The sequence below is a fragment of the Bubalus bubalis genome, chromosome 5 (assembly GCF_019923935.1).
Source record: "Bubalus bubalis isolate 160015118507 breed Murrah chromosome 5, NDDB_SH_1, whole genome shotgun sequence".
Taxonomy (NCBI): Eukaryota; Metazoa; Chordata; class Mammalia; order Artiodactyla; family Bovidae; genus Bubalus; species Bubalus bubalis.
In genome coordinates, this window is record NC_059161.1 from 45,067 (window position 1) to 110,277 (window position 65,211).

General features: G+C 52.8%; 3 protein-coding genes and 1 long non-coding RNA gene across 10 annotated transcripts; 1 reads left to right on the forward strand and 3 right to left on the reverse strand.

Annotated features, from left to right (window-relative positions):
* The first annotated feature begins 8,278 nt into the window (after window positions 1-8,278).
* LOC102412180 (patched domain-containing protein 3-like) lies at window positions 8,279-10,376 on the forward strand. The gene has a single exon (XM_025285228.2). The coding sequence runs from the start codon at window positions 8,743-8,745 to the stop codon at window positions 10,285-10,287; it is 1,545 nt and encodes a 514-aa protein (XP_025141013.2). The 5' UTR covers window positions 8,279-8,742; the 3' UTR covers window positions 10,288-10,376.
* Window positions 10,377-30,704: 20,328 nt separating this feature from the next.
* Window positions 30,705-43,128, reverse strand: TNNT2 (troponin T2, cardiac type). 5 transcript variants are annotated; one of them, XM_044942567.1, is made up of 16 exons: window positions 43,003-43,125; window positions 38,567-38,616; window positions 37,838-37,848; window positions 37,724-37,738; window positions 36,935-37,000; window positions 36,560-36,592; window positions 35,525-35,558; window positions 34,338-34,398; window positions 34,003-34,119; window positions 33,531-33,608; window positions 33,068-33,178; window positions 32,399-32,404; window positions 32,069-32,178; window positions 31,643-31,733; window positions 31,168-31,208; window positions 30,705-30,936 (listed from the first exon to the last, which is right to left on the reverse strand). In XM_044942567.1, exons 2-16 carry the CDS (start codon window positions 38,599-38,601, stop codon window positions 30,891-30,893), a joined length of 855 nt encoding a protein of 284 aa, XP_044798502.1. In that variant the 5' UTR covers window positions 38,602-38,616; window positions 43,003-43,125; the 3' UTR covers window positions 30,705-30,890. The 5 variants fall into 5 exon arrangements, with proteins under 5 accessions (XP_044798502.1, XP_006041525.2, XP_044798503.1 ...); XM_006041463.3 differs by having other exon boundaries at window positions 36,560-36,595; window positions 43,003-43,121; XM_044942568.1 differs by lacking the exon at window positions 32,399-32,404 and having other exon boundaries at window positions 36,560-36,595; window positions 43,003-43,128.
* Window positions 43,129-45,819: 2,691 nt separating this feature from the next.
* On the reverse strand, window positions 45,820-59,019 carry LAD1 (ladinin 1). 3 transcript variants are annotated; one of them, XM_025285233.3, is made up of 10 exons: window positions 58,531-59,019; window positions 51,100-51,234; window positions 49,123-49,789; window positions 48,613-48,723; window positions 48,278-48,314; window positions 47,293-47,372; window positions 47,071-47,208; window positions 46,721-46,807; window positions 46,408-46,488; window positions 45,820-46,233 (listed from the first exon to the last, which is right to left on the reverse strand). In XM_025285233.3, the coding sequence occupies exons 1-10, from the start codon at window positions 58,566-58,568 to the stop codon at window positions 46,228-46,230; spliced, it is 1,380 nt and encodes a 459-aa protein (XP_025141018.2). In that variant the 5' UTR covers window positions 58,569-59,019; the 3' UTR covers window positions 45,820-46,227. The 3 variants fall into 3 exon arrangements, with proteins under 3 accessions (XP_025141018.2, XP_025141017.2, XP_025141019.2); XM_025285232.3 differs by having other exon boundaries at window positions 47,293-47,365; window positions 48,271-48,314; window positions 58,531-58,981; XM_025285234.3 differs by lacking the exons at window positions 51,100-51,234; window positions 58,531-59,019 and adding an exon at window positions 49,939-50,053 and having other exon boundaries at window positions 47,293-47,365; window positions 48,271-48,314.
* Window positions 51,357-54,590, reverse strand: LOC112585007. Its single transcript, XR_003109290.2, has 4 exons — window positions 54,047-54,590; window positions 53,248-53,425; window positions 52,737-52,780; window positions 51,357-52,472 (listed from the first exon to the last, which is right to left on the reverse strand). It is a non-coding gene; the product is annotated as an uncharacterized LOC112585007 (long non-coding RNA).
* Window positions 59,020-65,211: the final 6,192 nt, after the last annotated feature.

Sequence of the window (65,211 nt, forward strand, 5' to 3'; positions counted from 1 at the left end):
AACCACCAAACTATTTTTCACAGAGGCTACACCATTTTATATCCCACCAGCAATGTATAAGTTTTCCAATTTCTCTACATTCTAACCATGATTATCTTTTTAATGTGGTTATTGGTTATTTGTATATCTTCTTTGGAGCTCCCCAGGTGACGCAGTTATAAAGAATCTGCCTGCCAGTGCAGGAAATGCAAGACACTTGGTTTCGATCCCTGTGTTGGGAAGATGCCCTGGAGAAGGAAATGGTAACCCACTCTGGTATTCTTGCCTGGAAAATTTCATGAACAGAAGAGCTTGGTGGCTAGGGGTCACAAGGAGTCAGACAACTGAGCTACTGCACACACATGCATATCCTCTATGGAGAAATGTCTATTCAAGTCCTTTGCCTTTTTTTTGGCTGCGCCCCAAGGCTTGAAGAATCTTATTTCCCTGACCGGAGGTTGAACTTGGGCCCAGGCCCTTGGCAGCGAAAGTTTGGAGTTCTGACCACGGGACTGCCAGGGAATTCCCACCTGTGTTCATTTTTAGTGAAGCTGTTTGTCCTTCTGTTGTTGAATTCTGTTTTGTTGAGAATATGTTTTGGATATTAAATCCTTATCAAGTTATATAATTTGCAAACATTTTCTCTCGCTCTGTAGATTATCTCTTCACTTGCTGATAATGTCCTTTATGTACACAGGCTTTAATGCAGATGAAATTCAGCTTGTTATTTCCATTGTTTCTGCTTGTGCTTTTGGTGTTGCCTCTAAGCTTCCATTGACAAGCAAGGTCGTCTGCAATTACTCTATGTTTCCTTCAAGAGTTTTATGGTTTTAGCTGTGATATTTAGGTCGTTACAATTTGTAATCATAGTTGTACATGATGTGAAGTAGGGGTCCAACTTCATTCTTGTTCCCGTGGAAATGCAGTCATCCAAGTGCCATTTGTTGAAAAGACTGCTCTTTCCCAGTTGATTGGATTTGGCATCCTTGTCAAAAATCAATGGGCTGTAGATATATGGATTTATTTCTAGGAGCTCAGTTCTACTCCATTGGTCTATATGTCTGTCCATATACTACTACCAATTTGATTTAAATACTGTAGCTATAAGTTTTAAAATCTGGAAATCTCAGTTGTCCGTTTATTTTTTCTTTTTATGGTTATTCTGGAATATCCAGGGCTCCTTGTAATTCCATATGAATTTGAGTATTGACCTATACATTTCTGAATAAAAGCTGTTTGAATTTTGATAGAGATTGTATTTAATGTGTAGATCGCCTTAGGTGAGATTGTCATTTTGACAATATTAAGTCTTCCCCCCACCATGGACTGTGAAGGTCTTTCCATTAATTTAGGTCTTTTTTAGTTTCTTTCACCAGTGTTTTGTAGTTTTCCATATACCAGTCTTTCACTTCTTTGGTTAAATGTATTCCTAAGTATTTCATTATTTTAAAAGCTAAATGAAATCACTTTCTCAATTCTTTTTGGGATTGTTCATTGCACATGGATAGAAACAACTGAATCCTGTGTGTTGATCTTGTATCTTGCAGCTTTACTGAATTTGTTTACTAACTTTAGTAGCTTCCTTTGGATTCATTGGAGTTTTCATATGTAGGATCATATAATCTGTGAAAAGAGAGTTACAATTCTTCCTTTCAGGTTGCTGCTGTGCTGCTGCTGCTGCTAAGTCACTTCAGTCGTGTCCGACTCTGTGCGACCCCATAGACGGCAGGCCACCAGGCTCCTCCGTCCCTGGGATTCTCCAGGCAAGAACACTGGAATGGGTTGCCATTTCCTTCTCCAATGCAGGAAGGTGAAGAGTGAAAGTGAAGTCGCTCAGGCGTGTCCAACCCTCAGCGACCCCATGGACTGCAGCCTTCCAGACTCCTCCACGCATGGGGTTTTTCAGGTAAGAGTACTGGAGTGGGGTGCCATTGCCTAACCCTTTCCAGTTTGAATTCCTTTAATTTCAAAGTCCTGTCTAATTGCTCTGATAAGCACTTCTAGTACATCTTTGAATATCACTGATGGAAGTGGGCATCCTTATGTTGTTCCTGATCTTAGAGGGAAAGCTTTCTTTTTTTCACCATTGAGTATAACATTAGCTGTGCAGTTTTCATACTTGCCTTTGTAAGTTTGAGGAACTTTCCTTCCATTCCTTGTTTTTGAGAGTTTTTATCATGAAAAGACATTGGGTTCTGTCAAATGTCTTTTCTGTACCTTTTGAGAGATTCATATGGTTTTTATCCTCTGTTCTGTTAGTGTGCTGTGTTACATTGATGCCCTCATGTTGAACCACTCTTCCATTCCTGGGGTAAATCCTATATGGTCATGATGTATACTTCTTTTAATATGCTTATTGAACTGTGTTTACTAGAATTTTATTGAAGATTTTTGTATCTATAAGAGGTATTATTTGTAGCTTCCTTGTGGTATCTTAGTCTGACATTTATATCAGTGTGGCCTCATCGAAAGAGTTAGGAAGTGTTCCCTTCCTTTCAGTTTTTTTGGAAGGGTTTGAAAAGGATTGGTGTTAATTCTTCTTTACATATTTGATAAAATTCACTGTTGAAGCCATCAAGCCTGGACTTTATTTTGGAGGTGAGGGGAGGTTTTTGACTATGGATCAGTCCTTTTACATGTTCTGTTGAGAGTTTCATCTTGAGTCAGTTTAGGTCTTTGTGTATTTCTAGGAATTTGTGTATTTTATCTAGGTTATCCGGTTTTTTGGCATAGCTTGCTTATAGTAATGCCTTAAATCCTTTCTATTTCTGTAAATTCAGTAGTGATGTCCCCATTTTTATGTCTCATTTAGTTATTTGTATTTTTTCCCCTTTATCACTCTAAATAAATGTCTTTCAATTTTGTTGGTTTTTTGGGTTTTTTTTTATAACCAACTTTTGGCTTTGTTGGTTTTCTCTATTGTTTTTCTATTCTCAATTATATTTATCACTGTTCTTATTTTATTCCTTATGTTAGCTTTGTGTTAGGTCTTCTCTTCTTTTTCTGGTTCCACAAGGTGTCTAAATCCACAAAGTGGTTTGAGATCTTTCCTCTTTTTTTTAATGCAGCATAAATTTGCCTCTGGACACTGGTGTCACTACATCTCATAAGTTTTATGGTATTTTGTATGTTTTCATTTTCCTTATAGATTATCAGCCTAGATGTTTTATCCATTACTGAAAGGGAGGTATTGAACTTTCCAACTATTACTGTAGAGCTATGTATTTATCTCTAGAATACTGTTAATATTTGCTTCATATATATTGGGTCCCTGTTATGGGGTCCATTTATGTTTATATTTGTTATATCTTCTTGATTAATTGGCCCTTTTATAATATATAATTCCTTCTGTCACAAAACTTCTCACAGTTTCTGAAACAGCCTATTTAGTCTGTTATCAGTATAGGCGCTCCTGGTCTCTTTTGGTTACTATTCATCTGGAGAATCTATTCCAGTCCTCTTGTCAATCTATGTCTTTGGATCTAAAGTGAATCTCTTTTAAATAGCATATAGTTGAATCATGCTGTTTTATCCATTCTGACAATATCTGCTTTTTGATTGGAAAGTTTAATCTGTTTAGATTTAAAATAATTTCTGACAAGGAAGGACTTACTTCTATTGTTTGGGTATTTAATATTCTGTTTATGTTAGAGCTATTATCCTTCATTTCATCCATTTATACCTTTTTTTTTTTTTTTGGCCAAACCCAGGCCCTAGCAATGAAAGTGCTGAAGAGTCCTAACCACTGGACCACTAGGGAACTCCTGTTCCATGCCTTCTTTAGGGTTAGGGTTAGGGTTAGGGCCTTCTTTAATATGTAGTTTGTGAGCTGTTTTGATTGGTCATTTTGCTGCCAGTGATTCCCAAGTCAGCCTGAGCACTGGAATCACATGAAGAAATTTTTAGACACATGGATTCTGCAACTTCCCTACAAACTGTAGATCAGAGTCTGCAGAGCTGTGTTCCAGGACTGCAGAAATCTAAAGTTCTGAGACTCTCCTAAGTCATTCTGATAAACTGCTTAACCAAAGTCCTTCTTGGGGACTAGAAAAGCTGCGAGTGTGTTCACCAGTGTTCTGCATTCACATCTTTCCTTCTATTGCCTACTGAACATTAAAATAAGGATCACTTAGAGAGCCAGCACAGCGACTAGTCGAAGTCAAATCACTCTAGCCAATAATATACTTCACTCCCTCCATCCTCTGAAAAATTTATACCGACAGTCCAGAAACCTGAAAGAGGGAATAGGGCTAAGCATGTCATATGCAGCTTTTATCCTGTTAATCTTTCTGATTTCAAGGTTAATTTGTGTTACTTTTATCTTAAACTCCTATAAACCAGTATTGTTTCTTTAAGAAAGTATTGTGTATATGTGTTAGTCACTTAATCGTGTCTGACTCTTTGTGACCCCAGGGTCGGTACCCAGCAGGCCTCTCTGTCCATGGGATTCTCCAGGCAAGAATACTGAAGTGGATTGCCATTTCCTTCTCCAGGAGATCTTCCTGACCCAGGGATTGAACCCAAATCTCCTGCATTGCAGGCAGATTCTTTACCATCTGAGCTCTAGGGAAGTCCGCAAGACAGTATTGGTTGTAATCAAATTTTGTTTTGTAATCAAAACAAAATACTTTTGTTTTGGTGCGTGTATGTATGTTGATTTGGGGCCCTGAGTTTAACAGATAGCACCAGCAGTTTGAGAAAAACTGAAATACAGGCACACATAGTTGTTTTAATAAGAAAGTTTGGTTATTTTAATGTGGCCTTGCATGAATAAGGTCTTTAGTTATAGTCTTGCTTTTGGGAATCAGCAGCTCCATTTCCGTAGTTGACTTTCCTATTCTTCAAACCAGACTGTTTCTCTCTCCTCCTAAAGTTTCTAGAGGCAGCCGTCAGTCATTGTTTTGACGCAGTTGGCAATGAAGTAAAACAGAAACCTAGAGATTGTCGTCAATACTTTAAAATGTAAAGTTGTGGTTGTTGGGGAGTTAAAGTATTAAATCCAGTCTTTTTCAAATGCTGTATATATATTCCCATTTTTGTTGGTCCAACCAAGAAATAGACATAAGTTGTGTTATTCAAAATGGAGTATATATTACTTTTTTTGTTGTTGCAATTAGTAGCCACTTTTCTCGGAGAAGGCAATAGCAACCCACTCCAATACTCTTGCCTGGAGAATCCCATGGATGGAGGAGCCTCGTGGGCTGCCGTTTATGGGGTCGCACAGAGTCGGACATGACTGATGCGACTTAGCAGCAGCAGCAGCCACTTTTCTTGGGCTTCCCTGGTGGCTGAGTGGTAAAGAATCTGCCTGCAATGCAAGAGACACAGGAAATGCGGGTTTGATCCCTGGGTGGAGAGGATCCCCTAGAGGGAAGGCATGGCAACCTACTCCACTCTTCCTGCCTGGGGACTCCTGTGGACAGAGGAGCCTAGTGGGCTACAGTCCATAGGGTCACAAGCAGTCAGACACAACTGAATTGACTGAGCACACACACACACACACAGCCTCTTTTCTAGAGCACACTTCTTTAGCAGAGAACCATGAAAAACTTTTAGAAGGAGGCTTTCATTCTTTTTGTTAGCCACAATATATATTAAACCAGCTTTGACATACAGGAGATATTTGGGATTGTGTTTATGGCTGATGGGAGTCATAAGTGGGTGAGAAGTTACCTCGACGTGGGCACTTTCATACTGCTTGCTTCTATTCACGCTCCTTTGGAGATCAGAGTAGAATTAGCTACTTGCAATATTTAGTATCTTTTTGTGGTTCTGAAAGGCCAGTCGGTGGATTCATGCTTGGCTCACTGCATAAGAATCAACCAGTATAGTTTGGTAAAAGTACAGATTCCCAACTTTTCTGTCCCCACCCCACCCCCCACCCCTCACCGCCCTTTGTTTTTGTTCAGTTGGTCTGGGCTAGTGCCTGGAAATTAAAGTTCTCTAGCAGACAGGTATGGGGATTATTGCCCAAGAGGGCTCTGAAGAGGTGTCCGAGTCAAGAATGTTATGAATGGCTGGAATTTCAGTATGGAAGCTACCACCACAAGTTCCATGACTTTTCCCTCCAAATTTACAGGTGTGACTGTGTGCGGAACAAAATGTGGGTCGCAGTCTTCGGAGTCATCTCCACCGCCCTGGCCGTGGTGAGTGGCTTCGGCCTGATGCCGTATGTCGGGGTGCCTTTTGTGCTCATAGTCGCGAATTCACCGTTTCTTATCCTCGGTGAGTAAAACGAAGCACAAGGCTGCACACTGTGCATGGGGGTGTGGGGTGGGCAAAGGAAGGGCACTGTGTTAGATCAGGCAGAATAGTTATATGTAGGTGACTTTACAGACCCAAAATGAGGAATCAGGAGAAAAAGAAAATCAAATGGAATTATATGCCTTTAGAGTTGGAAAAATCTGGTACCCCAAATGGAAAAACACAGACCAGGGACATGAACAGGCATTTCACACACACACACACACACACAGTTCCAAAATAATAATCATTGAAAATATAAGAAAGAAATATTTGACCTTGTGTAATCACATCAAGGGATGCAAGTTAAACCAAAAGTGAGATAATTTGTCTTCTTATTAGATTAATGAATATTATAGCAAGATTGAAGGTTTGGAGAAGGTTCTATGCAAGTGAACTCTCTCATATTCTGCTGAGGGAGATTTGTAAATTGGCTCACTTTTAAGATATAACTTTGCAACAAATCAAAAGACTTAAAAATTTTAAATGGAATACCTTTGACCTGCCAACTCCACTTCTGGGAATTTGTCCTAGTTATTGGACGGGTTTTCACAAAATAAATAAGCATGTTCATTTTAGTGTGATTTAGAATAGGAAAAACCAAAAACAAGTTAATCCTATATCAACATGGGATTGGTCTGCTCAGATCACATTAAAGTTTTGGAATCCTATTCAGTCTTTCAAAAGAGGTAGATATAAAGTGTTAAATGAAAAATGCTGGTTATGAAACAAGATGTTTAAAACAGAGTGATATACAAATATGCATATATATTTGTATAGAGCAAATTCTGCATAGATAATACTTAAAAATTTAGCAAGGATTATCCTTGACAGGTAGAATTACAGTTGTTTAAAGGTTTTCTTTGTATTTGCCCGTACTTTCAGGATTTATTTTACAATAAGTATAAGAAGGCAAATATGTTTCTATTTTGGGTGGTAAGCAACTTGGAAGAATTAATAATTGGTTTCCTAGGGGAGATAGGAGAGGAACTGTGCACTGGATGTGTGCCTTCCTGGCACACACTCACGCTTACACACTCAGTGTTCCCACAGCCATAAGCAACTGACCTGTAGACAACTGATTTCATATCAACGTCTTCATATTATCTGTATATACATAGACGCGAGTGTAGGGGTGCATGTGTGTGGGGGGGCTGTGATTTCAGTAGCTCAAGAAATGTGTGAGGACAGTTTCTGAACCAAGTTCCATAAATAATAAAACCGGTTTTTAAATACCTGTTCCATATCAATGAGTTTATTTGTGGTCCTTAGTACTTCAGATTCTTGCCTTTCGTCCAGCTGAATGCAAGTGAAATCCAGACAGCTGGCTGCAGGGGACATGTCAGGATGCAGATGTGACAGACCACACAGCCTGTGCCGCTGCAGGCCTTCTGCCAGACCACACGCACAGAGCATCCCAATTAGAGGCAAAGTGCAATTCCAAGTACCTTCCCGTGTCATCCATGGAGAGGATCTTCCAAGGTTGATGTTAAAATCAATCAGCATTCAGTTCCAAGTATTGATTTTGTATCAATACACACAGAGACAGGTGTGTAAGAGTGAAAGCGTAGGAAGCTTGGGGGAGTGAGGTTTATCTGCAGCGTGCTTAGGCTGTCCTTGGAATCCCCTTTCTTCTCTGTGGTCCTCCTCTCCTAACCTTCAGTGACGACTTCAGAGTCCTCAAATGTTCTCCTGGCCTCTTTATTCCAAATCAGTCAGGAAACGTCACTGTGGAAAAGACTGGTTACTTTAGTATTCACTTAGTATGTAAAGGATTCTTAAGGTTCACTTTGGTACATGTTTCTGATCTCTAGAGTACCTGCATTTTACTGACATAATGCCTTAACCTGGGCAAGTGAAGCTTGAATGACAGCATCTGGGTGTCAGAACCAGACTAACAGAAAATGACATGTGTGTGTATATCTCTGTGTGTGTGTGTGTGTACATACCACATTGATCAGATCAGATCAGATCAGTCGCTCAGTCGTGTCCAACTCATTGCGACCCCATGAACCGCAGCACGCCAGGCCTCCCTGTCCATCACCGACTCCCAGAGTTCACTCAGACTCATGTCCATCGAGTCAGTGATGCCATCCAGCCATTTCATCCTCTGATAGCTAGGTGCTAGCTGGAGAACAGATAAATCCAGCTCATATTTTAAACAACAGGATGCTAACTCAGTATTAGTGCCTTAAAGTAAAATGGTTTATAAGAGAAAATGGTCTCTCAAATGTTCTGATGGAATCAGAGATGCATGGCTAATAATACCCAGTCAGCCAGGTTTCCTGACTCTTCACTGAAACACCCTGAATGAAGACTAGGAGTAGAGTGTACTGTGCTATGTGTACAAATCGCAGAGTTATTACAGAGCAAGGAGTGAAAAGTTGTGTTGTGGATTCAGAGGCAACCAGAGAAGGCATCAGAGAAAGCAGTATCCAAACACAGACTCCACAAGATCAGTGAGACCTTGAGAGACGGGCAAAGAAAACGGTTTGAGTTGATCTGGTTAATCTTTAATGGATGTTAAAAAGTATGAAGACTCTGTTTCTTTCTCTAACAGGTGTTGGGGTTGATGACATGTTTATCATGATTTCTGCCTGGCAGAAGACCAGCCTCACGGATAGCATAAGCGAGCGGATGTCCGATGTCTATTCAAAAGTGGCAGTGTCCATTACGATCACCACCGTGACCAATGTCCTGGCCTTCTATACAGGAATTATGACCTCTTTCAAGTCCGCACAATACTTTTGCATCTATACAGTAACAACCCTGCTCTTCTGTTATTTTTATAGCATCACCTGTTTTGGAGCATGTATGGCCCTGGATGGGAAAAGAGAAGTAGTCTGTCTGTGCTGGCTGAAGAAGCCAGAAACGCCTAACCAAAAATGTTCTTCATTAAAAAAGTCCTGCTGCCTCCCAGGTAATTCTCTCCAAGATGAATATAAAGCTGACATCCACCCAATGAATCTGTTCTTTAGAGACTATTTTGGTCCTTTTCTCACAAGCACCAAGTCCAAGATTTTTGTAGTGCTCCTATATGTTTCGTACATCATAACTAGTTTATATGGGTGTTTCCGAGTGCAGGAAGGTTTAGACCTCCGAAATTTGGCAAGTGACGACTCCTACATCACACCATATTTTAATGTAGAAGGAGAACATTTTTATACTTATGGTCCCAGGGTTATGGTAATCATTACTGAGGTTCTTGACTACTGGGATAAAGATGCTAGGCAAAAACTGGAAAAATGTCTGGCAGATTTTGAAAACAATGAGTATGTAGATGAAAACCTTACAGAGTTTTGGTTACGAGAATATGTAAAATATATGGAAAACCTCCGTCAAGATATAAATGATAAGACAGCGTTTCTAAGCAATATTCCCACTTTTTTAATGGAATTTCCACTTTTTTCATATGATATTAATATAACATCATCACAGGAAATCATTTGTTCCCGGGCCTTCGTTCAAACCATGGGTATTTCTTCTTCAACCAGTAAGAAGCTGATGTTGCTCCAGTTCCAAGACATGGCTGAGAAGTGTGAGGTTCCCCTGATGGTGTACAACTCGGCATTCATATATTTTGATCAGTTTTCTGCAATAGTAGAGAACACTGTGCGAAATGTGATTGTTACCTCCGCAGCTATGTTCATTGTTTCCTTATTATTAATTCCTCATCCCCTGTGTTCTTCGTGGGTAACTTTTGCTATTGCTTCTATGATTGTGGGCGTCACGGGTTTTATGGCCTTCTGGAATGTCAACCTTGACTCCATATCCATGATTAATCTTGTCATTTGTATAGGGTTTTCTTTTGACTTTTCTGCTCACATTTCCTATGCCTTTGTTTCCAGTTCAGAGCCCTTGGTAAACCGAAAAGCCATCGAGGCCCTGTATCTGCTGGGCTACCCCGTGTTACAGAGTGCAGTTTCAACAATAATAGGGGTGTGTGTCCTGTCTGCAGCTAAAGCATACATCTTCAGGACATTTTTCAAGATTATGTTTCTTGTGATGGTATTTGGAGCTGCTCATGGTCTAATTTTTATCCCAGTATTCTTAACCTTTTTTTGAAAGTTACTTTGAATCGGTCGGTCTGTCTGTTCAGTCCTCAGTCGTGTCCGACTCTTTGCGACCCCATGAATCGCAGCATGCCAGGCCTCTCTGTCCATCACCAACTCCCGGAGTTCACTCAAACTCACGTCCATTGAGTCAGTGATGCCATCCAGCCATCTCATCCTCTGTCATCCCCTTCTCCTCCTGCCCCCAATCCCTCCCAGGATCAGAGTCTTTTCCAATGAGTCAACTCTTCCCATGAGGTGGCCAAAGTATTGGAGTTTCAGCTTTAGCATCATTCCTTCCAAAGAAATCCCAGGGCTGATCTCCTTCAGAATGGATTTGTTGGATCTCCTTGCAGTCCAAGGGACTCTCAAGAGTCTTCTCCAACACCACAGTTCAAAAGCATCAATTCTTCGGTGCTCAGCTTTCTTCACAGTCCAACTCTCATATCCATACATGACTACTGGAAAAACCATAGCCTTTGAATAGCCACTAACAAATCAAAGACCAATTATAGAATTCCTGATTGGCCCAATCCAGTCTGATGAAAATGCACTATTAAGAATAGTCAATAAACTAAAAACAAAGGCATGTTTCCTTGGCTTATAAATACTGTTTTAAAATGTTATTTAAAATATCCTGAGAATAATTAATGTCTCACATTAAACTATTTTTACTAAATTAAGTGTTTTCATCTGTATTATGGTCTATACAATCAAGCATAACTTTCCAATTATTTGTACTTTTATTTCATCATTAGTAATTTATGCATGGAATTCAAATATTTTATGTATTATACTCAAAAATGAAATATTATTTTCATTGTACTTCTCATATGCATTATTGTGTAAAAGTGTAACTGGCTATTATTTATTCTTCTAGTCTGGGGTTTTTCTATGCATTTTCTTAATGGTGTATTTTGATGAACAGAAGTTTTTAAAGTTTTGGAATCAAATTTATCTCTTTTTTTTATGGTTAGTGTTTTCTGATAAATTTTTGCCTAATCCAAGATTGCAAAAAATCACCTATATTTTCTTCTCAAAGCTAATAGTTTTATATTTACATTTTATATCATATTACAGATGAATCACAGACCTGTGTTTGTGAGGAGTTGGGTAGAGGCTCTGTTTCTTCCCATTATAGCTATCCAGTTGTCCCAGTCTCCAGTGAAAAGACTGTCCTTTCACCAGAGGGACTAACTTGGCACCTCTGTCAGAGACCCAAGTGACAATTTATGTGTGGCTCTATTATCTGTTTTTCTGTAATAAAGTGGATACCACACTGTATCGATTACTGAAGCTTTATATTAATTATGGAAATTGGGTTAGGTAAGTTGTCCAGCATTTTCCCTCTTTTCCAAATTATTTTGGCTGTTATAGGTTCTTTGCATTTAGATACTAATTTTAGACTCACTTGTCCTTATATCCAAAAAAGAAAAAAAAAAACAGGTTTCTGGGATCATAATTGGGTCATGGTGAGTCTACAGATCAATTTGGGGAAAACAGATATATTAGCAATATGAAATCCTCCAATCTGTGAACATGGTTTGTCTCTTATTCCATGTTTTTCAGAAGTGTCTTATAGATATACATGGATTTACTTTCTAAACATAATCATTTTTTAGCACTGTAAATACTTTGAACCCCTTTTTCATTTTTTTTCACTAGTACATGAGAATACAATCGGTTTCAGTATACCTACCTTATTATGTGTAATCTTTTTAGGTTCACTTATTCATGTAGATTTTTATAGTTTTTTTAGTAGTTTTTAATCTATGCAGTATGTCAAGATCACATAAAGACCATTTTATTTCTCCCTACATAAACTTTTTCTCTTACCTTACTGCACAGGCTTAAAACGCCCAGGAAAATATAGGGCAGCATAGTGGCCCCGTTGCCTGCTGTCAGCTTCGTACGGAATGGAATCAGTGTTTCATCAAATATGATGATGGCCTGGAAGCTTTTCATCGCCATCTTCTGTCAGATTGTGGAAGCCCCTTTCTACTTCTAGTTTTCTGGCATGTTTTAACATGAATGGGTATTAAATTTTGTCAGATTCCTGTCAACTGAGATTATCATGTCTGTTTTTCTGTTGTAGTCTGTGGAATGTGACAACTTACACTGAATGATTTTTTTAAATGAACTTATATGGAATCATTTAATACTAACCTTGCATTCCTAGAGTAATTCACATTTGGTCATGGCATCTTCATATAGTGCCATTTTTGTTAATATTTTGTCAGTGATATTTGTTCCTGTGTTCATGAGGCATATTGGTCTACAATTCCTTTTTTTGTAATGCCTTTCTCAGGTCGTGGTATCAGGGTTATACTGCCCTCAGGAAACAAGCCAATAAATATTCTTCCTCTTCTGTTTTCTGAAATATATGCTGTATGGTTGACATCATTTTTTCATTTCTTATCAAATGTTTGGTAGAATTCACTAGTGAAGTCTTTGGGTGTGGAGTTTTTCTGAGAAGGGCTTTTATTTCAGATTCACTTTCTTTAACAAATAGAAGGCCATTAAAATGTTTTTTTTCTTCCTGGGTCAATTTTGGTGTGTTTGTTTTGTACGGAATTTGCCATTTTTCCAATTGGCTATAAATTTCCTTCTAGCTACTATTGTTAACTGTATCCACAAAAATTTTTTTATGAGAGATGTTCATTATCATTCATTCCAAAATAAGCTCCTATTTCCCTTGTGATTTCTTCTTTGACCATGAATTAAACAATACCTTTATTTTCTCTTCATTTTTGAAGAATAGTTTAAACAGATACAGATTTCTAAGTTGAGAAGACTTTTTTTCTTTCAGCACTTTAAAAATGTCATTGCATTGTCTTGACGCAATGCTGTTGAATTCAGTCTTCACTTTCACATTGATCTTCTCTATGGAATATGGCTTTTCCCCCTCTATATTCATTTAATATTTTGTATTACTGCTTTTCAGCAATTTAACTATGATGAGATTATATGTGTGTGTGTGTGTGTGTGTGTGTGTGTGTTTCTATTCCATCTTCTTAGATATCTTTAAGCACTTAGGACCAGTGGCCTGATATTTTCCATCATATTTGGAAATACTTTAGCCTTTATTTCTTCAAATGTTTTTCTGCCACATTGTCTCTCCCCTTTCCTTCAGTGACTTTAATTATAAATATGTTCTCATTATTTTCAGTTGTCATAAAATGATAATATTCCCCAAGATTGCATTTTATCATTAATAAATTGAAATTTATTGACACTTTCAAAAAACCCTTCTCTGTAGCCCGTATTTTGTTGAAAAAATTAACTCTTTCTACATATGTTGAGATTCCTGGTAAGCTCAGGAAAATTCTCAGTGAAGGTACATAATTATGCTTTTATGTATGGAAATGTTTAAATATTTTAGTCCAAATATTTTCATCATATCATTTTTATTTCATTAAGACTTGTTCTTAGACAAATATTTTATAACACAAAACTCAACCGTATTGTCTCCACTTCTAATTATCTTGAAATACTTTGCCAAACAAAACAGAGATGTCACAAAATAATAGGGCTTTTCAATTTCATTCTATTCGTTACAGAATGTAAATTTACCCCCAAATGGAAGCTCGTTCAAAACTTGTTCTCACGAGTTATGAAATTACAAACCACAGCTATGAAGGCTCAGTCAGGCACACTGCGCTCCTCTTACTTGATTTTGTCATTTTGCCCCTCACTTTCGCAGTGACAAATTCAATTACTTCCTGTTTATATACTGTGTTTTCAGGAATTCCATTCTGCTAAAGTCTTCAAAACTTTATGTTTCTATGGTGTTCCCTTCACTGAACATTTTGATTATTCACACTGATTTTGAAAAAATTGCAACAAAAAAGAGTAGAGGACTCTATTCAGAAACTAGTCACAGTTTTACAAACTAGCTCAATAACTTTGCAGGGCAACAGCTTGATTTTCAAAGCAGTTCCACAAAGAATCAAGCATTTGCAAACTCTATCTGATACTGGGCAGCTAAGAGAAACAGCTGTGTACTATCATGCCTGAATATTTTTAATTCATTCTCAATTGCCAAATATTTGTTGTTCAGTCACTTTAGATGTTTTATTAGCTCATCTCCTCCTCCTTCATGTATTCCTCCAGATGTAATCTTGGGTTATCCATTCACATTTACAGATGAAGCCTATTTTGCTTAATATAGGTCATTGATAAATTTCCTACACAATTGTGAATTCTGTCTCCAGCAGCCAAAACTGGTTCCTACTGTCATCCTGGTATATCACCTATTTTAAGTTTGTACTGGATGCCTTGTTTTAAATGAAGTCTTATTATTGAGAGATGAATTAAAATAAGCCTGGACTGGTTTGCTATACCTCTGCTTTTTATGTTCAGATTTTTCCAGGTCCAGTCTAGTGGTGCAGATGATGCAAGTGCACTGAATAGAATTTTCGCTTTAATGTGCAGTTAATCGTGAAAGTCGCCCACGGACATACCACCCCGTTCCCCATCCTTTACGAACATTATGTAACTAACATCTCCTGTTCATTGACAGTGGTGACAGTGGGCAGAGTGCTCACTGAACAGAATGAAGTGTGCTCAGACACGGGTGCTCAGGGAACGTTAGCTCCTCTCTGGATCCTGTATTGCTGAAGCCGTACTGGCCACTTCAATAAATAAACCCCAACCGTGTAGTGGCTCCTCACAGTGCGAGTCTAATTCTCACTCGTGTAACAGTCGCTGTTGGTGTTCCTGGTCAGTGAGTGGCTGTCTTGACCCCTGTAAATCAGGGACCCAGGTTCCTGCCAACTTCTGGTGCCACAATCCAAATGGCCTCTTCTGTTGCCTGCGTCCAGATGGCAGATGGGACAGAGAACTTCTTAAGGTCTTGGCCTACAGGTGACACACATCACCCCCACATACATTTTGTAGTGACTACTGGTCACATGGCCACACACGTAAGTCAAAGGAATTAGAAAATGCAGTCCTTGATTGGGCAGCCATATTTCTATTAAATTCTATATTACGGAAATGGGGCACAATTTTTGTTTGAAACAAGCATTCAATATTATTGATTCTTAAACTCTTTACTTTAAAATAAGTTTCCAGATGGATCAATATTTAAGTGTAAAAAAGTAGATAATTATAATCTCAGAAATAAAAAGATCTGTCTGCTGTGACACAAAGTCCTGAATCCATTGGGGGAAAAAAAAAAAAAAGCATTAGTTGATTCAATCACAAACTTAAGCCATAGCAACTAGAAAAAAAGAGGTTAGACAAGGGAGCCCTCAACACACAGGAAAAAGTCAAGAATAAAATTGTAACTGTCCAAAAAAGGAAATCAATAAAAGATGTAGGATTGTAGTTTCTACATCCCAAAGAGACATATGGTTAGTCTAAGCAACAAGTTAAAAGAATTAAATCAGAATAAGATACCGATGGCGTGAATCACTTTAATGGCCTTCTGAGATAGGCTGCAGCAAAACAGAACACCATACACTATTTTTGAGGGTGTAAATTGATACAACCTCTATAGATTTTAATTTTCAATAGTTCTAAAAATTTTAATGAGGATATCCTTTGACATACTAAGTCCCTTTCTAAAAAAAAATCTCACAAATACTGTTCTTATGTTCTAAGTAAAGACACTGATTCACTTAACACTGCTTATACCAGCAAAACACTAAACAACCTACAGATCTGTCAACAGTTGTTCAGTTGCTCAGTCATGTCTGACTCTTTGTGACCCCATGGACTGCAGCATGCCAGGCTTCCCTGTCCTTCACCATCTCCTTGAGTTTGTTCAGATTCATGTCTATCGAGTCAGTGATGCCATCCAACCATCTCATCGTCTGTTGTTCCCTTTTCCTCCTGCTTTCAATCTGTCCCAGCATCAGGGTCTTTTCCAATGAGTTGGTTCTTCATATTAGGTAGCCAAAGTATTGGAGCTTCAGCTTCAGCAGGGTTATGGTTAATTTATGTTTCAGCCATACACTGGAAAATTATAAAGCAATTCAAAAGAATAAGATAAATCTACATACAGAAGTCTACATACAGATGTTAGGATCCTTTGACATATTTGGTGAAAAATGTATTCTGCATACTGAGGTAGTGCAGCAATATTTATGAAAAGGATATACTTGCATATATTTTGATATACCTGCAAATGCAAAGAACACAGTTTGTAATGATAAGCACCCACTTTTTAAATTTATGTAGAAGAGGAACGAGACAGAATGAAGTTTAGTTACTGTCCAACTATCTGAAGGCTTCTTCTGCAGTTTTGTTTTGTTTTGTTTTGTTTTGTTTTGTTTTGTTTGAGCGCAGAGTGCCCCATTTCTATTTCCACCCTGAACTCCTTTCAGGGGTGTTGAAGCTCAGCAGCTTCAGTGGCCGTGATTCAGTCTTTGTAGAGGTGGATGGCAGAGCCCCTTCAGCGTCATTAATCTGACCACAGTTTGGGGGCACTGCAGAACCATTTTGTCACACACTTGGTAATGTGAAGGACAACACTTTTTTTAATTTTTTAAAAATTTAAACGACACGGGAACCTATGCAATCTTGGCCCAACAAGGTACAATAGTCAAGTCTGGGGAGCAAGCTAAATGTAGAAATTACAGATGAATAGAAACAGAAGACCGGGTACATGTACACAATGCAATGTTTCTCAACAATAAGGAAGTAGGAAATAATGCCAAGTTCCGACCACAGGAAATAAAGTGGAGACGATCATTCCAAGTGAAGTAACGGAGACAGAGAGAGACACGCATCATGTGATATTACCTCTAGGTGTAACCTAAAAATAGATACAAATGAAGTTCTTTCACAAAGAAACACAGCCTAACAGATTTAGAAAAGAAACTTCCGGTCACCAAGAAAATTAAGTTGCATTAGACTGAAAAGGAAAAAAAGCCCCACAAGATTGTGATTCACCTATATACTCCAGTTCAAATCATAGGGCAAAAACAGAAAAATATGGAACAAGAAATGCTGGTTCTATTCCCTTCAGGCCACAGTGACCTGGGCTGGTGTCCCATCCCTGGAGTCTGAATGGCTTGGACACCAAGGCTGAGCGTACTGGGGCTGAGGGAGCCAGAAGCAGGTGGCAGGCAGTGTCCCCCCAAGGTGGACCTGGGGTGCCTGCTGCCCTCTGCAGAGCCCCCAACCTTCAGAAACAAGTGAGGGAAATTAGGTGTTTGGAATTAACATATACACAGAAATATATATCAGATGATCAAAAAGTAACTAGTGAATAGCATAGGAAAGTTGATGAACACACTGTAATAATCACCTATACGTGAAAATGAACCCAAAGAGAATAGATAAACATCTATGCATAACTGAATCATGTATCTACACAACTGAAACAAACACATCAGAAATCAACAATATCCCAACATAAAATAACAAGGAGATTACGGGGGGGGGGGGGGGTGGGGGGGGAGTGTGGGAAAGGCAGGACATGGAGACGTGCTGCCCCCTCGTGGCCTTTTAATTTACCAACACCGTGAAAAGCAGCGCTGCGGGGCATTTAATGCACAAGGGTCAAAGACACCTGCCTTCAAGAAACATCCTAGGTGTCACTGAAAAAACATTCAAAACAAGGCAGGCATTCAAGTGGCCAATTTCAAGAAGTAAGTTTAACTCACACCCTTTAAAAGAATCACATGAAAAGAGGTCCACATCACTAAATATTACAGACACGCAAATCAAAACTACAATAAGGTATTTCCTCACATGGTTCACAACGACCATTGTCCAAAAGCTGACAAACAATAAACGCTGGAGAAGGTGTGGAAAGAAGGGAGCCCTCCCACACTGTTAGTGAAAAGGTAGGTTAGTAGCAGCCACCATGAAGAACAGTGTGCAGGTTTTTTAAGAAATGGTCATGAGAATGAAATTAGAATACTGCCTAACAGCATACAGAAAAATAAACTCCAAATAGATTAAGGACCTAAATCAAAGGACAGAAAATATGGAACTCTTAAGGGAAAAAGCAGAACACACTTTGACATAAAATGCAGCAAGTTTTCGTTTGACCCACCTCTTAGAATCATGAAAAATAAAACAAAAATAAATAAATGGGACCTCATCACCAATAAAATGCAAAAAATGCAAAAAAGCAAAATGGTTGTCTGAGGAGGCCTTACAAATAGCTGTGAAAAGAAGAGAAGCAAAAAGCAAAGGAGAAAAGGAACGATACACCCATTTGAATGCAGAGTTCCAAAGAACAGCAAGGAGAGATAAGAAAGGCTCGCTCAGTGATCAGTGCAAAGAAATAGAGGAAAGCAATAGAACAGGAAAGACTAGAGATCTCTTGAAGAAAATTAGAGATACCAAGGGAACATTTCATGCAAAGATGGGCACAATAAAGGACAGAAATGGTATGGACCTAACAGAAGCAGAAGATATTAAGAAGAGCTAGCAATAATACACAGAAGAACTGTACAAAAAAGATCTTCATGACCCAGAAAATCATGACGGTGTGATTACTCACCAGGAGCCAGACTTCCTGGAATGTGAATTCAAGTGGTCCTTAGGAAGCATCACTATGAACAAAGCTAGTGGAGGTGATGGCACTCCAGCTGAGCTATTTCAAATCCTGAAAGATGATGCTGTGAAACTGCTGCACTCAATATGCCAGCAAATGTGGAAAACTCAGCAGTGACCACAGGACTGGAAACGGTCAGTTTTCATTCCAATCCCAAAGAAAGGCAACGCCAAAGAATGCTCAGCCTACCACAAAATTGCACTGATCTCACATGCTTAGCAAAGTGATGCTCAAAACACTCCAAGCCAGGCTTCAGCAGTGTGTGAACCAGGAACTTCCAGACGTTCAAGCTGGTTTTAGAAAAGGCAGAGGAACCAGAGATCAAATTGCCAACATCTGTTGGATCATCGAAAAAGCAAGAGAATTCCAGAAAAACATCTATTTCTGCTTTATTGACTATGCCAAAGCCTTTGACTGTGTTCATTACAATAAACCGTGGAAAATTCTAAAAGAGATGGGAATACCAGACCACCTGACCTGCCTCTTCAGAAATCTGTATGCAGGTCAGTAAGCAACATTTAGAACTGGACATGGTACAACAGACTGGTTCCAAATAGGAAAAGGAGTACATCAAGGCTGTATATTGTCACCCTGCTTATTTAACGTATATGCAGAGTACATCATGAGAAACGCTGGGCTGGATGAAGCACAAGCTGGAATCAAGATTGCTGGGAGAAATATCAATAACCTCAGATATGCAGATGACACCACCCTATGGCAAAAAGTAAAGAGGAACTAAAGAGCCTCTTGATGAAATTGAAAGGAGAGTGAAAATTTTGGCTTAAAGCTCAACATTCAGAAAACTAAGATTATGGCATCTGGTTCCATCACTTCATGGCAAATAGATGGAGAAACAGTGGAAACCGTGGCTGATTTATTTTTTGAGGGCTCCAAAATCACTGCAGATGATGACTGCAGCCATGAAATTAAAGAACGCTTACTCCTTGGAAGGAAAGTTATGACCAACCTAGACATTAAAGCAGAGACATTACTTTGCCAACAAAGGTCCATCTAGTCAAGGTCATGGTTTTTCCAGTGGTCATGTATGGATGTGAGAGTTGGACTGTGAAGAAAGCTGAGCGCCAAAGAATTGATGCTTTTGAACTGTGGTGTTGGAGAAGACTCTTGAGAGTTCCTTGGACTGCAAGGAGATCCAACCAGTCCATCCTAAAGGAAATCAGTCCTGAATATTCATTGGAAGGACTGATGTTGAAGCTGAAATTCCAATACTTTGGATACCTGATGCAAAGAACTGACTTATTTGAAAAGACCCTGATGCTAGGAAAGATGGAAGGCAGGAGGAGAAGGGGACAACAGAGGATGAGTTGGTTGGATGGCATCACTGACTCAATGAACATGAGTTTGAGTAAACTTCAGGAGTTGGTGATGGACAGGGAGGCCTGGCGTGCTGCAGTCCATGGGGTCACAAAGAGTCAGACACAACTGAGCAACTGAACTCAACTGAACTCCCCTTTAAAATGCTAGCACAGTAGAGGAAACCATAAACACGACAAAAAGACAAACCTCATAATGGAACTAATCTGTGCAAATAAACACCCACAAGGAATTTCTCTCCAAAATATACACAGCTTATGCACTTTGATATCAAAGAAACAACCCAGTCAAATAGGGGCACAAGATTTAAACCGACCTTTCTCCACAGAAGACACAGAGATGGCCAAGAAGCACATGAAAAGATAGCATATGAAGTATTAGAGAACTGTGAATCAAAAGTGGCATCACCTCAAACACATCAGAACAGTCAGCCTAGAAAATCTATGACAATAAATGTTGGAGAGGGAATGGAGGGAAAAGAACCCTCCTAGCTGTGGGTGGGAATGAAAGTCAGCAAATCTACAAAGGAGATTAGGACAAAGGTTCGTTTAAAACTTAGCAGAGAAGTACCATCAGTTCAGTTCAGTTCAGTCGTTCAGTCATGTCTGACTCTGCGACCCCATGAATCGAAGCATGCCAGGCCTCCCTGTCCATCACCAACTCCCGGAGTTCACTCAGACTCACGTCCATCGAGTCGGTGATGCCACCCAGCCATCTCATCCTCTGTCATCCCCTTTTCCTCCTGCCTCCAATCCCTCCCAGCATCAGTCTTTTCCAATGAGTCAACTCTTCCCATGAGGTGGCCAAAGCACTGGAGTTTCAGCTTTAGCATCATTCCTTCCAAAGAACACCCAGGGCTGATCTCCTTTAGAATGGACTGGTTGGACCTCCTTGCAGTCCAAGGGACTCTCAGGAGTCTTCTCCAACACCACAGTTCAAAAGCATCAATTCTTCGGCACTCAGCTTTCTTCACAGTCCAACTCTTACATCCATACATGACCACTGGAACTCCATGGGATTTTCCAGGGAAGAGTACTGGAGTGGGGTGCCATCACCTTCTCTGGGAAAAACCATAGCCTTGACTAGACGGACCTTTGTTGGCAAAGTAATGTCTCTGCTTTTCAATATGCTATCTATGTAGGTCATAACTTTTCTTCCAAGGAGTAAGCGTCTCTTAATTTCATGGCTGCAGTCACCATCTGCAGTGATTTTGGAGCCCCAAAAAATAAAGTCTGACGCTGTTTCCACTGTTTCCCCATCTATTTCCCATGAAGTGATGGGACCGGATGCCATGATCTTCATTTTCTGAATGTTGAGCTTTAAGCCAATTTTTTCACTCTCCACTTTCACTTTCACCAAGAGGCTTTTTAGCTCCTCTTCACTTTCTGCCATAAGGGTGGTGTCATCTTCGTATCTGAGGTTATTGATATTTCTCCCAGCAATCTTGATTCCAGCTTGTGCTTCTTCCAGCCCAGCTTTTCTCATGATGTACTCTGCATATACGTTAAATAAGCAGGGTGACAATATACAGCCTTGACATACTTCTTTTCCTATCTGGAATGCAAAAGTAGAAGTCAAGAAACACCTGCAGTAACAGGCAAATTTGGCCTTGGAGTACGGAATGAAGCAGGGCAAATGCTATTAGAGTTTTGCCAAGAGAACACACTGGTCATACCAAATACCCTCTTCCAACAACACAAGAGAAGACTCTACACATGGACTTCACCAGATGGTCAACACTGAAATCAGGTTGATTATATTCTTTGCAGCCAAAGATGAAGAAGCTGTATACAGTCAACAAAAACAAGACCAGGAGCTGACTGTGGCTCAGATCATGAACTCCTTATTGCCAAATTCAGACTTAAATTGAAGAAAGTAGGGGAAACCACTAGACCATTCAGGTATGACCTAAATCAAATCCCTTATGATTATACAGTGGAACTGAGAAATAGATTTAAGGGACTAGATCTGATAGAGTGCCTGATGAACTATGGAATGAGGTTCGTGACATTGTACAGGAGACAGGGATCAAGACCATCCCCATGGAAAAGAAATGCAAAAAAGCAAAATGGCTGTCTGGGGAGAAGTACTATAGGGCCCAGCAATCCCATTCCTGGGCACAGATCCAGGGAAAACCATAATTTTAATGACAGGTGCACCCCAATGTTCATGGCAGCACCACGTACAAGAGCCAAGACACAGAAGAAGCCTAAGTGGGTAAGGACAGATGAATGGGTAAAAAGATGGGGAACACACATGCAGAGCAATATTAGTCATAAAGGATGACATCACGCCATGTCCCGCAACAAGGAAGGGAGTAGAGATGATCACACTAAGTGACGTGAGACAAAGAAAGATAAGCATCCTATGGCATCACTTAGGGCTGGATTCTAAAAACGGATCCAAATGAACTTCTTTACCAAACAGAAGTGGCCTGACAACATAGCACAGTGCCTTATGGTTACCGAGAGGGAAGTGAGGTGGGTGGAGGAAATGAGCAGGTAGGATGAACACACACACATGACTCTTTGTAAAATGATCAACAAGAACCCACTATAGGACGAGGACCCCTACTCAACACTGCATAATAAACTATACGGGAAGGGAACCCAAAAAGCAACGTGTACACGCTATGCATGAGGGAATCATGCTGCTGTCCACCTGAAACAAACAACACACTCTACAACATTGTAAGTCACCTACAGGCCAATGCAAAACACAGGTTACAGAAAGAGAACGCTGACTGTTCCCCTCGGACCTTGGTGGCCTGGCTGCTGCCCTATCCTTGAAGCCTGGGCAGGCCTGGGGCCCATGAGCTTATTGTCTTGGGGCTGAGGGGACTAGACATAGGTCCTCCTGAAGCGAAACTCTGCCTAATACACCCAAAGGACGGTGGCGCCGCTGGCCCAGAAGAGCTTTGAAAAGCCCCCTGGGCTCGAAGTCTCCTGGTGACAGGGTTCCCGCCTCCACCTTCCTTCCTTGGGGTCGCCCCACCTGTGATGACAGCACCCCCCACTGAGTGGTCACCCCAGGACCTGGGGTGTCCAGGACATAGGACCGAGGAAGGAGGACGGGTGTCCAGGACATAGGACCGAGGAAGGAGGACGGGTGTCCAGGACATAGGACCGAGGAAGGAGGACGGGTGTCCAGGACATAGGACCGAGGAAGGAGGACGGGTGTCCAGGACATAGGACCGAGGAAGGAGGACGGGTGTCCAGGACATAGGACCGAGGAAGGAGGACGGGTGTCCAGGACATAGGACCGAGGAAGGACGACGGGTGTCCAGGACATAGGACCGAGGAAGGAGGACGGGTGTCCAGGACATAGGACCGAGGAAGGAGGACGGGTGTCCAGGACATAGGACCGAGGAAGGAGGACGGGTGTCCAGGACATAGGACCGAGGAAGGAGGACGGGTGTCCAGGACATAGGACCGAGGAAGGAGGACGGGTGTCCAGGACATAGGACCGAGGAAGGAGGACGGGTGTCCAGGACATAGGACCGAGGAAGGAGGACGGGTGTCCAGGACATAGGACCGAGGAAGGAGGACGGGTGTCCAGGACATAGGACCGAGGAAGGAGGACGGGTGTCCAGGACATAGGACCGAGGAAGGAGGACGGGTGTCCAGGACATAGGACCGAGGAAGGAGGACGGGTGTCCAGGACATAGGACCGAGGAAGGAGGACGGGTGTCCAGGACATAGGACCGAGGAAGGAGGACGGGTGTCCAGGACATAGGACCGAGGAAGGAGGACGGGTGTCCAGGACATAGGACCGAGGAAGGAGGACGGGTGTCCAGGACATAGGACCGAGGAAGGAGGACGGGTGTCCAGGACATAGGACTGAGGAAGGAGGACGGGTGTCCAGGACATAGGACTGAGGAAGGAGGACGGGTGTCCAGGACATAGGACTGAGGAAGGAGGACGGGTGTCCAGGACATAGGACTGAGGAAGGAAGACGGGTGTCCAGGACATACGACTAAGGAAGGAAGACGGAACGGCACACAAGCCTTGGGTGTTTCTTCTGGACTGGCAATCCAGGAATAGGACTTTTCCTAAGGCTCTGGTTGCCCCGGTAACCAGAGTTGGACATTAACATGCTGCTGCCTCGTGGCCGTTTCCCGTAACAACAGCTCTGAAGCCATTGCTCCTGTAGTGTGAGTTGCTCAGTCGTGTAGGACTCCTCAAAACCCCATGGACTGTGGCCTGCCAAGGTCCTCTGTCCATGGGATTCTCCAGGCAAGAATACTGGAGCAGGCTGCCATTTCCTTCTCCACCATTGCTCATGGGCACTTAATATTCACAAGGCCAGCAGGCTGTAAATGAAAAACACCTGCCCTCAAAAAATGTCCTAGGGGAGGTCATCAGAAAAATATTAAAAACAGAGCAGGCGTTCAAGAAGACAATTTGAATAAGTAAGTTTAACTCACACTGTTTTAAAAAATCACATGCAGCACTCGTAGCGGATCCATGTCGATTTATGGCAAAAACCACCACAATATTATAATTAGCCTCCAATTAAAATAAATAAATCAAATTTTAAAAATCATATGCAAAGACGCCAACATCACTAAATATGAGAGATGTGTAAATCAAGACTTCAGTGGGGTATCACCTCACACCGGTCAGAATGGCCATGGATGGAAACTCTACAAACAGGAATTGCTGGAGAGGATGCAGAGAAAGGGAGCCCTCCTACACTGATGCTGGGAACGGAAATAGGGAGCAGCCACTGTGGAGGACACCAGGCAGGTTCCTTAGCAATGAAATTAGAATGCTCCCTAACACCATACACAGAAACAAACTCCAAATAGATTAAAGATCTAAATAAAAATACAGGTACTATGGAACTCTTAAGGAAAAGAGCAGAACACGTTTTGACATAAAATGCAGCGAGTTCTTTTTTGATCCACCTCGTAGAATCATGAAAAATAAAAAAATAAATGAATGGGACCTACTGTTAAAAAGTATTTGCACAGCAAAGGAAACCATCAGTGAAAGAAAAAGACAACCCTCAGAATGGAAAAAAATTCTTGCAAAGGAAAATACTTACAAAGAATTTATGTCCAACACATACAACTTGCACAGCTCAATATTTTTTTTAAAAATCCAATAAAAAATTAGCCAATGATCTAAATACACATTTCTCCAAAGATGTCATAGAGACAGCCATAAAGCACAAGAAAAGATGCTCAGTATCACTAGTTCTCAGAGAAAGGCAAACCAAATGTACAACGGGGTATCACCTCACATTGATCAGAATGCCCATATCAAAAACCTAAATAAATTCTGCAGAAGGTGTGGAGAGAAGGGACCCCTCCTACACTGATGGCAGGAATATAAATCAGTACACCCACTAGCGAGAAGATGATGGAGGTTCTTAAAAACCAAACATAAAAGAATGAAGAGACTGGCAGTGTCATGCCTGGGCGTAGATCCAGAGAAAACCAAAATTTAAAAAGCCACCCGCGCCCCAGAGATCATGGCAGCACCAGGTACAATACCCGAGCCACAGAAGCAACTTAAGTGTACAAGGACAGAGGGATGGATACAGAAAAACTGGGTACATACACACAACGCAATATTAATCAGACACAAAGAAGGGTGAAATAATGTCACTTCCAGTTACAGGAAAGAAACTGGAGATGATGGTACTAAGTGAAGTAAGTGAGAAAGGCTTAAGCGAGTGTCATAGGTCATCAGTTCCGGTGGAAACTAAACACAGACACGTGTGAACTTCTTTACAAAAGAGAAACAGCCTCACAGACGCAGAGGAGGAATGCATGGACACCGAAAAAGAGAGGCGGAGGGACAGCGAGCAACGAGCTGGTTCAGATCAACATACACACTGTGAAACAGGGGCTGAAGGGCTCTAAACAGCCACAAGGCCAGCAGGGTTGTAATTGACACCTGCCCTCAAGAAATGTCTGGGTAAATCGTTGGAAAAGAATTCCAAACAGGGCCAGCTTTCAAGAGGTAAATTGTAATCACAAAGTGTAAAATAAAGGCACACAGAAAGATGCTCCACATCAATAACTATTAAATCAATGCCAATCAAAACCACAATGAGGTGTCACCTCACACTGGTCACAGTGACCGTCATTGAAAAGATCTACAAAGAATAAATACTGCAGAGGATGTACAGAAAGGAGAAAGAAAGTGAAAGTGAAGTCGCTCAGTCATGTCCGACTCTTTGAGATCCCATGGAATGTAGTCTACCAGGCTTCTCTGTCCATGGGATTTTCCAGGCAAGAGTACTGGAGTGGGTTGCCATTTCCTCCTCCAGGGGATCTTCCTGACCCAAGGATCGAACCCAGGTCTCCTGCATTGCAGGTACACGCTTTACCCTCTGAGCCAAAGGGGAACCTTCCTACAATCTTGGTGGGAATGTAAATGGTGAAACCACGATGGAAAACAGCATGGAGGGTCCTTGAACACTAAACACAGAGGTATCATATGATCCTGCAATCCCATTCCTGGGCTTAGGTCCAGAGAGGATCACCATTCAAAATGACACGTGCACTTTGACTATTACAATAGCCAAGACGCAGAATTCACCACTGACAGAAAATGAAGACTGTGTGGCACATCTATACACTGGAATGCTCCTCAGCCACAAGGATGTACCAAGAAATTATCATCCTAATGGGGTAAATCAGGGAGAAAAAGACAGATATCCTGCAGGAGCACATACAGGTGGACCTATAAATTCATCCCAATGAGCTGGTGCACAAAACAGAGACAGGCTCACAGACAGAGAGAGCCGAGCTGTGATCATCAAAGGAAGTCAGAAGGGAGGGATAAATTAAGAGTTTGGGATGAAATTAAACAAACTAATAGATACCGAGTTTTTTTTGTTGACCATGATGGCTACTCCATTTCTCCTAAGAGATTCCTGCCCACAGTAGTAGATATAATGGTCATCTGAGTTAAATTCACCCATTCCAGTCCATTTTAGTTCGTTGATTCCTAGAATGTCGACGTTGACTCTTGCCATCTCCTGTTGGACCACTTCCAATTTGCCTTGATTCATGGACTTAACATTCCAGGTTCCTATGCAATATTGCTCTTTACAGCATCAGACCTTGCTTCTATCACCAGTCACATCCACAACTGGGTATTGTTTTTGCTTTGGCTCCATCCCTTCATTCTTTCTGGAGTTATTTCTCCACTGATCTCCAGTAGCGTATTGGGTACTTACCAACCTGGGGAGTTTCTCTTTCAGTATCCTATCATTTTGCCTTTTCATACTGTTCATGGGGTTCTCAAGGCAAGAATACTGAAGTGGTTTGCCATTCCCTTCTCCAGTGGACCACATTCTGTCAGACCTCTCCACCATGACCCGTGTGTCTTGGGTGGCCCCACACGGCATGGCTTAGTTTCGTTGAGTTAGACAAGGCTGTGGTCTGTGTGATCAGATTGGTTCATTTTCTGTGATTATGGTTTCAGCGTGTCTGCCCTCTGATGCCCTCTCGCAACACCTTCCATCTTACTTGGGTTTCTCCTACCTTGGACGTGGGGTATCTCTTCACAGCTGCCCCAGCAAAGCGCACCCACCACTCCTTACCTTGGATGAGGGGTGTCTCCTCACCACCACCCCTCCTGACCTTGAATGTGGAGTAGCTCCTCTTGGCCCTCCTGAGCCTGCACAGCAACCACTCCTTGGACATGGGGTAGCTCCTCTCAGCCGCCGCCCCTGACCTAGGGCATGGGGTAGCTTGTCTCAGCCACCACCCCTGACCTTGGACTTAGGGTAGCTCATCTTGGCCGCTCCTGCACCATCGCAGCCTGGTGCTCTCGGTCACCACCCCGACCTTGGGCGAGGGACAGCTCCTCTCAGCCATGCTTCTGCATGGTCCATCACAGCCGGCACACTTCTGCAATCTCAAAAACGACAGAATGATCTCTGTTCGTTTCCAAGCCAAACCATTCAATATCACGGTAATCCAAGCCTATGCCCCAACCAGTAACACTGAAGAAGCTGAAGTTGAACGGTTCTATGAAGACCTACAAGACCTTTTGGAACTAACACCTAAAAAAGATGTCCTTTTCGTTATAGGGGACTGGAATGCAAAAGCAGAAAGTCAAGAAACACCTGGAGTAACAGGCAAATTTGGTCTTGGAGTACGGAATGAAGCAGGGCAAACGCTATTAGAGTTTTGCCAAGAGAATGTATTGGTCATAGCAAACACCTTCTTCCAACAACATGAGAGAAGACTCTACACATGGACATCACCAGATGGTCAACACCGAAATCAGATTGATTATATTCTTTGCAGCCAAAGATGGAGAAGCTCTATACAGTCAGCAAAAACAAGACCAGGAGCTGACTGTCGATCAGATCATGAACTCCTTATTGCCAAATTCAGACTTAAATTGAAGAAAGTAGGGAAAACCACTAGACCATTCAGGTATGACCTAAATCAAATCCCTTATGATTATACAGTGGAAGTGAGAAATAGATTTAAGGGATTAGATCTGATCAAGTGCCTGATGAACTATGGAATGAGGTTCGTGACATTGTACAGGAGACAGGGATCAAGACCATCCCCATGGAAAAGAAATGCAAAAAAGCAAAATGGCTGTCTGGGGAGGCCTTACAAATAGCTGTGAAAAGAAGAGAAGCAAAAAGCAAAGGAGAAAAGGAAAAATATAAGCATCTGAATGCAGAGTTCCAAAGAATTGCAAGGAGAGATAATAAAGCTTTCCTCGGCAATCAGTGCAAAGAAATAGAGGAAAACAACAGAATGAGAAGGACTAGAGATCTCTTCAAGAAAATTAAAGATACCAAGGGAACATTTCATGCAAAGATGGGCTCAATAAAGGACAGAAATGGTATGGACCTAACAGAAGCAGAAGATATTAAGAAGAGGTGGCAAGAATACACAGAACTGTACAAAAAAGATCTTCATGACCCAGATAATCACGATGGTGTGATCACTCACCTAGAGCCAGACATCCTGGAATGTGAAGTCAAGTGGGCCTTAGAAAGCATCACTACAAACAAAGACCAATATAAATCCCACTAAAAATGATGCTGGAACACCTAATTTAAAACAATATCCCCTGAGACAAGATGCCCAAAAGAATCCAGTCAATTCTGCAGAAGTTTTTAAAATCAGGACTGATCAGACCTTGCAGGTCTCCATATAACACCCCTATCCTCCCAGTAAAAAACCAAACTCAGGAGAGTACTGTCTTGTTCAGGACTTGAGGGCTATTAATGAAGTAGTCCACAACTTACACCCTGTGGGGCCTAATCCACACGCTCTACTCACAACTGTTCCCGGAGAACACAGTTGGTTCTCAGTCCTGAATGTGAAGGATGCTTTCCTCTGCACTCCTGTTGCAGAGGAATTGCAGCTGCTATTTGCCTTTGAATGGCAGGACATGGAAACACAGCCAGTCCAAAACCACTGTTGGACAGTCCTGCCGCAAGTGTTCAAAAACCCCCCCTACCTCATTTGGGGAAACGCTGGCTAGAGACCTCAGAGACTTAATGTTGGATGAAGGGCTTTTGCTCCAATACGTAGATGACATGCTCATAGCAAGCCCTACATATGACAAGTGTCTAGAGAATACTATCAGGACTCTGAACTATTTGGCCAAATGTGGGTATAAGGTCCCCAGGAAAAAGCCCAGATATGGAAACAAGTCACATATCTGGGCTTTGTCCTCTCCCAAGGACAACTGGACCTCTTGCCTCACAGAAAGCAAGCGCCTGCAGGTTTGGGAGCACCGAAGATCTGCAGACAACTGAAAGGTTTTCTGGGAATGGCAGGGTTTTATCTGGATCCCAGATTATGGGCTCACAGGGAAGCCCCTGAGACACTGAAGGGACATGACCTTGAGCCTCTTAGTTGGAGTAAAGAGGGCCAAACAGCCTTTGAGACAATAAAAAGGAACTTAGTCTCAGCTCCAGCTTTGGACTACCAGACCTAAAGAAACCCTTCAAACTGTATGTCCATGATACACAAGATAAGCCTTGGGATGCTAATCCAAGCCCTGGGGAATGTCCCCCAACCTGCTGCCTACTTCCCAGAACATCTAGAACAGCCTGCCAAGGGCCGGTCTCCTCGTCTGTGAGCTGCGGCAGCTACTTGCGGCACACTTCAGGACGCTGAGAGGCGCACCGTGGGGCAATCCCCACTGTGTGCGCCTCATCATGTCCTCCCTTTGCTGCAGCAAAAAGGCGGCTGCGGGCTGCCTTCAGGAAAGTGCCAAGCCGTTCTCCCCGACAATCCCCCCGTGAGACTTCAAGTCACTCCAGCCCTGAATCCAGCACAGCACTCCCGTTTAATGCTGCACCCACAGGTCATGGACCTGCAAACTCCAGCAGACCAGACCTAAGGGACAAACCCCTGGCTGAGCCGGAAACAGAACTGGTCACTGACGGACGCAGCTCTGTGGACCAGTGCCAGCGTGCCCGGGTGTGCAGTGGCGACCCTGACACAGAAGTGGAAGCAGAAGCCCCGCCCCGAGGGCTCAGCTCAGAAACCACTGCCTCGACGGGAGCTCTGCGCAGCCCCTGGAGGCCAGGTGCCCTGTGGACTGCCTCTCCCTGAAAAGAACAGACAGGAGTGCAGGGGGGGCATGGTGCTTTTATTATGATGGGGGTGGGGAGCGGCGCGAGTGCGGCTTCCAGCCAGTCTGCGGTGGGGGACGGGGTGGAGGGGGTGGCTGTGCAGGGTGTGGACAGTGTGGAGCAGGAGAAGGTGGCTCAGGAGCGGCCGGTGAGGAGTAGGTCCTGGAGAAGGAGGAGCCATTCTACTTCCAGCGCCCGGTGACCTTGGCCTTCCCTCGAGTCTTGGAGCTGCAGGAAGCAGGACCCAGTCAGGGGGGACGGGGTGGGCGGCGGGGGGGGGGGTTGAGGGAGCCTCCAGGGGGTGTGGGGGTGCTGAGGGCCGATGGTGGCAGGGGCACACTGAGCTGCCTGCAGAGGCTCAGCCCGAAGCAGCCTCGTGGAGGGCAGGGGCCTGACCACAGGAGTGGGGAGGAGCCGGAAGACCACGGGTGGGGGTGAAAGCTGGAGTCAGACACTCACACTTTCTGGTTGTCATTGATCCTGTTTCGGAGAACATTGATCTGAAAGAAACGGCGGGAATAGTAGCCCAGGCACCCCCTGCGCGGGGCCCCAGGTGGCCTGGGGAGGTGGGCGGGGCTGGGGGGCAAGCCGTCCTCCTGCCTGGCATCTGCGTGGCGGGGACCACACTGCCTCTCCCAGGACCCAAGTGGGCATGGGGGAGCGAAGGGGCCGAATCACTGGTGAGCCCCCGACTCCACAGGAGGCCTGGCCTGTGCAATGGTCCTTCCGGTGGACTCAGGGCGCTGAGCTGCTTCCTCAGGCCAGAAGTGGGGGCCCTCAGGGCCGGGACCCCAGGAAGTGTCTGCTCAGCCCCAGTGACCCTCAGGCTCCAGGAGCACCAGCCCCCGCAAGGGTGGGGAGCACCACCAGACAGGCCCCAGGGGTTGTGGGGGGACAGAGGCCACCAGCGGGGGCGCAGGCAGCAGCCGCTTACCTCGTATTTCTGCTGCTTGAACTTCTCCTGCAGGTCGAACTTCTCTGCCTCCAGGTCGTAGATGCTCTGCCACAGCTCCTTGGCCTTCTCCCTGCACAGGCCAGCAAAAGAGGTGGGCAGTAAGAAGGTCTCCACCTGCCTGCATCCGGATCCTGACCCCCCAGCCTTGCCCTCCTTCGCCCCCAGGCCCTGCACCCTGGCTTGGCCTGGGCAGTGCCCAGCACTGCAGGCGGACGCCAGCACTGCCAGGACAAAGCCTTAGGACATGGAGCTGGGGAGCCCCAGTGGGAAGGAGAGTGAGCCAAGCGCCGCCTGCCGAGAAGGCCCAGACCAGCCCCCCGAAGCCCCCGCGGGAAAGTGGGGCAGCAGCACCCAGTGATGCAAGGCAGGACGCCCTCCAGAGGTGCAGCCCCGCAGGCAGCCCACCTCAGCTGGTCTTCGTTCAGGTGGTCGATGGCCAGCACCTTCCTCCGCTCGGCCAGAATCTTCTTCTTCTTCTCCCGCTCGGTCTGTCTCTTCCCACTTTTACGCTCTGTCTGGATAAAGTAAGAAGCAGGGGAGGGGCTAGAGAAGCCCTGCCTTCCCTGCACTCCCAGGCCTGGTAGGGAGACAGGCCTGCCTGCAGCACGGCTGCTGCTCATCTCCCTGCTGCACACCCAGGCCAGCAACACCCGGCCTCCCCGCCTTCCAGCCCAGCACCTTGCCCTCCCCAGGGTCCCCAAAGGAGAGGAGAAGGACCTGAGGACCAGAACCTACCTGGGCCTGCACAGCGGGACAGCGGGAGAAGAGCCCCAGAGAAAGACAGGAGAGGCAACAGACAGAGGGAGGGACAGGAAGAGTGGAGACACGGAGGAGAGGCGTCAGCTGCCTTGGGGAGCCGGCTGCTGGACCCATGTGCGGGCTGGGGGCAGGGCCGACGGCCAGCAGGCCCTGCTTGAGGGTCACCAGGAGGCAGGGCCCAGGGGCTGGCCGGGTCCACAGCACAGAGAGTTCTGCTCCCCCTTCCCCTCCCTCCAGGAATAGGGGGCACCACACTAGGCCCTGTGGTGGGCCCTAGAAGGAAACCAGTCTGCATCCAGGCAGCACTCAGCTGCTTTCCAGGGTAGCTCGTCTGACCATCTCAGAGCAGGCAGACGGCACCATTAATGCCATCCTACAAATGGAGAGACGGCCTCCAGGCTGCGGGAGGCCACACAGGGCAGACCGGAGATGGGGCTTCGGGCCTGACGGCTGCACCAGCCGCCGGGGAAGAGCGCTGGTGCTCTGGAGCCCCCAGCCCGGCAGCTCTTCCCAGGGAAAGCCAGCCAGGGAGAGGCAGCCAGGGAGAGCCAGCTCAGGGTCTGGGTGTGAGAACGCGGTCTCCCAGCAGTGGCTGGGCATTTCTCTCCCGAGACCCCCGCAACAGGAGGAGCCGGAGGCCCCCACCTTCTGGATGTAGCCTCCGAAGTGCATCATGTTGGACAGAGCCTTCTTCTTGCGCGCCTCGTCCTCCGCCTTCCTGCGGCTCTCCTCCTCCTCTCGGCGGGCTCGCTCCTCCTGGTTCCCACGGGGAGAGAGTGGGTTATGCTGGGGGCCAGACGCCCTGAGTCTGGGCCAGCACTGAGGGCGCGCCCGGCACACGCCTGGCGCTGGCGGTGCCCTGCGGGAGAAGAGGGGCTGAACAGATGGGCTCCAGCTCCCGAGGGCCTGCTCCCCTCCAGGCCAGGAGGCCCTGCCGTGGGGGCCCACCCACAGCAGTGCAGGAGGGGGATGCGGAGCTCGGCTCCCGGGGGCGCGCTGCGGAGGGATGGGGCGTCTCCTTAGGCACTCTGGGCATCTCTGTCTCCTCCGCTGTCAGAGCCGGGACAGCGACCCTGGGCCCCGCGGACGGAGGCCAGCGGCCACTCACCGCCAGGCGCGTCTGCCGCTCCTTCTCGCGCTCCGTACGGATGCGCTGCTGCTCCGCGCGTTCTGCCCGCCGCTTCTCCTGCGGGGAGGACCGCAAGGCTGCGGTCACTCGGGACGGACCTCAGCCCCCGGAGAGGGCCCGACGGCCTTCGCCGCGGCCCCTGAGTGCCCGCCGGCCCCGCCCCCGCCGGTGTGGACGCCACTCTGCGCAGGGAGATGGAGGCCAAGCTCTGTGGAGCAGGAGCGGGGCGGGGCGGAGGGGCTAGAGCGTGGAGGAGAGAGAATCCAGGCTCAGGGTCACGGCATCTGCCCTTCATCACTGGGGCGGGGTTGTGCCCAGGGTGCGGGAGGTGGGAGCTGGGATGCCGACTCCGCTCTGCCCTGGGGGGTGGGGGAGGGAAGAGAGCGCTGGGCGGGGCCCTGGGGGCTCCTTCTGGACCTCCTCCCAGACGCCCAGAGGGCACGACACCCACGATCCTGTCTTTGAGGGAGACCAGCTCCTCCTCCTCCTTCTTGCGGTTCTCGAAATGCGCCTCGATCAGCGTCTGCAGCTCGTTGAGGTCCTTCTCCATGCGCTTCCGGTGTATGTCCTGGGGTGGGGGGCGGGGGGCGGCATTCAGAAGCGACCCCGCCCGCAGGGCAGGAGCGAAGCCTTGGGGTCGTGGGACCGACTGGGGCTGAGCTCAGGGTGGTGTCGGACACGGTGCCCCTCCCCCCGTGTCCTCCCCCAAGCGTGGCGGGGTGTGGGGGGTGGGCAGCCTGAGGTCTTTAGTGGGGCGGGGGCTGCCCTCCTTGAGCTCGCACTCACATCGAAGTCCACCCTCTCTCCATCAGGGATCTTGGGCGGCACCAAGTTGGGCATGAAGGGCCTGGTGGGCAGAAGGAGGGGTGAGTACCAAGCCCTCCCTGCACAGAGGGGCTGTGGAACCGGGGATGGGCAGGTCCCTCTCCTCCCTACAGAAAGGCTGAGACCCAGCCTCCCACGCGGTGACAGCAGCACAGTGCCCACCCGGGGCCCCCACGCCCACTCGGGACTGCGGTGCCTACAGTGGCCTCATGTATCCTCACATTTACCTGGAGTGGAAGCCACTCATCTCGTTCAGGAAGACGGAGGCTCAGAGACATAAGGCTTTGCTCAAAACCATGCAGCCAGGAAGTAGAGAGGCTTGGCTTGCACCCTGGCTGACCCACACTCCTGGCCCCGACCCCAGGAGCCCGGGAGGCAGCGGTCGGCCTCACACACCTCACCCACTCTCTGTGGGACTCCAGGCTAGGACACTGAGCCCTGCTTTCCTGTCTGCCCTCTGGTGTGGGGATCTGAACCAAGACACCGCAGTGTTTGCTCCAATGAGGGGATGGGAAGGGGCTGGGATTGCCAGGCTGGGCTGCTTTTGGAGCATCTCCTGGACTGTGTGCTGAGGCACCATCAGATCGCGGGGTTGGCATTTCCAAAGCCCCACCCCGCTCTGCACACAGAGCTCCCATGTGTGTCCTGTATGGCCCCAAGTTGCCTTGTGAGGCCCTTTGTGACCCTCTGAAGCCATATGCCTAGACTGACACGCTTTCACTGCTTGGCTTCTCCAAATTTTTTTCCCTCATGTCCTCCTCCAGCCACCAAGGACAGTGTCCTAGCTCTCCTGAGGGGTCGGACAGGGTGTCTGCCCAGGTCCATGGCTGGTCTGTCCTTTCCCTCTAGATGGGCATAGTGCTGACTGTAGCAGGGTTAGGGTTAGGGTTAGGGTCAGGGTCAGGGTCAGGGTCAGGGTTAGGGTTAGAGTTAAGGCGCTGGTGACGGAGTGTGGGTGGTTTTCAGCGCCCCACCCCCTACCCCCACACACCCAGCAGAGACTCTTATACCGCACACAACCTACACAGCTGTACAGGGTAGTCTGTGTCTGCCGCATCCCAGCCTGTGCCCACTGTGCCACGTGCACCCAGTCCTGTCCCGAGGGTTCTCTCTCACGGGCCCTCTGCTCCCAGGGCTTCACCACTCACCTGGGCTTGGGCTTGAACTCCTCGACCGGGCCATCTGGAGAGGAGGAAAGCACGTGAACTTGGGGTCGGGAGGCCTGGATCTGGCCCCACTGTGCCCCTGATAAGCTGGCACCCATGAGCCTCCATTTGCCCGTCACCAGTGATTCCCTCCCATCCTGGGACTGCAGGAGCAACCAGAGCACTAAATGGTAGGCTGCAAACCCCAGGCTCCACTCAGGGCTGATGCTCAGGGGGTCTTGGGGACGCGAGTGCACACAGCGCTCTCACTCAGCAGTGCCTGCCACACAGGGAGGACGGGTCAGGGACATGTCCTGGGGTCCTGGCCCCAGAGTCCCTGCCTAAGTCTCTGCCTCCGCAGTCGCCCCCCAGACCTGAGGCGGCTCAGGACCGGAAGCTGATGGGTGTGACTCCAAGCCCCAATGTGTGACTCGGGCCACCTGGGCCCCTGTGAAGGCTGTAGGTCAATAGCGCCCACAGCAGTGACCTACCCCATGGACCATCCGCGCCTGGGATCTCAGCCCCAGACACCCTACCCTCCCGTGGTTCACCCAGGCCTCAGAAACCTCATGGATAGACGTGATGTGACCACTGCCCTGACCCAACCTGGCCCCCTCCCCCTGGGCACCCCCAAGGCACCGTCTCTGGAAGGAGGAGCCCAACCTGCAGACACACACGTTCTATGCCCACACCCGCAGGGTCTCCCCCTCCCCCCTAGGGTCTCCCCCTCCTCCCCCCAGGGTCTTCCCCTCCCCCCCAGGGTCTCCCCCTCCCCCCCAGGGTCTCCCCCTCCCCCCCAGGGTCTCCCCCTCACCCCAGGGTCTCCCCAACTCCCCAGGGTCTCCCCCTCCCCCCAGGGTCTCCACCTCCCCCTAGGGTCTCCCATTCCTCCCCCTAGGGTCTCCCCCACCCCAAGGTCTCCCCCTCCTCCCCCCCAGGGTCTCCCCCTCCCCCCAAGGTCTCCCCCTCCCCCCAGGGTCTCCCCCACAGCTGCAGGAGGGGCTTCCCCACCATGTCCCGATGGCCTGTGGGCCTCACCTTCAGCCTCTCTACCTTCCTCTTCTTCTCCATCTTCTGAACAGAACATGAGAAAGGAGTCACGATCCCAATTCCAAGCTCAAGGCCCTGCCAGAAGCCCCCTGTCCCCCCAACACGTCCTCAGCCAAGGGGGCCCTGCAGGGCTCCAGGTCCAGGATCCGCCTGTGCACACCTGCCAGGGCCCAGGACCGCCTGGCCAAAAGAAGCAGGTGCAGCGTGTACTGATGAGGCTGAGCCCGGCCTAGACGGGGGGCTGCCCAGGCTGCAGAGCACGGTCTAGGGGGCCTTCCCGCTGCCTCAGGAGCAGCGCTGGGGCCCTTGCTGCCCCAAGCTCAAGAGGGCCCCCTTACCCCCTCGCTCCAGGAGGGGCCTCACCTGTGGTGCAGGGCTCCCCAGCCTCAGCCTCGCCTCCAGCCTCCTCTTCCACCACCTCCTCGTGCTCTGGAGAGGTGAACCAGACAGTGAGCAGGCCTGGCGCAGGGAGGTGTGGGGCCCAGTGACATCCAAGGTCCCAGTGAGTGTGGGGGGACCTGTGTGGCTGACGGGCCGCTCTGTTCTTGGTTTAAACCAGAAGCCGCAAACTAGGGCCCAACGGCCTGCAGACCGTTTCTAGAATGTTCCTGGAGCGGCAGCTTCAGCAGGACCGGGGGCTACAAAGCCTGGAACGCTCCGTGTCTGCTCCTTCAGGGGAAGTCTATGCAAGGTCCTCTCGTCTGAAAGTTTCCCCTCTGGGGCTGAAGCCCCCTCTGCACCCGGAGGTGCTGTCACAGTGGGGCTGCCTCTGGGCCCCGTGTCTGACTCAGCCTCCCTCCCCAGCTCGTTCTCTGATGTCACGGCACAGGGTCAGGGTCCTGTCCTAGACTCAGGCCCTGGTGCCCCTTCCTCAGTGTCTGGAACCAGAAAGGACCCATGTGGGTGAGGGGCCGCCCAGCATGCGAGAGGGCCAGGGCCCGGGCAGAATTCGGTGGGGGGTGGGGGTTCTATTTTCATCACTTGCTGGCAGGGTGTGGCCCCCAGCCCGGTCAGGCGGTGGAGCAGACAGGTGGCATGGCCCCGTCAGGACTCTGCCCGCAGGAAGCCGGGGCTGGTAGGGGGGCTTTGCTCAGCTGAGAGCAGGGGCTGGGGACAGGTGAGATGCTTCCTGGGCAACCCCCACCCCTGTACCTTCCTCGGCTGCTTCTGCTTGGGGAGGAGACGTGAGCGCAAGAGAGGAGAGAAGAGACAGTCAGTTTCCAGCCAGGCTGTCTTCCCGCCCAGTGAGAGTCAGGGTGTGCTTACCTTCCTGCTCCCTGCGGCGTGAGGGGACATGCTGTCAGGAACACAGCACGCACGTGTACACATGCGCGCACACACGTGTACACACACACGCACACACCCCATGACCTTTTCCAGGAGACGTTTACCCCGGTGCTGGGTCCTGGCGTCTGCCCGCCCCCCACCCACAGCCCAGCCAAGCCTAGCTCCGTTCAGCTCCGTTTCCCCACCCCCCCAGGAAACCTGGCGAGTGCTGGTCCCTGGGCTCTGCACGCCCCCATCCCCGTCCACCCAGCCCAAGTCCACGGGCACAAGCCCTCCACTCAGCCCCCAGGTCTACACCCTCGGTGCCCAGGAGGGGGTCTTCAGGGTCCAAGCGATGTCTGTGGTCCTATCTGCCCCGGGCACTGCCTCCCCCAGGGACGACTGACTGATGGGTTGCAGCATGCCCCCCTCCCTGGCCCCCAGGACAGGGAAGCGGGCAGGGCCAGCAGCCCCCAGGGCCGTGATGCCAGGTCTGGGGCGGGTTTCTGGGCACAATGGCTCTGTGGCCTCTGGGACCTCACAGAAACTCTCTGGTCTTTTCTCAGGAGGCCCAGCCCCTAGCCCCTGGCCCAGCCCATCCCCTAGCCCTGGGGTCTTCACGGCCAGCCCCCTGCCTGGGGCAGCCCGAGGCAACAGGCTGGAAGCAAGGGTGTGGCTCTCCCCACTCCCCCGACGGGCGCAGCCCCTGCCCAGCGCCCCAGGACTCACTCATACTCGTCCACTGTCTCTTCCACGTCCGACATGGCCTCCTCTTCCCTCTGCAGAGAGACAGACAGTCCGGGTGGGCAGGGGGCTAGCCGCCCAGCTCTGCGGGAAGCGCTGGGCCTGCCATCCCCCAACCCTGGACCAGCTGCACCGGGCCCCTGCCCCTGTCGGGCAGAGACACCATCCCAGCAGGGCCAGGCTGCAGGCTCCGCACCCCTCGGACACGGCTCTGAGTCTTCCCACAGCCAGGCCTCTCCCCCGGGAGCAACTCAGTGACAGGGAGGAACCCGCAGGGTCAGCCAACACCCGGAGCCAAAATCAGGGCCCATGGTCACGGGGAGGGGCCGCTGCCTGCAGTTCTGTCTATAAAGCTCTCAGCACCACCGCGGGGCAGACACGGAGGACAGAGCAGGGCCGCGGGGCCTGTGGAGGCCAGAGGGACACCTGGGGGACACGTGGGGGACACGTGGCTGCAGAGCTGCCCAGGGCCACTCTGCTGGTGGCTCCACAGACACACAGGTAAAGGGCTGGGGAGCTCACCCTCACACACACTCACACACACACAGAGCACACCAGACACACACCAGATACCAGACCCACAGAGGCTGAACGGAAGGGAGCTCACCCTCACACACACTCACACACACACACACACACACACAGAGCACACCAGACACACACCAGATACCAGACCCGCAGAGGCTGAACGGAAGGGAGCTCACCCTCACACACACTCACACACACACACACACACACACACACACAGAGCACACCAGACACACACCAGATACCAGACCCACAGAGGCTGAACGGAAGGGAGTTCACCCTCACACACACTCACACACACACAGAGCACACCAGACACACACCAGATACCAGACCCACAGAGGCTGAACGGAAGGGAGCTCACCCTCACACACACTCACACACACACACAGAGCACACCAGACACACACCAGATACCAGACCCACAGAGGCTGAACGGAAGGGAGCTCACCCTCACACACACTCACACACACACACAGAGCACACCAGACACACACCAGATACCAGACCCACAGAGGCTGAACGGAAGGGAGCTCACCCTCACACACATTCACACACACACACACAGCACACCAGACACACACCAGATACCAGACCCACAGAGGCTGAACGGAAGGGAGCTCACCCTCACACACACTCACACACACACAGAGCACACCAGACACACACCAGATACCAGACCCACAGAGGCTGAACGGAAGGGAGTTCACCCTCACACACACTCACACACACACAGAGCACACCAGACACACACCAGACACACACCAGATACCAGACCCACAGAGGCTGAACGGAAGGGAGCTCACCCTCACACACACTCACACACACACAGAGCACACCAGACACACACCAGATACCAGACCCACAGAGGCTGAACGGAAGGGAGTTCACCCTCACACACGATCACACACACACAGAGCACACCAGACACACACCAGATACCAGACCCACAGAGGCTGAACGGAAGGGAGCTCACCCTCACACACACTCACACACACACACACACACACAGAGCACACCAGACACACACCAGATACCAGACCCGCAGAGGCTGAACGGAAGGGAGCTCACCCTCACACACACTCACACACACACACACAGAGCACACCAGACACACACCAGACACACACCAGATACCAGACCCACAGAGGCTGAACGGAAGGGAGCTCACCCTCACACACACTCACACACACACACACAGCACACCAGACACACACCAGATACCAGACCCACAGAGGCTGAACGGAAGGGAGTTCACCCTCACACACGATCACACACACACACAGAGCACACACCAGACACACACCAGATACCAGACCCACAGAGGCTGAACGGAAGGGAGCTCACCCTCACACACAGTCACACACACACACAGCACACACCAGACACTAGATGACACACACCAGACCCCAGACACACACCACACATGGGGAGTGCAAGCTGAGCAGGGAATCCAAGGAGGATCACAGATGAGGGAATGCCCATGTGCCAGCCTGTGTGATGGTTCCCTGGGGACCCTGGGCAGGTGTGGGGTCTGTTCATCTCTCACAGCTGCTGTCTCTATGAAAAGCCCAGCTCCGTGGAGCTTCTCCAGGGTGTCCCCCACGCGGCACTGAGAACAGAAGCCGGGGCCCGAGCCCCCCTCCCAAGGCCTGTGTGGAGGCAGCCCAGGGTCCCATACGGAAGCGTCTTGCTGCCCCGTCACTGTGAGCCCAGGGAGAGGCCAGAGGGGTGGCTGGGAGGCAGGCATGGCTCGGGACACAGGCTCCACGCCCCGTGTGTGTGACCGTGGGAAGGCCATTGGCCCCCTGTGCCTCAGTTTCCTCTTCTCCAAGGGGAGGAAGGCTGGGGTGAAGGGAGGCTGCACCCTGCGCTGCGGCCGCCAACCTGTGACTCAGGCCGCAGTGACGGCGCCCTGGACGGGGTGCTGATGCCCCCTCACCTGTCCCCCAGACCCGCCCTCATGGCTGAGACCCACCCAGGCCCCTGTCTGCAGACCTGCCGCGAGCCCCAGCTCTGGCAGGTGGCATGGTGTCTGCCACAAGGCAGCCCCTTTGAAGCTAAGAGGTGCTGAAGGAGCCCCACCCGCAGCCCCCGGGGGAGACCGCCTCGGGCAGCAACCTTGGGCTGGCAACTCTTCTGAGCCTGCTCCCAGTCATCCAGCCCTGCTGGGTCAGGGCAAACGGATCTACAGTGGGGCAGGCAGGGCGGGGCTGGCAACAGGGTGCTTTGGACTGAAGCTGGCTCTTCTGGGTGGGGGTACTCATCCCAGAGAGTCTCCAAATGAGGCCTGGGGGAAAAGCAGCAGGGGGACAGCCCCCAGCCCAGGGTGGGTGAGGACTGGCAGGTCAGTACTGCTTGGAGCCCCAGGGAAGCAGTCAGGCCAGGGACTGGGAGGCCTGAGCCCTGGGAGGAGTCTGTCACCCTGGGGTTCAGGGAGGCCTCCAGGGAGGGGGTTGGCCAGCCTGGGGTGCGGCTCTCACGCTCTCTGCCAGTTCTGAGCCCCCACACAGCCCTGCGAGCCCCCCTGCTCCTACAAGCACAGCTCCTAAAAATAGAGCCGCTCAAGAGTCAGGTCAGGGTGGGGGAGGGCTTCCAGCCCAGAGGAGGCGTCTGAGATCGCGTCCAGGAGCTGGTGGCAGGAAGGCGGGGGGCCAGGGGGGCCTCCAGTTGGGAGAGGGGCCGGAAGGCCCCTACCCGCCCTTTCTAGCAGGTCGCCATCACAGCCAAAAGGCTAGGGTCACCTTTCTTGGGGAATAAAGCCAAAACCATAGAAGGCAGAAAGAACACTGGCCATGCTGTCAAAGGCCCAGGTTTAATACCCAGATTTGCTGTGTGACCTTAGCTGAGTCACTTAACCTCTCTGTGCCTCCGTTAACCTATCCATGAAACAGAAGAGTGGAGGCCCCACTCTCAGCCCTGTGCCCGGCAGGCAGCTGGACCTGACCGCAGCTGTTGGCCCACCCTCAGAGCTGGACCAGGGCAATGCGATCCTCCCAGATTCCTCTCCTGCCTGAAGACCCAGGTCAGAGGAGGAATTCAGGAGGTCAGGCCTCCCAGCTGCACCAGGACAAGAATGAGCCTCAAATGCCCATCTCCAGGCGCCCGCCCCCAGTGTTCCTTCAGGAGGGAGTGGTTCTCCCTGCAGAGCTCCAGCAGGCGATCTCCCCAGGGGCATGGGGGGCAGGGACCCTGAGGTGGGGGCACGGGACTCAGGGTTAACACCCTGACCCAGGGAGCTGGGCCCCCGCCCCGGGAAGTGGGTCTCTCCACGCCGCTCAGCCCGCGCCCTGTCCGGGGTGAGGCCCAGCCCTGCGTCCGCCTGGAAGAGCCTCCGGGGTCCCTGGTCCCCTGGCTGCCTCTGGCAGGCGGCCTTTCTCATCAGTTCTGACAGCTTCTGAACCCCAGGGAGGAGGATGTGGCCGCGAGGACTGTTCTGACTGGTGTGGGCACCCACGGCCCGGCTCTGCTCCCCGGGGAGAGGGGAGGACCTGCCCAGGATGGGGCAGGGGCTCCCCGCCGGGAGGGAGGAGGCGCCGGGAGAGGGTCCCCGGGGGTCGGAGCATCATTTCATTTAGAGGCCTGGCAATTATCTCTCCATCCTACAAAGGAGGAAACAGACCCAGGGAGGGACAGCTATTCACCCAAGACCTTCCACCCGCCCCATGCCTTCAGTGGGAGGTCTGTGATTCAGACCCGAGTCTCCAGCCTCAGGCTGAGGGTCGGTTAAACTAGGCTCAGGGATTCATCTCAGAGACGCCTCCCTCTAAAGCTCCCGAGGGAAGGGGGCCTCTCCCAGCTCCGACACCCAGTCAGAGTGGACACTGCGACTTGGGACAGAGGGCCCAGACTACAGGGCACCCCTCTGCTCTTAGAGCCTGCCCCAGTCTTACCCAGAACAGGAACTGCCAACGGGTCTTGTGCTGTCTGCTCTGCCTTGCGGGCTCTGGGCGAGGGCAGGGGCTGGACAGGCTTTAAGCAGGCCTGCGCCCCGGCGGTGGGAGGAATGTGCGCAGGAGTCACGCCAGGGGTGGCGGGGGCAGGGGGAGAGGGGGTGTTGGCTGCTATTTTGGCAGGTGCCAGGGACAGGGCTAAGGGAACATGTACCCCAGGCCATATAAGCCCATGTGGTCATCCAGCCGCTCAGATAAGCTATTTAAAACCAGGACAGACAGGCAGGGGACAGGAGGGAGCAGGCACATAACACAAGCCAGCTGTCTGTCCTGAGAACCCCGATAAAGCGGATGCCAGCAGTCGGGAAGGCAGGCTGGGGGCAGGGTGGGGGCAGAAGCTCAGCTGTGGTGATGTGTGGACAAGGGTGCTTCCAGGCTACTGGCTCCTCGAGCGGGTGAACACCCTTGGGGGAGAGGCAGGCTCTGGCGGCCTCAGTGAGCACACCTACAGAGGGGTCTGCTTGCCCCCCAAGCCACGTGGCAAGCCCTCCCCACGGGGCAGGGAGTAGACCCACTGCAGGGGGTCAGATTCAAGGTCGAACTTCCAGCCAGGAGCAAGGGTTCTCTTCAAAGAGGCAGCTGGTTGAGTGAAGGGGCAGGGAAGATGGTTGAAGTTCACGCCACGATGGCTTTAAAATTACGATCTGCTAAGCCCACCAGATTACAATGTCCACGCGGCCAGCACCCAGGGGCCTCGCATTTGTTTGCATGCCTGTGCCTGCGGCCTCCAGCACAGCGCCTGGGTCATGGAAGGCTCGGGACACAACAAAGAGGAAGCAGACCTAGGGGAGGCCTGCTCTGAATTCTCAGGGCCCCCGTCCTGCCCGACTCCTGGGCCCTGAGCCTCAGCCCTGCCAAGGGCCGCCTGTGGGCGATGAACACTCCTCTCCGTGGGCAAGGACAGCCTCTCCCCACTTCCCCCCTCTCCTGACCCACATCCCACCCCCACCCCTCAACTTCGCTGCCTGGGGAGCCCCAGGCCCCGTCCGTCACGCGCTCCTCACCCGCTCTGCTATCAACCTGGCCCCGTCTCAGCTGAGGCTGTCCTTCCACGGTCCCTGGGGGCCTCTGAGCCCAGTGGCCTGAGTCGCCTCCTGTAGGCTCAGTGGCCCTTCCCGCACCAGTAGATCCGGGTCGGGACTGGCTGAAGCCAGGAGCCAGCAGCCGGCACCGGGGCACAGTGAGCAGCCAGGCTGCCACCCACTCTCCTGGTCTGGCCCCCAGGGGCCCAGCTGGGCTTTGTTTCCTGGCCCGAAATCTCCTGCAGTTTAGGAACCGCTTTTCCTACAGCTTCCCTTAACTCAAGCTACTGCAGTGGGTCCCTTGTAAGCTCAAAAGTCCTTCAAATGGGACAGAATTTGCTTGCGTGGATGCCTGGGAGAGGGCTCTGGCACCCGAGGCCCCACAGGAAAAGACTGGCAGGTTCCAGGCATCTGTGGCCTGACTGTGTGCGGCCTCCAGGGACCGTCCTAAGGCAGGATGGACTGACTCGGCGCGCAGGCGGCCATCACTGCAGCCGCCACAGCTGGCCTGCCCTGGACGCCCTGCCCTTGCACACGAGGTGAAGTCACCTCCCTGAGCTTACAGCAGAGGAGGGACAAGAACGCAGAGACGGTGCCCTCAGCCCTGAGGACCCGCAGGAGGCCCGGCACGGGAGGCGGGCGCGGTCAGGTGGATGCCCAGGCTGAGTGCTGTCCTCACGCGCCAACCTGAGGTCGCCCTGGGCGTGCATCCCCCCCAGAAGGATGAGTGCAGGGCCTTTGTGTATAGATGAATGAGTGCAAGGGGGTGGGCGGCATGGTGCTGCCCTCCACACCCTGCCCAGGCAGCCCTGATGGGCACCAAGGGCTCCCCCCAGGGACAGCAGTGCCGTATGCCCAGACACCAGGGCCAGGTGGGCCAAGACCCCTCGGGCCCCTCTCAGACCCCCATGCTGGAGGGAGGGTGCTGCTATGCTGGGCAAAGCCACCCGCCGGGACCTTCCCAAGTGTAGCACGCGAGCACTCAGCACCTCGTGGTCGCTTGCTGACCGAGTTCCTGGTGGGACAGCACAGAGCGGGGCCTGCCTCTCTGGAGGTGCCCAGCCCAGCCCTCCTGGCTCCATCCAGGAACTCTGGGGTTGCACGTGTGGCGGTGGGTGAGGGTGGCTGGCCAGGGCCTCCAGGTCCCACTGCCCCCAGCTCCAGGCGGGCACGGGGCCGGCCATGCAAGACCCCCTGCTGGAGGCAGGCCAGTCGGCTCACAGGCGGGGCCCCAAGGCCCTTCTGTCCCTGGCCCCAGGATGTGGGATGGGAGCCTCCCTCAGGACCATACGCACAGGGGGGCTGGGGCAAAGGGGGTGTGAGGTGTCACTGACTCCAGAGAAACCCAAGCAGGCACCTGAGAGCAGGGTTCTAACGTAGGTCTAGTGATGGGAAAACGTGTGGACCACACATAGACTTGTGCACAAACACACGTACGCCCCATACATACACACGCCCTCAGCCACACACAGCGCGCAGGGCTGACGGCACCAGGCTGGCTCTGGATGCTTGGTCTACAAACAGCTCAGCATCCACCCTGGCTCAGGAGGGCAGGGGAGTGGAGAACCGGGTTTGGGGGCAGGTGTGCTGGGCTGTGGCCACAGAGGCTGCTGGCAGATGACCGCCTGCCCCCCTCGGGCCCCCGCAGCCAAAACATCCTCCCCACGCAATTTAGTCTCCACTGAAAAGCAAAGCTTTTGGAAAGAATGATTTTTAAGGTATCATTGGTCACACCTGAGAGTGAATGAGTTTATCAGCTCTTTCCTGAGAGTGGGGAGGGGGCACAGGATGGCTTGGCCAGGGCAGCAGGTAGGGCGTGAAGGGGAGCAAGGCAGGGCCTGGGAGGGGTCAGCGCGGCTCCTCCAGCCTGGCAGGTGGCGCAGGGATGTTGGGGGCCAGCCTGGGAGAGGTGCAGAGAGGTGCACGGAGATGACAGCCCCAGAGGAGGAGGAAGAGCAGGAGTCGGTGTGGACAGAGTGGCGAGGCTGTGTGCAGACACGCAGTGCCCGCAGCCAGACAAGGCACAGGGCACGCCTGCCCCCACAGGGGTGTGGGGAAGATGCCGGCCAGCGTCCTCCCAGGTCCAAGGCGGAAAGCGGGCAGGAGAGGCAACTGGCACAGCTGCTGGCCTGAGACTGGCTCCTCACACCTGCAGTGGGACCGAGAGTGGTTAGGACAAGGGGTTCCTGGGGCGGGCCAGGGACGCTCCCTTTTCCCCAGGCCCCCCATGCTGGGCAGAGCCCAGGCCTGCAGTGGAGGAGTGGACGCCTACCGACCCGTGTTCTCCAGGGACAGCTGCCCCAGCCCCTGGGCCCCCACATACCTCGGCACCCAGTGGGGGCTCTGGCTTCTTCTTCCACTGGGGCCTCCTGCCAGCTGCTGACTCTCTCTGCGTCTCCTGGTTCTGGGCATCAGGACAGAAACCGGGCTCAGGCTGCCACAGAGCCCCCTGGCCCGCCCCTTCCCGGGGGAGGACCCCAGGCCCTCCTCCTTCCACCCTCTGACCCGCAGGCTTCCCCACAGCCGTCCCGCGTGCAAGGCATCTCCACTGCGCTCGGGGCTGTGCCTCCCCTGACGGGTCATCCCACTATGACAGGCCTGCAGGGAGACCGGGGGCAGAGGGGCACGCGCAGTACCTGCAGGCCCTGCTGTGCTGACTCCTGGGTCCTGCTGATCCATAGGTTGAGCCGCGACGTCACTACCCCTGAGAGCTGCAAGTTCTCCTGAGAAGAGAGCTCCCACCTTGGGACCGGGCTGCCATCTCCAGAGGGCCCCCCTCACCACATCCACACAGCCAGGCCACGGGACCCTCCCCTGAAGCTGTGTGCACAGCTGGGCTGGGGGCTCAGCAACAGGCATGGCCGGGCCCTTGAGTCCACCAGACAGATACAGGAAAGCATGGAGCTGTCCTACAGTCCCCAGGCTCCAGCTCTGCAGATCCCAGGCTCAGCGGCCTGCAGATGCCTGGCGGGCCAGAGCCACTCACCTTGCGGCTGGAAGCTGGGCCCTCTCGGCTCTGGCCCACCAGCTCTTTCTCGAAGAGGTGGCGCTTGCTGGCGACATCCACAGGAGCCACGAGGAACTCAGTGCGGGACGGGCTTGCACACTTGACAGACTCTGATCTCTGGGAGCAGAGAGCACAGGCCGCTGACCCTGGAGGGTCAGGGCCCTGGCACACCCGGCACATTCCAGGGACCGGCCCGCTCACCTGTATGGCTGAGTGGTATCGCTCCAGCTTCGGGCCTAATTTGACTGAGCTGGCCGGGAGCCTCACACTGGCACTGCGGGGCAGGAAGACAGGGCGACAAAGCAGGTGAGGCCTGCCTGCCCACAGGACACCGGGCCTGCCCCTGTGCCCCACCTCACTCTGGCAAAGAGAATGCAGCCTTTGTAAACAGACTGTGGGCGCTCCCTGTCCTCCTGAGACACGGTCCATTCAACAGGACACCCCAGGCCAGAAACAGCTGCTGTCCCTGCCCCGAGGAGTCAGTCCTGGCTCAGACGCTGCTCCCCTCTCTCCACCTTCCACCCCCCTGGCCCCCAGGCCCCCCATCCCAGATCAACCCCATCCTGCCCTCAGGCACAGGCAGCGTGAAAGGCTCATGACCTGGGTCTGATGCCCTCCTGACCCTGGCGCCCCCACCCTGCACCCCATGCTGCTGTGCCGGCCGGCTGACCTCCATGTGGACTCCGCTCCAAGCCCCTCCTTTCGCCAACCCTCCAACCAGAGCTGCCTGCAGAGCTCTCCCCACCTCATGCCCCCTGCCGCCCGCCACCCTGTGCCCTCGCCCTGCTCTCACAGGCTGAGCTCCCCTGACTGCAAGGGGCTCCAACCCTCGGTTCCCATCCTGAACCCTCGGAACCTCCATGCCCCGTGGTTCCTGCATGCCTCACTCTGATGTGAGGGCAGTGACCCCCTCATCTACTATGTTCCCCACGCCCACCGGCCTCGCCCAGGACCGCTGGCCTCAGTACAGTCTTGGGGCAGATGGTGCAGCCTGCATGCATGAATCCCCAATGCTTGACTCAAACGACCCTGGTGCACCCACCCCTCCCCCAACCCGGGCACCTAGTGGCTCAGGACGGCCCCTCCCTCCCGCCCCCTCCAGGCAGCCGGACCCTCCCCTTGCTGCACCTCGGGCCTCAGCCCCACGGCAGACGAGCCCCGGGGCCCCCAGGCCCTGACCTGCGGGTTAAGGCCACCTCTGAGCTGTCTCTCCGGGGGCTCATCTGGAAAGAGAAGGAAGGTGCCAGTGAGCGGGGTCCGTGGCAGCCATGGTCTCCATAAGGGAGGACTCAGCTCTCAGAACGCAGCCTGCCCTGGGGTCCCGCCCCCCACCCTCCTCTGCACAGACCCCAGCCACAACCCCATGAAAGGCCCGCCTCGGGCCTGGGGCACGGCCCCTCCCATCAAGCCAGGTCAAGAGACACCCCCCCTTGATGCCCCCAGATCTTCTCGGGGTGCCTCCTGCCTGCCTCCCCACTGCCCCGAGCCCTGCAGTGAGGGGCCCACAGCAGCCAGGCTCACCCTGAAGGAGATGGTGCGGGGGCTGGAGCGCTGCAGGGCGCTGCTGAAGGTGGGCGAAGCCCGTGTCGGCGAGGGGGCCTCGGCCTCAGCATCCGTGCTGGGGGTCCTCACCTGGACACAGCAGGGGGTGAGTCACGCGGGAGGACAGGCAGCCTGGAGCCCCCGCAGGCCGGCTCACCCCAGCAGCCGCGGTGGCAGCAGGCCAGCCCTCTGCTCCCACCCACTGCCTCGGCTGTGGGGGTGCAGCCACAGGCCCAGGGCCAGGCCAGCGGACAGGGCTTCCGGGGCGGGGGGCTTCTACAAGCATCTGAGGCTTCCCTGGAGTCTGGGTCTGGGATGAGGGTGTGGTGTGGGTGCCAGGTGAGACCGCAGCCCAGCCTCCTGTCCTGCGGGCAGCAGAGCAGGCAGGGAGAGGAGACACAGCTGGGGCTGGCCTGGAGGGAGGAGGACAGGAGACAGGGAGGCAGCCAGAGACACCAGGAGGACAGGGAGGCGGGGGGCACTGCGCACCTGCAGAGTGACGGGCGGGAGGCTGCCAGCCCGGGGCAGAGGCCCCGCCAAGGACTCAGGCTCCATCTCAGGCCCAGCACCCCCAGCACCCCGCTGCCCCCTGGGGCTGGACGGGCACTCCGCTGAGGCTGGGTGCTCCCGGGCCAGGGGACGCGCTGGGGCCATGGCCCTGCCTGGGGCCGGCTGTGTCTCGGGGCCCGGGGTCTTCTCGAAGACAGTGGCTTTCTCAGACACCAGTCTCTTCTCTGAGACGCTGGCTTTGTCTGGAACTGCCCTCTTTCCTGAGAGGGCTCTCTCCTCCAGCACAGTGATCTTCTGGGACACGGAGCATTTACTGGGACTGGGGGTCTCAGGGTCCAGGCTCGCTTCCAGCTCAAGTGTCTTCCCTGCAGCAGACGGCTTCTCGGAGCCCACAGGCGCCCCGCCCGCCAGGCCCCCCTCCTCTGCGAAGCCGCGCTGCGGGCTCAGTCTCCGACAGGACGTCGACTGCACCTGCTCCTCGGGCGCCAGGGGCAGCTGCCTGGCCTCAGTCAGCTCCGGGACGGGGGCCTCCCGGCGCCTCTGCCTCCGTTCCTGCCGCGTCCTCAGGACAGCCCGGACATCCTCCTCATCTCTGGGGTCTGGGGCCGGTGGCCGGGGTCCCTCTGCTTCCTCCACGCTCAGCAGTCTGAGTCGGAAGGGAGATGGCGGGAGACAGTCAGAAACGGGAGAGACCCCGGGAGCACCCGACCCAGGGGGACACCTCAGGGCGCCTCGTGCCCTCCCAACCCCTTGAACCGCTGTCCCTTAAATCAGGATCGCTTTCATCTGCTTTACCCATCAGGCTTCCAAGGTATCATCTGAACAAAGCACTGCTGCTTCTGCTAAGTCGCTTCAGTCGTGTCTGACTCTGTGCGACCCCATAGACGGCAGCCCACCAGGCTCCCCTGTCCCTGGGATTCTCCAGGCAGGAACACTGGAGTGGGTTGCCATTTCCTTCTCCAATGCATGAAAGTGAAAAGTGAAAGTGAAGTCGCTCAGTCGTGTCCGACTCTTAGCGACCCCATGGACTGCAGCCCACCAGGCTCCTCCGTCCATAGGATTTTCCAGGCAAGAGTACTGGAGTGGGGTGCCATTGCCTTCTCCGGAACAAAGCACAAGAGGCTTTAAAAAAAAAATTTATAAACGCCTGTAAGGTACAACCACTCCATGTTCAACAAACACCTCTCCTGGTCAGGCCCTGCCACTTACAGATGACAAGCAGAGACAGGCAGGGAGCTGGCCCAAGTCACACGGCTACGGGCAGGAAGCCAGGAGTGGTACCCAGGCCTCCGCGCCTCCGCAGCCACGTGGGTGCAGCGCCGGCCGCACGCCTCGCAGCCCCCTCTCCAGGAGCCGGGGAGCAGCACACAAAGCTGCCCCAAACCCGGCCTGCAGCAGAGGGGCCCCTCCTGCGCCTCCACCCACCCACCCGCAACTCGGGCGAGTTCACTCGCTGGCTGAGCCCACTGCCAGATCTGCAATCTGGGCTTGTTTGGAGACGAGAGGAGACGCAGCCCCCGAGTGCGGGCCCCACCCTGGTCAGGACAGCAGTCAGGCCCCATCCCTGTGGACAGGCGTGTCGCGGCGCTCAGCCTCGGGGCTGGTGGTCAGACCAGCGGCACCTCCTTCCCGTCAGAGACCACAGGGGTCCGCTAGCGGGAGGGGTCTGGGCTGAAGGGGCATGGTCGGCCCAGGGCCTGATGACCCCCAGGCTCTGCCCCCGGTGTTCGAGCCGTGCACTCTCTGACAGCTGCCTACCCGTGAGCCGGGTTAGCACCCTCTCAGGAGCGTGGAAGGATGAGCTATGCTTATAAAATGCCCAGCAAGAGCGGCCCAGCTCACCCACACTGGTCCTGACTGCTGTCCTGACCAGGGTGGGGCCCGCAGAAGGTCAGCCCACTCCCCAGGCAGGGGCCGCTGGTCCATCCTCACTGGGGTCCCGCCTCCCACCCGCACCTCTCGGGGGCCGGTGGGTCCTCGTCCCGGGCAGGCGGGTCCTCGTCGTCTGTGGCAAAGCTCAGGTTCCGGTGTCGCCGCCGGCGTTCTCGCTCCTGTTCCTCCTCGTCCTCCAGGGTCCACTGCCGGGTCAGGCTGGGGGGGACGGGGGGTCAGCGCAGCCTCAGGGTGATGCCCAGAGCGTCCCGGTGGCCGACACTGGGGGGAGGGGGGCGGCGGGCCGGACTTCACCCTGCACCCCCACTGGAACAGGGGGTCTACTCACCGGGGTGCCCCACATCCCCACTGCAATGGGGGTCCACCTGCCTGGGCACCCCAGCACCCCCACTGGAACGGGGGTCCACCAACCTGGGCGCCCCCACACCCGCACTGGAACGGGGGTCCACCCTGCCTGGGCGCCCAGAGACGTGGCAGGGTGGTCACTGCTCAGCCCGAAGGAGGCAGGTGAACCTGGCAGAGCCCGGCTTTGATCTGAGGCTCTTAGATGAACAGTTACTGAGAAACATCCCAGCTCCCCAGCTCCCCCAGGACGTCCCAGCCCCCAGACAGAGATCCCAGATGAACCAGCCATCCCCAAAGGGGAACCCAGCATCGCTTCCCTCACCACCTAGGCGCTCCGTCAGCTTCCTTCACCTCTGAAAACCAACTTTCCCGCGGGCAGGAGCGAGGGGCACAGCCTGCCTCTGGCCCCCGGTCACTCTCCCAGCCACAGTTACTCACAGTCACTCATAGTCACTCTCATACTGGGACTCCTCATAGCCACCCCCTGGACCCTGCCTTCCACCATCCCGCCTCCAGCCCCGTGTCCCTACAGCACCCTGCCCCAGCCTCCCACCAGTCATCCTCACCCACCTGCCCAGGCACCTACCTCCCCCCAGCGCCCCACCCCCATTCTAGCCAAAGAGCAAAGAATCTCTGAGGAACCAAGCTGGGCCAGCCTCCCACTGGGAACTGTGGGGTCACAGAAACCCACCCGCCAAATACCGAGACAGGGAAGTGAGCCCCGCTCTGCACCAGGAGGGAAAGGTCTGGACTTCAGAGGAGGGAGGCCGGGGCGGGGCCCGCAGGGAGGGAGGCCGGGGGCAGGGCCCGCGGGGGAGGGAGGCAGAGCTTCCCGAGGGGCCGCAGGAGAAGCTCCAGGCCCTGTGAGCCTGGGGTACCATCCAACACTGTCTGGGCCCCGATCAGAAGGGTCCGGGGAAGGCCGCCCTCTCGCCTCCCAGCATCACCACTGCAGGGTAGTAAGGCCCCCGCCTGGTCAGCGCCTGTTCCCCAGCCTCTCCGCTGCCCTGTTCCTACCGTGGCCTCGCCTGCCTCTACAGAGCCTCACATGCAACCACGGAAGAAGTATCATGGGAGGAGCAGGCACGTTTCTAGGGGGAAACCCACAAATTTTATCAACTGAATGACATAAAACCTATCTAAAAAGCTTCCTAAAGGAAAGAGCCCCCAGCCCCTGGGGAGACTTTTGCAGGGCCAGGTCAGACAGCCTGCTTGATCCCCCCACCTAAGCGGGGGTCACTTCCCTGCACCTCCCCAGTCCTCCTCCCTAAAAGGGGCAGGAGCCACACCACCACCCTGACCTCTTCGTTCAGGCCCAGCATCATGTTCGCTGACCTGGTGTTTAGTAAACTCACATTCTTTGAGCAGGATCTGCATACAAGCGGGCTCCAGGGCTCCCCTGCTCATGAACAAAAGAACAGGAGGGACCAAGGACAAGGGGTGGCAGTGCCAGAGGGGATGGAGCCCCGAGGAGCCGGGTGTGCTGGCAGAGCACGAGCCCAGGCCTGGCTGGGGTGTGCGGCAGTGGTGGGGGGACACTGGACTCAGCAGAAGGGGCGACAGGGCGGGTGCTTGGGGACCAAGGGAGACACGGGTTCACTCTGTGTGTGGGGAGCCACTAGGAGACTTAAGTGATGGATTCAGGACACAATTTGAAGGCAGAGTCCACTGGGTTTGCTGGGGGACTGGATGGGGATGGGGGGCCAGCAAGGAAACGAGAAAAATGAAGGAAAGCGGGCTTGAGCAGCTCCTGGTGGTGCTTTTAGAAGGCTGGGGGCCATCGGGGAGAGAGGGGTTCAATGAGCTGTCTGCAGCAGTGGTGGGGGAGGAGGGGCGGGAGGACGTGAAGGGTGAGGAGACACTCACTCGATGGAGGAGGGAGGAGCCAGTCTGGTGGACCGCAGGAAGGGGATGTGCTGGGACTGCAGGAAGGGGCCCACCAGGGCAGTGCTGGGCAAAGAGGCTCCAAGACCCTTAGAAAGAGCCCGACTGGACAAGAGACAACCAGGGGGCTCCAGAAGGAGGAGCTGGTGACGCCCAGCATCTGAGAAGGGTTAACAAAAAGCTGTGTCAGAGATTTGCAAACAAACTGTGGAGAGCTTGTCCCACGGGGAGAGAAAAGGCCATGGGACAGGATGCATCTACCACGGTGCCCAGAACATGCGGGCCACCAAATGTGGTACCAGGTACAGGGGGCAGGGCGCTCCTCCTCACGGGGTCACCAGATCTCTGCCTGACCCATGGCAGCACAAAGGGGCAGCAAACCCTAGGCCCCACACTGGCACCTGCCCACACCTGGCCGTCAGGCTCGCTGGCAGTGCAGACCTCAGCGACCCTGCCTGTCAGGGCTCAACTCCCCCTGAGTGGGTGGGAAGGGCTCCAGCCCAGGCCCCACAGCCTTGATCACGGGGTGGAAACCAGACCACCCCAGGCCTCTGCCATCACTCACTCCATGGGAACCCATGGCCCCTCCAACCAGGCCCCGATGCCCTCGTCCAGTTGAGAAAGGCCCCCTGCACGTGGCTTCCCCTGGGTCCACACATTCAGCCCTCCCCCTGCGGACCCTCCCTCGAGTCCACAGTTTGGGGTCAGCCATGCGCTGCAGAGATGAGAGACCACCCCCCACAGGGAGACTGGCCCACGGAGACAGGACTCCCCCACACACCTGTGGCCAGGTAGGGATGGAACGCACAGGATTCCTTGGGCCTGAGCAAGCCTGTTCCCACACAGGCGGCTCAGCCCTCAGGGGAGCTGCTGGTTTGTCAGTGGAACCTGGGTCAGACAGCGTGTGATCTGTTGGGGCCTAGTCTCGGGGAAGTGACTCACCCCAGGCAGCTCCTTGCCCTGAGCGTGTCAGCCCAGGAGTCCTAAAGTGACCCCCAGCTGTACATCAAGACCCCACTGCTCACCTCGGTGATGTGGCCACCCACCCCAACCACACCCCCCAGCCCAAGAGAAACATTATCTCCACCAAACAAAGAGCTACCCCTCTTAAGAGAAGGAGAGAGAAGGACAGGAGGGGTGGAGGTCAGGCTCCCAGAGGGGCGGGTAAAACGGTAAAACCCCAGGAATGAATATACGGTACCCAAAGGCCCAGGGCAGTGCCAAAGAATGTTCAAACTTCCAGACAATTGCATTCATTTCACATGCTGCTAAGGTTATGCTCAAAATCCTTCAAGTTAGGCTTCAACAGGACATGAACTGTGAACTTCCAGATTGCAAAACTAGGTTTAGAAAAGACAGAGGAACCAGAGATCAAATTACCAACATCCGCTGGATCATAAAGAAAGAAAGGGAATTTCAGAAAAACATCTACTTCTGCTTCATTGACTACGCTAAAGACTTTGACTGTGTGGATCAAAACAAACTGTGGAAAATTCTTTAAGAGATGGGAATACCAGACCACGTTACCTGCCTCCTGAGAAATCTGGATGCAGGTCAGGAAGCAACAGTTAGAACTGGACATGGAACAATGGACTGGTTCAAAATTGGGAAAGGAGTACAGCAAGGCTGTATATTATCACCCTTATAACTTATATGCAGACTATAATAACTTACATGTCTACAACTTATATGCAGACTACATCATGCAAAATGCAGCTAGATGAATCCCAAGCTGGAATCAAGATTGCAGGGAGAAATATCAACAACCTCAGATATGCAGATGACACCACCCTTATGGCAGAAAGTGAAGAGGAACTAAAAAGCCTCTTGATGAACGTGAAAGAGTGAAAAAAATGGCTTAAAACTCAACATTCAGAAAACTAAAATCACAGCATAAAGGGTGGAAGGAGCGACAGAATTTATTTTCTTGGGCTCCAAAATCACTGTGGACGGTGACTGCAGCCAATAAATTAAAAGATGCTTGCTCCTTAGAAGGAAAGCTGTAACAAACCTAGATAGTGCATTGAAAAACAAAGACATCACTTTGCCAACGAAGGTCCATATAGTCAAAGTTATGATTTTTCCAGTAGTCATGTATGGATGTGAGAGTTGGACCATAAAGAAGGCTGAGCACCAAAAAATTGATGCCTTTGAATTATGGTGCTGGAGAAGACTCTTGAGTGTCTCTTGGACAGCAAGGAAATCAAACCAGTCCGTCCTGAAGGGAATCAACCCTGAATATTCATTGGAAGGACCAATGTTGAAGCTGAAGCTCCAATACTTTGGCCACCTGATGGGAAGAGCCAACTTATTGAAAAATATCCTGATGCTGGGAAAGATTGAAGGCAGGAGGAGAAGGGAACGACAGAGGATGAGATGGTTGGATGGCATCACCGACTCAATGGACATGAGTTTGAGTAAGCTCCGGGAGTTGGTGATGGCCAGGGAAGCCTGGCCTGCTGCAGTCCATGGGGTCGCAAAGACATGACTGAGGGACTGAACAGCAAAGGCCCCAGAGCAGTGCTCAGCACTCAGAAGCACATGTGTTTGGTGAATACAGTGACCAGTAAACCAATAAAGGAAGCAGTGAGGGCACTGACATGTGCCTAGACAGCACCGGATGCTCACAAGTGCCACTGACAAGAGGCCCCACAACCTTGAGGAATGCAGGGGGCAGGGGGAGGTGGGGCACCTCCATTCTGCAGATGAGGCTTCCAAGACTCACAGGATCAACAAGGTACCCAAGGCAGCGTGGCCAGTAAAAGAAGGAGCCGAGGTTCCCAGCCAGGGCAGCGTGTTAACCACAAGGCCTAGTGCCAGGAAGGATGCCCAGGGAGGCTCCACCTTCTCAGGAGCCCAGGAGCTGAGCAGTCAGAGGGAGTGGGGTGCTTGGGAGGGGCCGGAATGTGTGGGACTCCCCAGCCCTGCTTGAGCTCCAGTGCAGCCTGGGGAAGCAGGTCTGGGGAGACCCAGCGGCCAACAGCTTGTCCTTTAGAGCGCCAGGGTCAGTGCACGCTGACACCCGGGGGGTCCCAGCCACAGCCACCAGCTGAAGCCCCAGCAGCTGCCCCTGCACCTCCCCCTCGCCAGGCCCGCCAGCCCCCACACTCCATCCTTAGAGGAAGGGATCTCCTGTTCCCTTCTGTGGTTCGGGAAACTCCCTGCCCACTGTGCAGGGGAGAGCCAGTTCGGCTCCCTGCCCCAGGCCCTTCTTCCTGAGTCTGCCCTGACCATGGTCAGCAGCTGAGGGCAGGGGTGTCCCTGCGGGCAGGTTGACCAGCAGAACCCTTCCTTCCTAAGGGAATCGCACACAGAAATCTGCTGTGTGAGAGGTCAGGGCTCAGCTGCCTGGGGAGGGTTAGCAGGGGAGGGCACAGGGCTGCCCCAGGGCATTCCGTGGAGGCCCAGGCTCAAAGGGCAGGATGTGCAGACCTTGGGAGGGGAAGAACGGGTGCAGGCCTGACACCAGGCCCTGTGACCCGGGGCCAGTGTGCTGCCCAAGGGGAGCCAGCCTCCCCAGGCGAGGGGCCACTGTGGGTGGTCAGTGAGGTCCCCTCCAGCCCTGACGGTCTAGGGAGAGGTGCCAGGGAGAACCAGGCAGCTTGGGAGGTGGCAGGGCTGTGGGAGGCCGGGCGGGGAAATGATTAACCCCCAGCCGCTCTGTCCTGGGCACTCGACCCACCCTCACCCCCCGCGGACAGGCCCGCCCCGCCTCACGGGGAGGAGAGGGCCGGGTGCCAGGTGCCCATCCAGGGCTGGGCGTCTGCATTTCGACCTGGCGCCAAGGATGGGGGGCCCGCTGGCCCTCCGCTGCCCACTTGGGCCCTGCCTGAGCCACCCTCCTCACCCCTTCTTCAGCACCCCCCACCCTTCCTTGGAAGCTCGGCTGACAGTGACTCACAGCCCTTCCCTCTGCCAGCTGGGGCTCGTTCCCGGGAGTGGGGCGGAGGGTCCCAGCTCCAGCTGCCTCCTGGGCAAGCTGTGGCTGCCCAGGGCACTGGGGAGGCAGGGCAGCTTCCCCAGGGCACTCGACCCCACCCCTGCAGCCACAGGAGCCTGGGGCCTCTGAGCAGAGAGCCAGAGAAGACCAGACCCTGCACCGTCATCCTCAATGGCCATCTGAGTGGACGCGAACGCCCAAATGGCAACGTCAGAACCTCCCACCTACCCAGACTTCTCCGCACTACACAAGGCCCACATGTGCATGTGCGCACACACACACACACACACACGAACACAGACAGGCCCCGCCTGGAAACACAGACACTCCCGCATCAGACCCACACGCAGAGTCCAAGACCTTGACTGCCAGCTCCACCCTCTGCACAGACCCTCCCTGGGTGTGACTGGCCTCTGAGACGCTGGGCCCCCATCCAGAGCACCGAGCGCCTCCTTTCTTGGGGCGTATCCTCCTCTCTCCAGACCCCACAGGCCTCTGCTGCAGAGCAGTGAGGACAGAGAGTCCAGGGGGACCCCAGCCCTGGGGAGGTGCTGCCATGGGGGGGTCCCTGGAGCTTGGGGCCCTTGGGGGGTGGGGGGAGGGGAGAGTCAAGGTCCTGATGGGAGGGGCTGCCCACACCTGCAGAGGCAGCCTGGCCTCACCACCCAAAAGCCCGCCTGGGGCCAATTTCTACCAGCGAGAGACTTTGGGTCAAGGAGTAGGGACTCAGCTCCTGCCCAACCACTACATGGGCCTCAGTCTTCTGGGGATGGCGTGGGGGGGTCAGGAGATGCTCTGGGGGGGACCCCAAGAGGAGTTCAGGGGTCACCAATCTCATGAGGGTGCTGCCTCCTGGACACCCACCCCCCAGGCTTCGCTGACCCTGTCCCCAGACCCTTTGAAGGCCCTGCTCATGAGTGAAGACTGAAGCGCAGAGAGGGAGAGCGCCAAGCGTGAGGTTTCCCAGCCCCAACAGCACCCCGAAACGCTGTGCCCAGAGCCTGAGCCTCATCCCTGGGAGGGCACCTGCCCGCTCGGCCTACTCACTGACCCTGTGAGGCAGTGCCGCGGCCTCCTCCCGGGAGGGGCCTCTCAGACTCTTCAGAGAAAGACAGGCAGTCAGGGGCGGCTCAGAAGCTGAGACTTGGCCGTTTACCTCCTGAACGCCTCCCCAGCCCTCAGAGCGGCCTCTCCGGGCCGGACAGCCCTCCGCAGGCAGCCTGCTCGGGCCTGCGTCCCCAAGGAGGAAGAGGGCCGGAACCCCGGGGGCTGCGCGGCATGGCCCCGACTCTGTGGCCCCCGGAGCAGTCAGGACCCCGACTCACCTGGACAGAGCCGCCCAGCTCTTCCTGCTGACCGACATGCCGCCAGACCGCCGAGCGTCCCGTCCGCTCCGCGCCGCCCCGCGCCCCGCCCGCGGCGCAGGTAGGCTCACCTGGCCTCTTATCCCGGGCCGCGCCCGCGCAGCCGCGCAGCCGCACCGCCTGCCGCCTCGGATTGGCCTGCGGGTGGGGACGTCGAGGACGGAGCCTCCCCGGTCCCCACCCCGGCCTCCCGGCCCAGCGCCCTAGACCGGTCGCCACACCGAGGGACAGACGGACGGATGGACGGGCGTACAGGCGCACAGGCCGCGCGGGGCGGGGCGGCCGCCCAGGGTGGGGACCGAGACTTCCTGCTCGGAACCTGTAGAACCAGCCCGCCGGGCCGCCCCCTCCCGCGGGTTCCCGACCGGGAGTGGGGTGCCCCGGGTCAAGCCCGCTCTCCGCCCGCCGACCGGCTCGACCACGCGAAACCCATCTGGGAAGCGGGCGGGCAGGCGCGCATCTTGGGTCCGGATCCAGAGCTCTCCCGAAGAGCGCGCGGGGCGCGGAAAACTGCGGGCAGGCCCCGTGCAAAGCCCGCCCCTCCAGAAAGAAGAGCCGGGATCCCTTCTGTACACACAGCGCTCAGGGCTCCGAAGAAGCCAAGGCTTCGGAGGCGCCCTCGGACTTTGGGCTGGCGGGGCAGGGGGTTGAACCCGGCCGGCTTCCCCCCGCCCCGGGGAACAGCGAACAGGGGAGTACCGCGGGAGGTCTGGAGCGAGTGAAGTACCACCTGGCTCCCTTTAGGTGCACGTCCCGCTGCGCGCGCCTCCCATCCAACAGGACCTCAGGGAACCAGGGAGGATCAGTCCTAGCAGGGGAATCTTGTCTTCCCTGAGTATCAGAACTGTTGCGGCTCCCAGAGGAAAGAGGTGCAACCCCCGACACCAGTAGAAGACGACGGGGCGGGGGAGGGGGGGAGTAGGAGGGCTGGAAATGACGTGGCCTGCTGGGTCTCGCTGGCCAGCCTGGTCCCCTTGGGGCGCTGATCCGGAGCTGGTGGTCTCTACAGTGCCTCCCAGCTCTGAGATCCCCAGTGAAGGGCAAGACTGCTGCTTGGGAGCAAAGAAGAGGGGGTGGCAACAACCTGGCCCCTGCATGCTGGGACTCGGGGCCACCTCTTCTGGGGCGCCTGCTGTCCCCAGGGACCCAGAAAATGTCCTTCCCTTGGTTTGTCAACTGAGAAAGAAAAGTAACCCTTGTCGTTGAAAGCCCAGCCCTTCCAGGGACACTCCATGAAGCCAGCAGTTAGGAGTGTCTCTAAAAGTTCAAACTCCAACACTGGCGCTATGGACACAAAACCAAAGACCGGGAAGGCTGGTGTGCAGACCCTCCAGAGGTGCAAGACAGCGAGCTTTGTGTGTGTTAGGGCCCTACAGTCCGCTGAGGGCAGACCCTCCTGCGTCCCGGGCACGTGCTGCGCAAGCACAGGGCCAGCGCTGCAGCAACACGCGTCACCGGCTTGGCGGCTGCAGAGCTCAGGTGTTGGTCTTCTCACAGTTCCGGGGGCTGGGGTCCCTCAGAGGACCACACTCCCCCAGAGACCCTGGGGCAGGATCCGTCCTGCATCCTCCTGCTGCCGCCCGTGGTTGCGGCAGCTCTGGGCCTGCGGCTGCGTGACTCCTCATCTGCCTCCGGAAGCCCGGGGAGCTGTGCTGGCCTCTCTACACCCACGTCCAAAGTCCCCCTTCTATCAGGACACCAGTCCCTGCCCAGGGCCCACCCTGATCATATCAGCAGAGGCTGGCACTCACAGCTGGCAGGGCTTAGGGGTTGCCCACATCTTTGTGGGAGAACACAGTTCCTGCTGCAGTCAGCAAACGGCATTGGCTTTCAGTGACTCAAAGATGCTGGGGACTTGGTTCTTAACTCCAAGACACTCCTACTCGGGCAGTGGAGAGGCACACATACGTGTGCTCCTAAACTTGCATTCACACAGACGTGCACAAGCGTACCTACTCACATGCACTCCTCCGTGGTGCATACTGCACGCTGCGTTCATGACAGGTTGAGACGGAGGGGACACGCGCATACCTATGGCTGATTCAAGTTGATGTATGGCAGAAACCAACGTGATATTGTAAAGCAATTATCCTCTAGTGGAAATAAATTTTTTTAAAAGACAGGCTGTGATGAAAATTAAAATTGTGTCATCAGGAGAGATTCATTCTAACGGAGGGACTGGGGCACCTTGAAGGGCAGGGACACCCGGCTTGGGCTTGAAGGCGAGTGAAACAAATTCACTCGTCAGAGAAGGTGGCAACAGACCAGCTACAAGACGGGGTGCAAGTGAAGACGCAGGGTGTGAGCAGGAGGCGGTAAGGCAAGGAGTGGTGCTCCCGTACCTGGAAGGGGGGCTTGGCTGTGACCCTGCAGAACAGGAAAGGCCTGAAATGAGGTGAACGGCATCTGAGCAGGAACACCCCTGAGACTTTGAGGGTCGAGAGGTCAGGCTGGAGAGGGGAGGCCACCTCGGAGGGGTTACTTTTAAGTCTATAAAAGAAAGAAAGGGCTTGAGCATGGGCAGCCCAGAGGAGGGGCAGCGGCGTCAGCGGAGCTCCAGAAGGCCGAGCGGTCACAGGGCTGGCAGTAGGTGGGGGGCAAGGCCAGGCACCCCCTCGCTGCAGGAGGGACAATGAGGGCAGGTGTCCCAGGGGCCTTAGGCTCGGCATCTTGAGACCCGGGGCCTGAGAGGGCGCAGCGTGGGGTCGTCCACAGCTCATGAGGTCAGCGGTGCCCCTGGCCAACCTGCTGGATGGGGAGGCCGTGAGACAGTGGGGAGCTGCCCGGCACGGGCTCAGCACACAGCCCCTGGGGCACGTGCAGGCAGGGGGAGAGGGGACACTCATGAAGCAGGGGCGGTGTTCCGCACATCCATGCTGTGCAGTGCCCTGACACCCGAGCGTCCTGAGGAGAGGGTGGGTGCCTCCTTCACCCGTGTCTAGGCTTGGAGAATGGCACTAACTTGCTTTGGGAAGGAGACCAGGAAACCCCAGAGGCCCAAGATAGCCTCAGTCAGCCGGGGGGCTGCGTCGGGTCTCTCAGCACCCAGGACCCATCTTCTCCAGGATTGGGGTCGCCCTGACGGTAAGTTGCTGCAAGACCATCCGTGGCACAACCCAGCGAGGGCTGCTGGCCCAGCACTGTGACCGCAGGGGCCAGCAGGACTCTCGGAGCAGCACTGGTTACAGTTGCAAGATTCTGGAGACCACCCAGAGGTCTGTTCACAGGAAAATGGGTGAGTAAATGTTGGTATTTTGTCATTTTCTTCTTTTACTACCATCTCCGCCTCTGCTGCTGCTGCTAAGTCGCTTCAGTCGTGTACAACTCTGTGTGACCCCATAGACGGCAGCCTACCAGGCTCCTCCGTCCCTGGGATTCTCCAGGCAAGAGTACTGGAGTGGGGTGCCATTGCCTTCTCCCTCTGGTGAACCTCAAAGCAGAAAGTACACGTTTATGTCAGACTGACAAACAAACACAATGCATTGTTTCAGGAACCAGAAACACAAAGTACCAGGGGAATGAAAACACAAACTGAGGACGTGTTGCCTGTGAGGCGAGAAACGGCTGGTTGGAAAGGGACACACAGGGGCTTCAGAAGCATTTGCCATCACCTAGTTTTTTTTAAATCGAAGTATAGTTGATTTGCAGTATCATGTTAGTTTCAGATATACAGCAAAATGATTCAGTTACACATATATACTTATAGAATTATTTATTTTCTTATTTTCAGATTATTTTCCACTATACATTATTACAAGATATTGAATTGCAATCCCCTGCTGCTGCTAAGTCACTTCAGTCGCGTCCGACTCTGTGTGACCCCATAGACAGAAGCCCACCAGGCTCCCCCGTCCCTGGGATTCTCCAGGCAAGAACACTGGAGTGGGTTGCCATTTCCTTCTCCAATGCATGAAAGTGAAAAGTGAAAGTGAAGTCGCTCAGTCGTGTCCTACCCTCAGCGACCCCATGGACTGCAGCCTTCCAGGCTCCTCCATCCATGGGATTTTCCAGGCAGGAGTACTGGAGTGGGGTGCCATTGCCTTCTCAATGCAATCCCCTAGTTCATAAAATTAGAGGTTGGTGCAGGGAACGTTACTGACTGTGAGCCTGCAGTGGCCACTTCCCCTGGGAGAATCCAAGAAGACAGGGTTTATCAGCCCAGGAACCCCTGCTCCAGGACAGGAGTTTTCAAGATTCCACAGCCAGTGGGAGGGAGATCCCCTTTCTCTTTCCCTTCCAAGGAAGATGTCAGGCTCTAGAATTCCTAGCCCCCAACTCCTGTCTACATAGGACATAAGGAAGCTTCTTTTCCCCCAGGAGCCACAGTGGAGACTGGTGGGCCCCAGGCCAGGAGGGTTGTGAGTCAGCCTGACGTGTCGGGTCCCACATGAGAGGTAAGACCCACACCCTAAAGAATCCAAGGCAGTGGTTCCCTGACTTTGGATTTTCCCAAACTAATACTGTTTAAAAATATGAATATACAAATGGTACCATATTGTTTTTTGAAGTAAGAAATTAAAAGACAATAATTACCACCTCCTGTACTCCCACCCCATAAGTACAACGTATTTGACACTAAAATAATAAAATTAAGACATGCATTACTTTCTCAACAAAGGTCCGTCTAGTCAAGGCTATGGTTTTTCCAGTAGTCATGTATGGATGTGAGAGTTGGCCTATAAAGAAAGCTGAGCACTGAAGAATTGATGCTTTTGAACTGTGGTGTTGGAGAAGACTCTTGAGAGTCTGTTGGACTCCAAGGAGATCCAACCAGTCCATCCTAAAGGAAATCAGTCCTGGGTGTTCATTGGAAGGACTAATGTTGAAGCTGAAACTCTAATACTTTGGCCACCTGATGCGAAGAGTTGACTCACTAGAAAAGACCCTGATGGGAAAGATGGAAGGCAGGAGGAGAAGGGGATGACAGAGGATAAGATGGTTGGATGGCAACACCGACTGGATGGACATGAGTTTGGGTAGACTCCTGGAGTTGGTGATGGACAGGGAGGCCTGGCGTACTGCAGTTCATGGGGTCGCAAAGAGTCGGACATGACTGAGCGACTGAACTGACTGACTGATGCATACTTGAACAGAGGAGAATCCTTTTCACTGAATACACTACCTTTACGGAAACTTCAAGGCCGGGTTTCCCAGCAAGCCGCAGAGCAGTAAGATTTGGGGCAGAAATCTGATCAGAATCGCCATCTGGGATAGCGATTGGAAGTTCTAACAGGAGGAACACATGCCATCCATCACACTCAGGCAGGCAAGCCACCGCCCTCACAGGCGTGTGCACAGAGGCACACACACCAGGCTCACCCCTTCCGATGGACACACACATGCACACACACGTGCTCACATGCACACACACACGCTCCTCCATGGGGCTCTGGCATGGGAATGCCTGTCCAGGCGCCCAGCTGAGACCAGACTTCTATGCTGAGCCCAGAGCCAAGGGTGGGCTCACCCCGCCTGTGTGACCGTGGAGCCCAGTGGTGCGGAGCTGGAGCCAGAGGGGCCGCCTGCCCAGGCCCCTGGGCCCTGCCCCTGCCGCCTGCAGTGAGTCCAGCCCCTGGGTCTCAGCCCCGTTAGGGCCGTGGCCTTCAAGGAGCCACTCTCTCTCTGTCTCCAGACACCGTGGGGCTCATGTTCCAGGACCCACAGATCCGCCAGGAAGTGTCCCGGGTGCAAGGTGGTGCCTCTCCTGTAACCACAGGCTGCTCTGGGGGTCAGGAAAGGAGGCTGCCCCCCACAGTCCCAGCGGCCTGTCCCTGGCTGGGACAGCAGCCTGGTCACCCACCTGGAACGATGCTGGCCAGCCCAGAGCCCTGCGGGAAGCCTGCCTCCCTTCGTGGGGGGCCACTGGGGCTAATGTTTAACGGGCTTCCTCCGTGGCGGGCCCTTCAGTCCCCGTGGCCCTGGGCCGGGGCCAGCCTGCTGTGAGGGGGGCTCTAGGAGGAGAGTGGGCTCGGCCTCCTGCCACGAGGAGACAGAGCTCGGGGTTGGCCGGAGCGCATGTGGGAGGCATTCCGCCTGGGGGTCCTCAGGAGGAGCAGATCCGCACCCCCCACACCCCACCCCGAGGCACCACTGCAGGTCCACGTCCCTGCTGGTGGGGGAAAACCCTTAGCCCATCGGGGGCATTTGTATCTCATTTGAATATTTTCCCCTCTGTGAGGACAGGCAAACTCCAAGGTGTGTGTGTATTGCCCTTGGTGCCCAGCCACGTCCCTTCTGGAAAGTTACAGGTTGGGCCCTATTGAGTCTGATCCCAGAAAAGGGTGACCCCCAGGTCCCTGTCCCCAGCCTGCGGCTGTCAAACCCCGAAACCTGTGGTGAATGACTTCAGCTCTCCAAACCTCTGTCTCCTCGTGTGTGAATGGATCTGAAGTAACAGGATCTGAGCCTTGGGTTTCTGTGAGAACGTAATGAGTGATTCTGACGAAGCGTGTTATTAGTCGTGACTAAGAGTCTGGGCCCTTACAGACTAGATGGTTCAGTCCTGGTCCCTCACTCAGGAGCCTGTGACTTCTCTGCCTCTGTGTTCCCCTCTGGAGAACAGGAGTGGTGGTGGTCCCTTTCTCAGGGGGTGTGAATGTCTGAGGAGTAATCAGGTGCGGAGAGAGGAGCCTGGCACAGAGT

Coding starts and splice junctions, on each gene's coding strand:
- LOC102412180 (XM_025285228.2), top strand. CDS start 8,743: ATGTTAAAAAGTATGAAGACTCTGTTTCTTTCTCTAACAGGTGTTGGG.
- TNNT2 (XM_006041463.3), bottom strand. CDS start 38,601: ATGTCGGACGTGGAAGAGACAGTGGACGAGTATGA. Junction 33,609..34,002: donor TCTCCCTCAAAGACAGGATC/GTGGGTGTCGTG, acceptor TCCTCCCCGCAG/GAGAAGCGGCGGGCAGAACG. Junction 31,209..31,642: donor TCAAGCAGCAGAAATACGAG/GTAAGCGGCTGC, acceptor CGTTTCTTTCAG/ATCAATGTTCTCCGAAACAG.
- LAD1 (XM_025285233.3), bottom strand. CDS start 58,568: ATGTCGGTCAGCAGGAAGAGCTGGGCGGCTCTGTCCAG. Junction 51,235..58,530: donor AGCTGGGCGGCTCTGTCCAG/GTGAGTCGGGGT, acceptor CGTCCCCCCCAG/CCTGACCCGGCAGTGGACCC. Junction 46,808..47,070: donor GCCCAGCTTCCAGCCGCAAG/GTGAGTGGCTCT, acceptor CTCTCTTCTCAG/GAGAACTTGCAGCTCTCAGG.